This window comes from Lupinus angustifolius, chromosome LG08 (genome assembly GCF_001865875.1).
Source record: "Lupinus angustifolius cultivar Tanjil chromosome LG08, LupAngTanjil_v1.0, whole genome shotgun sequence".
NCBI classification, from domain to species: Eukaryota; Viridiplantae; Streptophyta; class Magnoliopsida; order Fabales; family Fabaceae; genus Lupinus; species Lupinus angustifolius.
In genome coordinates this window covers 24,999,264-25,060,211 of record NC_032016.1, presented here as the reverse complement: position 1 = coordinate 25,060,211, position 60,948 = coordinate 24,999,264, and the positions used below count along the sequence as shown (strand labels likewise).

General features: G+C 30.1%; 7 protein-coding genes across 8 annotated transcripts in view; 4 read left to right on the top strand and 3 right to left on the bottom strand.

The window, feature by feature from the left end:
• On the bottom strand, positions 3,000-5,228 carry LOC109353742 (scarecrow-like protein 3). Its single transcript, XM_019596107.1, has 2 exons — positions 4,696-5,228; positions 3,000-4,518 (listed from the first exon to the last, which is right to left on the bottom strand). The coding sequence occupies exon 2, from the start codon at positions 4,504-4,506 to the stop codon at positions 3,142-3,144; it is 1,365 nt and encodes a 454-aa protein (XP_019451652.1). The 5' UTR covers positions 4,507-4,518; positions 4,696-5,228; the 3' UTR covers positions 3,000-3,141.
• Positions 6,378-38,203, bottom strand: LOC109355540 (probable protein S-acyltransferase 19). Of its 2 annotated transcripts, XM_019598747.1 has the most exons (12): positions 38,190-38,203; positions 37,301-37,303; positions 31,472-31,480; positions 13,924-13,973; positions 11,872-11,985; positions 11,359-11,766; positions 10,539-10,607; positions 10,343-10,414; positions 10,124-10,252; positions 9,940-10,020; positions 9,224-9,424; positions 6,378-8,103 (listed from the first exon to the last, which is right to left on the bottom strand). In XM_019598747.1, exons 4-12 carry the CDS (start codon positions 13,966-13,968, stop codon positions 7,021-7,023), a joined length of 2,202 nt encoding a protein of 733 aa, XP_019454292.1. In that variant the 5' UTR covers positions 13,969-13,973; positions 31,472-31,480; positions 37,301-37,303; positions 38,190-38,203; the 3' UTR covers positions 6,378-7,020. The 2 variants fall into 2 exon arrangements, with proteins under 2 accessions (XP_019454292.1, XP_019454293.1); XM_019598748.1 differs by lacking the exon at positions 10,343-10,414.
• LOC109354047 (gamma aminobutyrate transaminase 3, chloroplastic-like) lies at positions 17,021-30,944 on the top strand. The gene is made up of 18 exons (XM_019596400.1): positions 17,021-17,091; positions 26,180-26,197; positions 26,341-26,413; positions 26,667-26,764; positions 26,896-26,988; positions 27,562-27,635; positions 27,722-27,760; positions 27,878-27,966; positions 28,078-28,154; positions 28,383-28,457; positions 28,760-28,807; positions 28,908-28,991; positions 29,181-29,268; positions 29,348-29,426; positions 29,549-29,639; positions 29,725-29,803; positions 30,031-30,146; positions 30,861-30,944. Exons 1-18 carry the CDS (start codon positions 17,041-17,043, stop codon positions 30,942-30,944), a joined length of 1,356 nt encoding a protein of 451 aa, XP_019451945.1. The 5' UTR covers positions 17,021-17,040.
• LOC109355542 (gamma aminobutyrate transaminase 3, chloroplastic-like) lies at positions 36,228-40,488 on the top strand. Its single transcript, XM_019598750.1, has 17 exons — positions 36,228-36,320; positions 36,463-36,535; positions 36,827-36,924; positions 37,169-37,261; positions 37,489-37,562; positions 37,649-37,687; positions 37,782-37,870; positions 38,121-38,197; positions 38,285-38,359; positions 38,595-38,642; positions 38,741-38,824; positions 38,914-39,001; positions 39,081-39,159; positions 39,282-39,372; positions 39,461-39,539; positions 39,967-40,082; positions 40,386-40,488. The coding sequence occupies exons 1-17, from the start codon at positions 36,261-36,263 to the stop codon at positions 40,458-40,460; spliced, it is 1,338 nt and encodes a 445-aa protein (XP_019454295.1). The 5' UTR covers positions 36,228-36,260; the 3' UTR covers positions 40,461-40,488.
• On the top strand, positions 47,787-54,624 carry LOC109355545 (myosin-9-like). The gene is made up of 7 exons (XM_019598753.1): positions 47,787-47,931; positions 48,700-49,734; positions 50,113-52,212; positions 52,342-52,584; positions 52,703-52,861; positions 52,966-53,124; positions 54,327-54,624. The coding sequence occupies exons 1-7, from the start codon at positions 47,848-47,850 to the stop codon at positions 54,573-54,575; spliced, it is 4,029 nt and encodes a 1,342-aa protein (XP_019454298.1). The 5' UTR covers positions 47,787-47,847; the 3' UTR covers positions 54,576-54,624.
• On the bottom strand, positions 54,926-56,472 carry LOC109355544 (NAC domain-containing protein 35-like). The gene is made up of 3 exons (XM_019598752.1): positions 56,188-56,472; positions 55,544-55,812; positions 54,926-55,461 (listed from the first exon to the last, which is right to left on the bottom strand). The coding sequence occupies exons 1-3, from the start codon at positions 56,339-56,341 to the stop codon at positions 55,024-55,026; spliced, it is 861 nt and encodes a 286-aa protein (XP_019454297.1). The 5' UTR covers positions 56,342-56,472; the 3' UTR covers positions 54,926-55,023.
• Positions 55,136-60,948, top strand: part of LOC109355543 — an 18,825-nt gene continuing 13,012 nt past the window's right edge. Inside the window, exon 1 of the mRNA XM_019598751.1 lies at positions 55,136-55,139. The gene's annotated coding sequence lies outside the window, so the exon portion shown is untranslated. The remainder of the gene's footprint in view (positions 55,140-60,948) is intronic.

Sequence of the window (60,948 nt, the reverse complement as noted above, 5' to 3'; positions counted from 1 at the left end):
TACCTAACAAGGTGCATGTCTGTTGTAACATGTCCAACACTCCAATTCCATATGAGTTTAAAATCTCGCACTAACAGTGTAAAGTTTTTTACACTGTACATTATCCATCGTTATTTTTGTATTATTTTTATTTTAGAGTTAATGGTGATTAACAAATCAATGATGAATAATTCGTTCACAATGTACAAAATATTTACATTATTAATGTATACATATTAAATTCATTCCATAAACTTACCTACATACATGGACAATTAAGATTAATAGCTACCTAATAGTCATATAATAAGAATAAATGGTAAATGTTTATTTTTCTAATCTTCAAAATTCACATAAAATATAATCATTGAGTGAGAAAAAGTTGAGATTCACTATTCTAATTTTTTGCTTTCACAATATCTTTCATGTTTGACTTAAGAAGAAAATAGAATGAGAGAATATAAAAATGAAGAATTTGAGTAGAGAAAATGAATAAAAAAATAAGTTGATTTTAAGAGTTATTTGATATGTGATAAACATGAAAGAATTAAACGATAAAAAAATAGAGGAGGAAAAAATATGTTTTATTAAATAATCAATTTTATCCTTATGAATAATAATGAGTTCCGGATAATGATATGAGTATTGTATAAAATGCAAAAAAGAAATAATTTTTTTGCTAGTCTTACTTCCAAACCTGAAATTCAAAATTCGAATCCGAATTCAATGGTGTTAAAAATAAAGATATCATCTCCGAACTCGTCGGGTTTCTCGTAACCCGAACCCGAAAATTATATATGTACCAAGGAAAGTATGATATCATTTTCGTTTCATTTTTCTCTATTATTTCTATTTTCTCTTGTATTATTTCATTTCTTTTATGTTTGAAAATCTAATAGTATGTAAAGTAAAATTAGAAATTAAAAACAATAGACATATGATAAAAGTTTTAATTTTAAATTGAATTACATTACTTCGGGTCTTTTTCCTTGACCCTCTCAATTTTATATCTCATAGTTTACCATTTGAAAAACCAAAACTTTGTCACTATTACTAATCTTTCAACTCTAGAGTAAATGTCAACTCACGAAAGTATTTGGTTGACCTGAAATGTCATTCTTGGACAACATTTTAACATCTCAAATTAAGGGCTTGGATCAATTAACAATACTTATAATGTGTTAAAATTTTATCTTAAAAACAATTGATAATAAGAAGAATAGTCGTTCAATATGTTTTTAAATTATGCCTAGGTGATATACCATGTCAAACTTATTTTGTAAAATGTACCCTATAAAGAGTCTACCAGTCCAAGGTTATCTTTATCCACAACTAAGGATAATAAATCGTGAATGATAAATAGTGCAATGATAATATATAAAACTTATACAATATGTTAATCATTTTTTAATATTACTAAGGATATTCTCTCACATTTTTGGTACCACCAATGGTACCCTTCACTTTTCGGGACTGTCTATCCCAACAAATATTACTCACATGAATCAAATTTTCGACCTTAAAAATCTAATAAGGTCTTGCACTACTAAATCAACGTCTTCTTAGTTTTGTTAATCATTTGCCAACAAAGCCCTTTTGATTGAAAATAAAAAACTTTGCTTCTAGTTGTTCTTGACAAAGCCCATTTTCCCCCTTGCATCATATATCATGTAACCCCACCTAAAATGGTGAAAAAAACTAAGTTCACCGTCAAAGAAGAATCGCTCTTGTGTTTATTTTGCAACAATAAATAAAATAAAAATAGTTCTTATAGTTGAGACAACATTAAAAAATGAAAAAAATATTAGAAGAGAGAGAAGAAATTAATATTACATAAAATAAAGTAAAAATAAAAAAGAAGATAAATACGAGGTAGGTTTGTGGGGTCCATTTAAGAACGGAAACAGAGTTAAACTATTGGAGATGATTTTGGCTTAAATTGTTGGAACATGTAAACAAATATAAAATAATCAATGAGACCTATTTAAGAATGAAAAATGCGTTGCACCATTGTGATTAGGGATGGCAAAAAACCCGACCCGTGGGTACCAATGGAAATACCCGCAATAATAACTTATGGGCGGGAGCGAGTTTTGTGATACCCGTTGGGTATCCACAAATATATATATTTAGTTTTTAGTTAAACTTTTTTATATATTTATTATTTTACATACGGATTATTATAAATTATATAAATATATAATTAAAATTAAAAACCCGTTGGGTATCCACAAATATCCGCTACCGGCATAGGTACCCACAAATATTGTGAGTTTAGACACGGGAAAGCACTACCTATACCCGCCCGTGCCCATTGCCAACGGTACTGTGAATGCTCTAAGTCAACTTCATTTAGTGAGATTAACTTTTGGTTGCATCATAAATCGTTTTAAAGTAAAAAAGATTAGCTCATTGTCACTATAGGACATAGTGTTATATTTAGTGATGTTCCAAACCTTGATATTTGGCAATCCTCACTATGACCAAAATAGCAAAACCCAAAACATATTATATTGTATCTATTAGGAATCACTAACCTAATGTCTTCAACACATTACAAAGCCTATCAGACAATATTTGTTCAGGACTAATCCAACTCCACTAAAATCCAACTTGCTATATTTGCTGGATTTGGATTTGGTGCATTCATAAAATGTTGTAGTTTGGTGTAGTCAGTAAATTCGACCAATTGAAGGAACGTCGGACAGATCAATTTCCAATATCAGCAAATCATATTCAAAACATAACTTGTAATATAAGTCGTCCGATCTTTATCGATCTTCTCGAATTTGTTGATTGCATCCACTGCAGCATCTTTTGAATGCACCAAATCCAAAACCATTTGCTGAGATAGTCAGCATATGTCATGGAATTTACAAAACCAACTTATACCAAAAAAAGTAAAGAAATAAAAACAACTTAGAACATATGGATACTATATACAGGTTTAAGGTATAGGAATTCATCAGAAACAAAATGAACAGCATTATACAATGGAACTATAACCTATTACTATGAATATTCATTACCATATGAACAAAACATTTTAGTACAAAGACAGAAAAATAGACAAAAAAATAAAATAAAAAACATGAATACTGTACTGTACACATTTATACTTCAACTCATGTTTTTTTCTTCTTTTCTGGTTTGGATTATGTCTTACTTCATAGATCTCCAAGCAGATATCGAAAACAAGGACCTATCCTGCCAACAAATTAGTACACAACCATTTTCCTCCCTCATCCTATATCCCTCACAACCATTGCTTTGAAGGAACCTACTTGCTTGCAACATGCCAAGATAGCTTAATGGCACATTACTAAACCCGGCTAAATCGAATCTCTGGAACCACTTATCCAGCTTTTCATGTCTTTCCTTTCTTTCGGATCCCTCACATGCGACGATGTTCTTGATTTCCTCCCCGAAAAGCATCTTCTCTACCCTTAATCTCTCCAATGATGTTCTCGAGACAGTGGATTCCAAGCAATCGAATAATGCTGCATAAGTATATAGTGCTTCCAGCAGCCGCTCCATCAGGGACAACCCATTATGATTAGAGTCTTGCTCTGTTACAATCATGATCTTTGGTATTAACCTTCTTAAGGCATTAAGAAACTTCTCCATATTCATTGAATTTGAAGCAATTAAAGGTAATGGTGATGATGAAGTTGAGTCAGGACTAGCAGTATAACTATTAGCTATATCTTTCTCGAACAAATCACGAAATGTACTTTGGCTCATAGGCAGAACTCTGTGCAGGTGAACTCTATTGGTGCTGTTTAACAAAAGAGGAGATTTTCTCTGCATGGCCTCATTGTCCAAGGCCAGAAAGGAATGTAATTGGAGAATAGAACTTATTGCTAGTGCTTCACCAGTTTTTACGCGAAGTTTATTGAAATCAAGATTTTCTAATTTGCTGACTATAGGATTGAATTGGAATGGGATATCCAACTTTTCGGCTTCTTCAATCAGCTTATGAGCTACCTGATCCAGAATCTCTTTCTTCCAATGGACACCGGTAATTCTCAAATGAGGAGGGCCTTCGGGGCGAGCACTCAAAGCTTGGAAGAGAGCGATCCACTGAGCAGGTTCAGCAGCATTGAGATCAATTATATGAATCATTTTTTCCCCTTTCATTGCTTCAAGTATAGCTTGATTTGTCAAAACAAATGCTACCTTCAAGAAAGGGAAAAGCTCATAGAACAGCTTGTGAACAAGAATTTCCTCGGAAATCATTGTCATTCTAGTTGAATTGACGGCTTTATGGATCCCAGGCCACGATTTAAGAATCCGATCGGCAAGTGCTTCGCTGAAATATGCTGCAATCCGTTGCATAGTATCTCCAGCAGGAGAGGCAAGCAGGGAAATTTGCTCAAATATGATATTTGCATTTTCAATATTACCATTAGCAACATGATTTGCAAGATTGAGCAACAAATGGATCAAGCATAAACCCCTTTCCTCGAATTTCACTTCTCTAAGCAACAAGGGTTGTGGAGATCCTAAGCTAGGTGAAAATGACATAATGGAGAAAAACTGAAATGGTGAACAAGAAAAAATAGATGACCCTTATTCTTGAAACAAAAAACAACAAACTAAGGAATGTGGAACAATGAAATGGTGATGATTGTCAAAAGTAGCAAAGATACAGAATAAAAAAACATGAAAAAAAATGATTAAATTAACAACTTTATGTTCATTATAATACCTCACCTTTTACAACACAGAGACAAGCTTCAAGAACCCAATGTACAAGGAATGGTGAGAAAACACAAATTTAAATCACAGCACTCAGCAAAATCAACAAGAGTTTTCTATTACCATGGGCCAACAGAAAGGTACAAGATTTTACTATAAGAATTGCATAACTGAAATTAAGAATTTTGCCCAAAAGCTCCAGCTTTTCAACAAAAAACTGAAGAGAATTTAAGGAGAAAAACAAACATAGTAGAAGTTACAAGAAGAATAAGAAGAGGGAACCCTAATAAAACCAAATCATAGTAGCAGTTTCAGCACTAGAACTAACTAATATAACAAGAAAAACGCTTAACCCTTGGTGGGTCTTGAAATTGAAGGATAATCCACATGAAGCCCTCACAAAATTCCAAATCTTGCCTCTTAGAAAAAAGAAAAAAGAAAACTTTAACGGTTTGCTATCATGCTTTTTTATAAGAGTGAATTGCAAATGTTCATATTCAAGTTCTAGTTTCAAGGTAGAGTTCATGAAGAATGCGTGAAGGGTCCCTTTTGTCTTTATTTATTGTTTTGTTATCGTTCACACTAGTCACTAGTGGAGTAGGGGAATTTGTGGGACAACATCTGATCTTACATTTTGTGAATCACTCCATATAGCGTTAATTTTGATTGGTTGAAAATTTTTATTGAAGTTAAAATTATAATTGTTAAATACTTTTTTGACCAATCACATATCTTGGCACATGAAGAGAAACAAAGTTGTGGGACATCAGATATATGCGGAATTTGTGAGCCTTGCAAGTTGCAAATCTCTGTCCGTAGAACATGTCTTTTTAGTTTTTTCCCCTCACTATAATAAGCATAAAAACATCCACTTTTGTCTTTATTTGTTTTGTCTGTAATGGTTTATTTTGTCTTTAATCTTAGGTTGGTAGGGAACCAAGGCTAGCCTAAAGACTTTAAATATTCCAAAACATTACATAAAGACAAACAGTGCCCTCACTTTTGCTTCAGGTTCTGTCTGAGATTGCCAAGGCTCCCAATATGTTCCCAAATAGTGCTTTTTAATGGCTACAAAAAATTGTTGGATTGTTTGTTTTTACCACATCATTAGCATAATTAGGGACAAAAACAAGCAAAACCAAGTCTACTAAAGACTCAACTAAATATGGATTTACTCAACTCAGGATCGAAACAAATTATACTTCCAATTCAATGAAGTTTGTGAATTGTTCGATTATACTCATCAGCTCGAATTGATTTAGTTTATCAAGAATTAGCAAATTGTTTAGTTCAACTTTTTTTTTTTGAACGGCTAGTTCAACTTATTAACTCGATTTATTCAATGTAATATATTGAATGATGATTATTTATTTTATATATAATCAAGTCAACTCTTATTAATCTAACGAGTTGAAGTGTATTTAACTCAAGTTGGACTCTTAACGAATTTAATTTTTAGATCAACTTCAACTAGCTTACTTCAATAAAACATGCAACTTGTCAACCTCAAGCAAGGACAACATTAAATTAGGCTAAATTGTGCATTTTTCGGCTTAGTGTTTAGCTCATTTTCATTTTTTATATGCAAATTTTAACTTGCATCACATAACTTTCTTGAATTATGAAGAAGAAATTGTAGCAAAGGATACATATCCAGATTCAATAGCACTGAAGAAAAAACAGCATGTAGATCATTCTACAAATCCAACAGTTTTCTATTAGCAACGTGTGGACAATTTTAGTATCTAGTGGCACAAAAGTCTAATGAAGTGCTAACCGGTAACTGCATCTATGTTTAAGGTCTCATCGAGGGACAATTCACATTTACCGAGGCACGATCAGCAAAGGGAACAAAGAAGTTCCTTCTTTTAAACGCGCAGTGGCGATGAGATGAGTACCAAGCAAACAGGCTGTTTATACTTTACACACAGACATTAAACCTAGAAGCTTAGATGGAAGAGGAATGTTAGCAACACATTTTTTTACTCACTTCTTCAACGCCATTTATTATTGTTGTAATTCATGTGAGACTCACTGAATAAATAGGGGACTTGTGCAATTTAGTGAGTTTCACATGAAAAACACTCAATAATAGAAAACATATTGAAGAGAGTAAAAAAAGAGTATGATGCTGGCATTTCTCTAAGCTTAATAAACAAAACCAATTAGATGTTGGAGTCAAATGTTGTCCACCACAGTTTTAACTGGTATAGTCAGTAAAAAAGGCTAAGCTCGTGCTTACCAGAACCTTTTAATTTCAAAACCTTGCTCTTCGCCACTCTCTTTGGTTGTACCAGAACCTTTTAATTTAAAAACCTTGCTCTTCACCACCCTGTTCAGCTAATTTTTGTTGGACCCTGGTTGAAGAGTATTATCACAACCACCAGGGACAAACACTGGAAGCTGATTTGATAAGGCATTCCTTTTATATCTTGACTCTTGGGGTATGTTTACTGCTATGCTATCTTGTGCACCTGCTGATGCCAAATGCCTGTTATTTTCCAAACCATCGTTAACAGGGGCACTCAGAAGTGGACCACCAAAAAAGATAGAATTTCCTGTATACATCAGATTCTGTGCATGCTGTGCAGTAGTCTTGGGTGCAGATGATGATGATAACTCATGCGGAGGAATCGCTGATTTTCTTGCAGCGCTGCTTGTTTCAGCATTTAAATTTGGTAACTCTACTCGTGTAGATAACCTATTTCGAGCTTCTGAGGGCAACAAAGGAACTGATACATATCTGCCAGCTTCTTGATCCCAAACAACAGATGTTCGCCTCACGTCTCTTAGAATATTAGTGCTAGAAGCTGAAAGCAACAGCGGATCATTACTGATTCCCTTCGGCATCATTCTTCCATCAAGTCCAAGAGAATGATTTGATATTGGGTTCCTGAAGTTTGACAAAGTTGCTTTAGAACTTAAAGGACGTTCCGGTACCAAACTAGGAATTGGGGTAGCTTCCCTGAAGCCACCCAAACCTTGACCCTGTGGGAGAGGGCTAAGTGTAACTGCCTCATGAACATGGCTTGGACTGCTGAAACTGCTCATACTTTGACTTCCAGTTTCATACTCATCACGACTTCCTTGAGCAGGAGCAATAGAATCTCTCACTGCAGTCGATCTAAATTCATGTTTTGTTTCTTTATTACTTCCAGTCTCTGCGCTCAAACTACTTCTGATGCTCATGTTGCCACTAGAGCTTAATTCTGGATCTTGTAGACGGTGATTATCTACAGGTCGCAAAACTGAAGAAGATGCCCTAGCTTTTGCGGCTGCTCTCACTGCCTCCTTTGAATCCAACTTGGCAAGCTTCCAAGCACTAATACGAACAGGTCTCTTTGGCATCTGTTGTCCTCCAGCTGCATCTGGATCAACAGTTGATGGTAGCATTCCAGGCTCCAAGTGAGGCACAACTTCATCCTAAAACAAATGTTTAAGGGAAGTCTCATAAATCAAGTAAAAAAATTCTCCTTTTATAACAAAAGCACATTTTTTCTTGTCAAGAAAAACAGTCAGGAAAATGTTAACAGCATATATTTCCATTGAAAAATGTTCAGTAAGTCACCAGTTAAAAAGGCAAAAATCCAATAAACAAAGACATGGAAAATAGCTAATAATTTATAAGGTGAACCATTGAGAATGTTTTTGAAATTTTTAAAAGATTACTTGCTCTATCATGATTGGTTTTATATGGGGATTGTATGCAAGAGCCCTGTAAAAGTTTATTCAACATGGTTAAATTTGTTCCTTCTATTCACTCCTCCTTCCATTTGCCAAACCTAATCTACTTAAGACATTCAACATAACGATCCACTTCAACTCAACTGTAATCAACATCCTAGATTTTGCTTAAAATGAACTTCTTTAAGGAATTGAGCAAGTCATTACATGGCAACCAATAGTAGTTAACATATGATTTCCATGTTGAATCATGTAAATCAATGAAAATGAAACTGATGCAAAGAAAAGGGTTAACAAGCAATATACTCGACAGAGTGAAGGAAATACCGAAGTGAGTTTTAATTCAAAACAAAGGCATGGTTGCAATACTTAACAGGTTATAGTAGTTTATCTTGTCACTTAACTTCTTTCTGTTCATTAGAAAACTACTGATTCAGGTTAATTCTCGTTCTTCATTTTTTTAAGATAAGTAGCATTTGGATGATAAGAAAAGATAAAATTTCACAGGTGATTTATAGCCAAAAAGTCAGGACAGAAGAGCACAATGACACATTATCAAACAGGTCCTTTGAAAAGATTTAACCTTTGTACCAATTTGAATCAAAGGAACATATAAAGATGGAAGTTCACAATTATATTACCAAACATCACCTTTTGAAAATATTTAACTTCTGCACCAATTAGAAATGATGGAAAATAAAAGTAAATAAGAAAAAGTCCCAATCCTGGTGCCTTGATATTGCCCTAGAGGTCCTTCACTTATGTTTCAACACTAGAAATTTTGGTGGTTAATATAATAGAAGAACTTATTTTTATTTCAATCAATTATATAAAGATGAAAATAAATTTCAACCAATACCTGATAATCCACAAATACCCTAGGAGGGGTACACCATGACCCTTTATACTGCAAACCAAAAGAACTTCCTCCACTCAATCCAGTTGCAGCAGAGCCTGTTGGAGAGTAAAGTACATTTGGTAAATCCTCATCCACAGATGCCCCTGCAGGTGCTTCACTCATGGCTCTCATTGCTACAACATACTCATAGGTGGTGATGCCCTGATCCAATAGGAAGAAAGGAGGGCATGTTAGAGTACTGCTCTATGTTTGAAATTATGGCTAAAAATTAAAACCTGGCTTTATAGTGATCTATAAATCTCTGGGTGGTTGTCGTTGTATTCTAATTTCTCTAAATCAGTTATACTTTTTCTTCTTTCATCCTAGGGAAAATACCAAATGAGTTTTCTGTTCCTAGAAGCAGATCATTAATAAGACAACCAAAAGCACTTGTCTGAAACTTTTTCCACGATAAGTTTTATGCAGAGAGCAAATATTATTCTTTTTCAAATAATTAGGGGCAACAAATTACTGAATGCAAACCTATATGAAAATTGCTCTTATAATGCTTGAAAGTTTTTCTAAAACTCCACCAAGTGTTCCCTAAGATCCATCGCAGTACAGTGCCCTCAATCAATTTAAGACTAGCCAAGCAGTACAGAACCATGTATATAACGGGGGCAGTGAGGAAAAAGAACAGAAAACAACCTCAGATTCCCAGCATCTGAATTACTGACCTTCCTGATTAGGATCATGTGGAAGAAGAAAAGCTCACACAAAGGCACGCAAGCGAGGACAGAAACTGTAGTGCATACAACCTACAGATGTCGAACCAAGAATCATTATGAATTTTCACATGTACTTAGTATTGACAATCGCTATATGCCAAATTTACTACAAAACGTAAAATAAAAGAGATACCACAACTGTTGCAAATGGGGGGCGCGAGAATCCATTTCCAAGTCTATCAATAATCTCATATTCCATTCCTCTCTTGTTAATAAAGAAACGCACTAAAACAGCAATACCCACTCCAGCTTCAATAATAAGCTGAAACACATAAGAACAATGTACAAATTAGCAACAATAAAAAAATTCCTTTAAAAAGAATACATCATATGTATGGACCAATATACATACCCACATAAGACTAAAGCCCATGAGAGCAATGAAAGAGTAGTAATTTTTTAGACCCACACAATTATTAAGCCACTGCAGCAAAGTAATGTATCATGTGAAGCTCAAAGTTGAAAAGAAATCATGAAAACATTATAACAAAATTAAACAATACTCCAAGATGTATATTGTGACTCAGCAGTCACACACTGATGCATACCCGACAATGGTGATCAAAGCCATCAACACATTTATCACAACTTCTGCAATGTTTACTGAACTTGCGCACCTGAAACATCGGAAGCAAAGGAAACGGATAAAAATAGAATAATTCTACATCCTCCTAATTCATGTTCAGAAAAATTCCTCCTACCTCATCCTCCCAAAAATCTTCCTAATTACCATAGGTTGTTTTAAAAGCTGTTTACATTTCCAAGACAATGGTACATTTACTTTTTTATTTAGTAGTTGCTATATTTAATGTTAAGAGGATCTTTAGGAGGATATAGCAAAGCTGATAAAAGTATACAAACAGAGTGAGTAGTCATTCCCAAATGCACACAACCACAGGAATTTCCAAAAATAGAATTCAATGCCATCTCTATCACTCAAGTTTCCAAGAAAGTGGAAATCCCAAGTTAATTAAGACCGCAACTATATAAAAAAATATCCAAATCATTACTACTATTATTATACTCCACCAAGTTTCCAATGAAGGATGTGACTATAATTACTTTTCCTGAAAAAATGATTTAATAAAATCTGAATGTTTCCATGAAAATAAATATATCATCTGAATGTTCCCAGTTTATATAAAGAAACCATGGTGTTTCTAAAAGAAAATAATAATCTACTTTTGCAATTACTCATACTGTACCCTTAATTTATTATACTACCTGTGACATTAGAATATGCGCTTAATAGCAATGCAGGGGTAAAATAAAATGTAGCGGATACTACTAACAACAAAACCAATTAGGAAAAAAAGAACATAAATTGAAATGTTTTTATACCATGTGCCACAAGTCACAATTTAATACCTCAGAATTGCACAAAGTGCAGAACAGAGCATCTTCACCACCACTCTGATCACCAGCTATTACTTCCTGTTTCCGACAATCTTCTAGTGAAAATAATATACAGAAAATTCCTCCAATTAAATCACATGAGTTTCTCTTATTCATTTTCGTTGAATTATCTACTCCATCAAGATCTCCCACAGTGCTTTTCTTACTTGCATTTGCTATAGACCTTTCGGAAGCAATAGATGACCGAGAAGAATGCTCTCCTGCAGCAATGCCATCACTTTTAGAAGCTTGATGCTTCCTCGATAAACCATGGGCTGAATTGAATGTATTTCCAACTTTAGGGTCAAACTTATACATAATGCCCGGATCCGCGGGGTTAATTGCAGTACATCTGATGTAAAGAATGAAAACAGCAAGTCCCTGCAATCCCACAAGAACAAAAGTACAACATTATCCCTGCCTCTTATAGGTTCATAAATAATAAATAATAAAGCTAGTGGATTAAAGAAAAGGCAGTTCACATACCACAGGAGAGTAAACACCAATTAAGGTGTATTCCCATATATGACCTCCAAGGAAGGGAGCAAGGAAAGCATAAAAAGCAATCACCAACAAGCAGAATACAGTGATTGCAACAACCTAATCAAGTAAAAAAGAACCAATTTTTAGAAGGGGGGAAAAGTTAACATGCCTGCAACTGAAAAATAAAAGTCAATGCAAAGAAAATACTAAACATTATATGAACCAACAAGAATATGGAAAATAGCATATGGATATATTTTACCAATGTAAGGATCAATTTTATTTTTTCTCATTTTAAGTAGACATGGGTACAGCCATGTAAGGTACCTACCAAGCAAAAGGGGAAATTTGATTGCACTGACATACGACTTGAGGTGCTTTATGTTTATGGCACAGAATGTTGGCTACGAAACTGCCAACAATAGCATAAGTGTGGCATAGATGAAAAGGTTGTGTTGGATGAGTGATACAAGAAAATATAAGATGAGGAATGAATGTATTACAGGAAAAGTAGGAGTGATGCCTACTAAATAAAATATAGTAAGAATTATCCCTAAGATGGTTTCGACATGTGAGAGGAAGACCAAGAAAGCCCCAATTATAAGAGTTGATCAACTGGAGGACACCCCAATAATTAGAGAGAGGAAGACTAAGAAAAACTATAGGCGAAACCGCTAGAAAAATATTTAGATCTAAATATTCTATTAGAATATTTGGTTTTTGATAGAACAAAGTGGTGTTGATTGAAAAAGTCTTTGGATGTCGTCGCAATAAGTAGTACATTGATCATGTAGTCGAGAGACATTAAACCAGTCATTTTACACATTCGTATCAAAGACATCAATCTCATGCTCGAATCGACTGCCAATTTTCTCCAAGCATGACCCTCTTTCCATGTATCTCATCTAAAATTAAAACTAAGTTTTATTTCAATGGCAAAATTGCTATTTTGGTCCCCAACTTAATTTATTTTCTCAATTTGGCACCTCCATTTTTTTCTTCTCAAATTGGTCCCTCGACTTTGTTTACCCTGTCATGTTAGTCCTTCCGCCAGTCAATTTTGTAACATCGTCCATTTGAGGCCCAAAACAACATCATTTTGGGTCTTGTTCTCCATGGATCTAGGTTTTCTTCTTCTTTGCGACACCATCACCACAAGTCCTCCACCATATATGCCATCGCCGCCCCAAGGCCCTCAATCAATCCACTCTTCTACTCCTTCTCCAATAGCAACCTCCACCAGCCTGGAGGAACAGCGGCAGCGGCAGCATCGTGTAGTACAAAACGATGATGTTTTATGGAAGCAGAAAGCCATGGATATGCAGACTCAAAAGTGCATTGTTTTGATGGCAAGGAAGAGTAAAATGACATTGTTTTGAAGCCATGTCATCAAAGTAACAAACATTGTTGAAGGCGTCAAAAAACTCATTGACAAGATGACTAACATGAGAAACAAAGTTGAGGTTTGAAGTAAACAAAATTAAGGAACCAAATCGGGAAAATAAGTTAAACTGAAGAACCTAAAATAGCAGTTTTGCCTATTTTTACAATCAACTATGATGAAATTATAGATAACATTTTACACTGTCAACACGTCATCACCATTGATTTGTATTACTTTTGTTTCAGAGTGCATTATTTGTTGATAAGTCAATGATAGTTAATAAGTCAATAGTGCATTATTTGTTGACACCGTAAAAAAACACTGTCACTGCCACTGTTAGTGTATACATATTAAATCATTTGCCAATAAGTTTGGTTGATTCGGTAAGGAATTGGCTCTTAGCCGAGAAGGTCATGAGTTCAAATTCAGGAAGTCGTTAGTGAGTAATATGTCTGGTGAGCCCAAGAGCAACTGAATTATAATATTTTTTGTAATACAATTTTGATGCAAACACAGTAAGTAATAAAACATTATGAAGTGATATGTGGTGAGTTATTAGAAGAATAAAGCAAGAAAAATGGAATTGATAGAGATATTGATGAATTATGGGTTCCATAAAACCCTAAAATAAAAAAAGTGAAAAAGAGAAGAAGAAGAAGAAGAAGAAGAACCTGAAAAGTGTGAGCAGGTAACTGCCAGCCATGTTTTCTAACCATGTTTTGTAAGGAGACACAGCACTTAGCCCTAAGTCCCTAACCTTACACTCACTTACCTACTTGCTTGCTATTTCCAGAGCTACCTAATGAACCCAAAGGAAAAAAGGGAACAAACATTCTATAAATAACGTCACAAAATACAACCACACTACTCAAAAGACTCAATTTATTATATAAAAATATTATTACATTGTATTTAGAGCATGATGGTAACCCTTTTTCGTTCTTAAATGTATCATATTGATTATTTTATATTTGTTTACACTTTTCAACAACTTAAACAACTCAAACCAAAATCATTGTAACTTTATTTCGTTCTTATCTGGACCCGTAAACATGCTCACATTTATATTTTTCTCTCTTGTAACAAATGTTTTCGTTTAATGTTGACTCACAACTTTAAAAATATTGTTTATTTAGCTTACTGTTGTGAAATAAGAACAAAAATGACTCATCTTCGATAGTGAACTTGAACGAATAACGTGTTTATTTCGCTAAGAACGGTTTTTATATTACCATCGTGGATGCTCTTGGAGGGTAAAACTGTTACATTATTAAACAAAATTTCCTTTAATTTTTGTGCACTTCTTTTTTCTTTGGATTTTAAGAGTAAATTTGTATCAATATAAATATCATTTTATTTTGTCTTTTCTTTATTTTTCATAACACTATCTTATACTTCAATGTCACCAATTTACAATGTAAATTAAGTAAAGTTCTCATAAATTTTATGCTCGTACAGGTACCTAGTAATTATTTTTCATTTTAATTATCTATTAAACTTTATAAGTCGGTAAAATTTGTTCTAAATAAATATAATGTTAAATTATTAATATGTCAATAAGAAAATCGTTGCAACTGATTGAGAAGAAGATAAGTAGATTTAAGAGTTAAAAGTTGATTAATGTCGTAATAATATGACATATTTAAAAATAAAATAATAATAATCTATCAATCAAGGTTAAGAAAAAATACATGAACTATAATTTTTCATTGCTATTATTTTGACATTATCTTTGTGTAGTGATTAATTTCACTAATATTTGCAGAAGAATAATTAATTCATGGTAATTATTTGTAACATACATAAAGTTTATAGTGATTTTATAGATTTCCCCATTTTATATATATCACCTATTTATTCATTCAACATTCATATTTAATTATTATTATCATTTATTTTGATATATGTATATATATGATGGAAGAATGAATAATGAGGTGGTGATATATTATTTTTGTAAAAACATCACACTTTAAATAATATGTATTATTATTTCACATTCTACCTAATCTCATTTCTTCCTGTCACTTTTTTTTATTAGGTACGGATGATTATTTGTAAAAAGCGTAAAGTTATGCATATTTTTATAAATTTTCCCATTTTATATAATGTGATATATTTATTTATTCAACATTCATATTTAACTATTATTTATATATGAATAAAGAATAACTAATGAGTAGGTGATGTATTAATTATATATAAATATCACACTTTAAATGGTATGTATTATTATTTCATATTCTATGAATATGAAATAGAATAGAATATGGAATAATATTCTACCTAATCTATCAATAGACGTTGGTTCAAGTGGTACATGTTTGAGTCCTTTTAAGCAAGAATTCGGGTTTGAAATGGAAAAAATGTCCGTTGGGAGAGTTAGCCCCACGACTCGGATAAGATTGCCTACAATGTGATGAAACATGTGGGAAACCAAAAAAAAATATTCTACCTAATATCAGTCACTTTTTGTTTTTATGTACAACTGGAAGAAGAAAAAATGGGTTGTCTTGTATTATCTTTTATGTTTTTTAATATATCATTATCTCTTTGTAATCAGTATTCTTTATTACTTATATAAATCAATATAATAATGAATAATGATAAATTTGGAAATTAATCATTACCATTTTCCTAAAATTTAATGTTTAAACAGTACAAATAGATAAGAATGGAGAATATTTCTTTAAATTATTTTGAATATAAAAATTAGTCAAAAGTGGGTATGAGCAAGAGGCACATTCTATAAAATATATTATTTACCTAATCCTTTTTTCCTACTCTCACTTCCTTTTGTTTTTATTTGACAACTACAGTTAATACTTAATAGATGAATAATAAATGTATTTTTTGTGTCGGAAATTAGTATTTCCCCGAGGGGTGTTAATTAAGATGGACATAATTTATGTGAATTATTTTTCTCTATAGTTAATAAATTAATAAATACTAAATAATACAAACTTCCATGTCTTCATTACCATTTATGAGTCAGAGGAAGAGAATATATATATATATATATATATATATCATTCATATTTAATTATCAATAACTTTTAAATATAAGTAATATAAATAAAATAAATAATATATTATACAGTAATATTGTGGTACTCAGTATGTCCTTGTTTGCTGTAAATGGAAGTTTATACTTTGTACTTATTTTTTTATAATAAAATGAGCTTAAAGTTACATATGTTTGACTTTTACGGTAGGTTGTTTTTCTGAATCAGCTATGCCAATGAATATCTGGACTTGTAGGTATTTGCATATAATACACGTAATGGATTGTGTCTAGGTATGTGTATTTGACCTGTGGTAACTGAGATCGGAGACATTGGGACCTGCTGTTGGTTGGGTCTAGGTCCAGGTAATGAGATATTTGTACTCGTTATTCTTTATGCTACATTATAAATACATAATTGTATTATCATATTAATTTATAAATGTGATTGTTATGTTCTTAAGCAATGATGTGATGTAATATTAGTAAGCAGTGATGTTAGATCGTTAACTCATATGTATTAAGTATGATGTAATATCGAGTAAAACAAGTTATGTTTAATAGTCAATTTAAATTGTGTTTAAAATTTTAAATTAGGTTTTATAACTTTTTCTCTTATTGGTCGTCTAAGTAACAATGAAATTCCCCAATAGTTAGAGGTTCCTGAGTCGCAATTTGGTCCAACAGAAAAATGAAGAATCAATGTAAGTTTAAAGTTGGTAAATTGGCATGTATACATCAGCTGAAATAATACTTGGATTGTGTTAGGTTCAGGAGTCATGATATGCTTGCCCCTTTCACAGCTGGGTGGCAGATTACTGATGTGAATCCTTTGGTTATAGACAAGTCAGAGATGAACTTCCTTGCTATGTTTCTTCTATTTTTCTTTAACAAAGGCCACTTAACTTATTGAGTTAAATGAACCCTTCTTACCAACGGATGTTGGTTCAAGTGGTATATGTTTGATTCTCCTTAAGCAGTTTCGAGTTTGAGTCTTGTAAATGGAAAAAATACTTGCTAAGAGAGTTAGCCCCACATACCTGTAGATGTTCCCGACTCGAACAAAATTGCCTCCAGTTTGAGGATACATGTTGGTGGGGAAAAAAATGAAGCCTTACTTTGTATTATATTATTTACCTGACCAATGGTGCCAGGGAAGCTATGTATATGATATTAATGGGAAGAAATATCTTGACTCACTTGCTGGCCTATGGTGCACTACTTTAGGTATTTATGATATTTACTTTCTACTCATTTTCTTCATTTTCTTTTCACTGTCTCTGTTTTTTTCTTCAGAAGATTGGTTTAATCTGAAAGTCAATTTTTGTACTGAGAGTGTTATTTTTGTCACTACAATTGAACTTATGACAAATTGCAAAAACATGATTATGAATGAAATATTTTATCATCCACCATATGATATTATATCAGATACACTCTTAATCATGGAGTATATATTCACATTTAGAAGTAGTAAATGGTACACACTTTTTAAGTCTTTTTTGTGTATTCATGTAAATAAAAGATCAAATATATTAAATTTTGCAGGAGGAAGTGAGCCTCGCCTTGTTGAAGCTGCCACTAAACAATTACAGAAGTTGCCATTTTACCATTCCTTTTGGAACCGTACCACCCAACCTTCTTTGGTATTCTTATCATTCTCCAATAGCCATGCTTTAATTTTCATGTTTTGTATTATGTAATATTGTTTTTTGTGCTTTCCACTTTACAAAATTGATTGTGTCATTGATGATGTACACACTTCATATCAAAATAGTTGTTTTCCCTTTTTATGTTCAAATTATCTTTTACATGCAGGTTCTAGCCAAGGATCTCATAGAAACTTTCACAGCCAGAAAAATGGCTAAAGCTTTTTTTGTTAATAGTGGATCAGAAGCCAATGACACCCAGGTTCCTTTGATCAACATATTATTGAAGTACATAGTTTATGCAGAACAAATGGTAGCTATATTTGAAGTTCATATATTTTCTTTCAGGTCAAACTTGCATGGTATTACAACAATGCACTTGGACGACCAAATAAGAAGAAGTTTATAGCTCGTTTTACCTCGTACACATGACATCTCAACCTGTGATGTTTTCTCTATTTTACCTGAAAAGTGTGCATAGCAGCTGATGTATTTTTTTCCTTTGTGACAGGTATCATGGTTCAACATTAACAGCAGCTAGTCTTACTGGGTAAGATGCACTTGAGAATATTTTCAGTAAACTAGTGCTTATGTAGAACAGCTTTATGTTATTTACATAGAGGAGGCTCTTCACTCACTTAACATGTGTATTTCAGCCTTTCAATTTTACATCATAAGTTTGATTTGCCAGCACCATTTGTCTTGCACACTGATTGTCCACATTACTGGCGCTATCGTCTTCCAGGTTATTATATACTTATATTGATGGATATGTTTGTAGTCATATTTTAAGGCATAAATCTTATACTTGCTTATGAGTTATGAATTAATATCTCAGGTGCAACAGAAGAAGAGTATTCAACAAGGTTAGCCGACAATCTGGAGGAGCTGATTCTAAAAGAGGGACCAGATACAGTACTACAAGATTTCATGCTCTTTGACATTGTTTTCAGCTACTGAAACATTGATTTTCTTACTGAGTGGCATGATTTTTTAACCCAGATTGCTGCATTTATTGCTGAACCAGTAATGGGGGCAGGTGGTGTGATACCTCCACCTTCAACTTATTTTGAAAAGGTATTTTTTTCATCATCAATTCTTAACATATGCTAGAGTTTCTCACTCTCTGTCTCTGGTGTCCACATAATGCATGTTCATTTGTATTCCCAGTCCCAAAGACATGAATGTATCAATCGTAAATAAATTAAACCTTGTTCATAAGTTCATTAGCGAACTTTGTTTATCTGCTTGAATAAATTTAAACCTTTCATATTTTGTTCACATTTTTGCTGGTTCTTATGAAACAAATAAATTATGATACTGTAAATGCATGTGCTCTTGCAATTGCAATTGAAGCACTCAAGATATACAAGTGTGTCTCTTTATATTCACATTTCTTAAAACTTATATGATGCTTATTCTATATGCATGCTTCTATAGTATATTTTGGCTATAAAGTATGATATTATAATAATCTATCACTCATCTTACCAGGGAAATAAATATTGTGGACGAAGTGAACAAAATTTCACCAAAGTTCCAAGATGGCCTAAAGGCATTTTCTGATAATCCTATAATTGGAGAGGTATCTATTATTTGCTCCATAGATCTTAGTTAGTAGTTATAATAAATGCACAACAAAAATAACATTCTGGATCTGCAGATACGAGGAACCGGCTTGATTTTGGCGACAGAGTTTGCAGACAATAAGTCACCTAACAATCCATTCCCTCCCGAATGGGGCAAGTTCTATACTTTTCACCCATGTTTTTTGCCCATTCCTATTTTGTATTGTCAATATTTTATTAGTTGTCTCTACGTAAATATATTTCCACGTATTCATTGGTGGTACATGAATGAGACAAGTATGCTGTTTTTAGAGTGATATCAGCATATTTTCCTAGTTTTGACACTTCTGTATATTGATTATTGCAGGGGTGGGTGCCTATTTTGGAGCACAAATTGGGAAATGACTTTAGATTTGGTTTTTATGCATAGTTGGTCTAATGTTTTCTAATTTGTCCTCCAATGGGCATATTACACTTTCACAAATACAAGAGCTCAAGTCTCAGCTTAACTAGTACCTGAAACCAGTGATAATGATCTTAGTTTTCAGGAAGTGTAATTTCATCATGTACTTGTGCTCATTTGTTATAGGTATTTCATCATTGGAACCTTAATCCAATGCCAAGTAAATTAAAGATGTGAAGCAAACAATTAAACAAGTAAAAGCAAAGTTGGTTATGTATAAATAATAAGGATAAAATCATTCTTGGCACCAAAATAAGCCAAACTGTAAGAATGACTCTAAATGAGGAGTTAGACTCGTCTTGTGAAAAAATACACTAAAAAACTAAAACATAATGATATTTATAACCTTTAATTTTTATTGAAGTTACAGTTTTGGCCTTAAAAGTACACTACAAAATACAACTTGCCTCGGAGTCTTACTCCTGAATCAAGATTTAGTATTTTTGGAAGCTTGTCTTCTAGCACGTCTCTCTCTAGAGCTTGATGAAGGGATATACCTTCCTCCATTTTCAGATTCAGATTTTTCATCTAAATCTCTAAATGATTTCTGTCTCAATACAATATTTAAAATTGATTAATTTGATAAATGGTTGTTAAATAGAAATAAAAGAGAAAAGATAGTTGATGTTAGTTTAGATACCTGACTGAGTTCAGAAAAACTAACAGCATAGAAAGTGACAGCTGCAGCAGCTACAATTCCAACAACAGGTATAGCTATTTGCATGGCATCCATTTCTCTCTATTTCTCACTCACACTATAGGTATAATGAGTGTGTGGATGAATTATGGAGAAGAAGTTCATAAGGATAAGATAAGAAAAGCTTCTTAGGCTATTACTTTTTAATCATTTTCTGTAAAATTATTTCTAAAACTAAACAAAATAATAATACACATATGATGTTTTGATTGATAGGATAAGATAACTTATCTTCTTAAGAAATACTTTATTCTCTTCACTTAATCATTAGAAAACATTTGTTGTCCTACTTTTTGTATTACTTCATGTCACTTCTAATTTGTTGAAAAACGTTATTTAAATTAAAATAATAATTATTGAACATTTTCTAGCCATCATTTCATCGGGAATACATTTGCTGTCCCACACTTTGTGTCACCCCATGTACCATAAGCTTATGATTGGTCAGAAAAATATTTAATAATTAAATTTTAACTTAAATATATTTTTTCTGACCAATCACATGTCCATGAGATATTGAATGACACAAAATGTGAGACAATAAATGTGTACTCCATTTCATTTAGCACATTCAGTGATACAAAAGAGTGAGACATCAGACCTGTAGGAGAGTAAGTCGAGTAGTATAAACCAAATTTAATTGGAAAATCAGAAAGTGAAAATAGAAATTATAGTAAGTAGTAATTGATTTGTTATACTCTGGTGGGCTTATTGTACCCAGAGAGCCCATTAAGGGGTATGTAAGGACATAAAATTTAAAAGAATGTCAAAATATGAACTATAAAGTTTGGCACTTCTTGGAGTCATACAAATTGGACAAACAGAAACATGTTAGAAGAAATCTCCCCTTTGTTTTCAATTGTCCTCTAATTATTCAAAAAAGAATTAATATGTATATACTGACAGTGTAAGTGTTTTTATACTGTCAGTAAATCTCCATCATTCATATGTTAACTATTATTGACTTTTAAATAAAAGTATTACAAATCAATTATGGATGATGTGCTGATTTTACATTGTTAGTGCATAGATTTTAAACTCATTTAAAAATAGTGGATGATAATCAAAACAGATTATGCTATGGAGTTTGGACAAATAGAAGTTGTAGTTTAAATTCACTAAGAATGAAGTTGGTTTGGTTAATAATGAATTGACTAATACCATACGTAGTTATAAGTTAATTTTTTTTTGTCAACTATGAGATATATTTATAAGTTTTTTCTAAGTAGTTATAAAGTTTTGAAGTCTATCTTTACTTTAACCAGTCCCCATAAGTCCATAACCAAACTTACACAAACTTGTCATTTATATAAAAAAAATTAAAATTAAATGCTTTTACAAAATATCTCTAGCTTTTTTGATAAAAAAAACCTATATGTTATATGATTTTTTTTATTATTTAAAGAGTAAATCATATCAATATATTCAAAAAAAAATTATCTCATAAAGGCAGTGAAGAAATTTGACAAGCTTGAGTTTTATTATACACTAGTTTGTAGCCCCATCCAAGTAAATAAAAATTCTAATTATAAATAAAATATTAAAATAAAGGATTAAAAATCTTAATTTTAAATTGTTTATGTATTTGATACTCCAATTAGTAATTATTTAATTAATAAATAACTAATTAATTATAAATAAATAATAAAAAGCTATAAACACAACTTATTAAATTTGTTACTAGCTAAAAAAAAAAGACTAAAAAATACATTCAATATGTATGTATTAAATAAATAATTAGTAATTAGAGTAAATACATAAATAACTAAAAAATAATTCAATACTTTATTTATATTTAACATGCAATATTTTTATTTATTTAGAGATAAGGTGAAAGATTAAAAATATTATGATTTTTTAGTTTGAGGTAACTAATGTAACTTTAAGGATAAAATTTGAAAAGTGAATTATAGAAAGCTAATTTTACTTTCTAAATATTACATTTTATAACTTTCTAAATAATTCATCTCATTGACTCCATAATAAGCGAGAAATTTTGTTACCTTGATTGATCATTCACAATTTGTCTGATTCGAAGTTACACAATTGATATCACCATCTTCATGTTTATCTTGTAGTATATAATGTTGATGTTGCTCTAACTTAAAAAGTTGATCATTGGTTGAGCTCATGTGAATATAATTATACAATGTAAACACAACCATAATAATCTTGATTTGGATCTTTACATGGAATTTGGTTAAGAAATTTCTATATTTTTTTTAGGACTCTAAATGATCTCTCGATACAGCTACGAAGTAATGAATGTGTACGATTAAAAGCTTTTTCATCATTATTAGGTGCCTCCTTTTTAAATTGTGATTAACGGTACCTTATTTTTTGATATGGTACCATATCTATCATTCTCTATGATATCTCTTATCCATCAAATAATACATACCTAGTTAAATTTGAAAAAATGAAATCAATAAATATGATCATCATACTTTAAGCAATAAATAATAATAATTTAAAAAAAAATTGTAGAAGCCACACGAATGGAGGACTACTGGTTTGTTTATGCGAGTGAAACCTAAATGGAGGAAATGAAGGAATGACATATAAGGTTAAAACAATATTTTTAATTGAGGGGTGTTATCTAATTTGTTAAAATATTGAAGGATAAAATTAAAAATCAAATTATTAAAATTTACTTTCAATTTTTAAATGTTACTTGAAATAGCTTTCTAAAAAATAATTTTAAACGCTACAAACTCTTTTTTTAAAAGGTACAAACTACTTTCAATTTTTGTTTATTAAGCACCTCTAAAAGCTTTTTTAGTGACTCAAGAAGATTCAAGTAATTGGAAAGTTACTTTAAAGGTTTGTCGAAGAATATCCTAATATATTATTTTATTAAACTTGTAGTAATTAAAACCTTAAATTTAGTATATTGTTTTAGGAATTATTTATTTTGTAGTAATTTGTTAATTTACTAATTTTGAATAAAATTACTTCCTAAAACAAAGCTAAACAGTCAAAAATAAAAAATTGTGTAATCTTAATTGACTTTATTTTTTTAATAATTAGAATACAGAAAAAATGTATGAGCTACAAATATGAGGTTTTAGGAATAATTTATTTTGTAGTAATTTACTAACATATCAAAATTTGAATAAAATTAATTCATAAAATAAAACTAACCAGTCAAATGTAAAAAATAGTATAATCTGATTTGAATTAAATTTTTTTAATAATTAGAATACAGAAAAAATGTATGAGCTACAATATATGAGGTTTTAGGAATTATTTCTTTTGTAGTAAATTTTAATTTACTAACATATAAAAATTTGAATAAAATTAATTCATAAATAAAACTAACCAGTCAAACGTAAAAAACAGTGTAATCTGAATTGACTTTATTTTTTTAATAATTAGAAAACATAAAAAATGTATGAGCATAAAATATAAAGAATGATGTTTTAGGAATTACTTATTTCGTAGTAATCTGTTAATTTACTAACATATCAAAATTTGAATAAAATTAATTCCTAAAATAAAGCTAACCAGACAAACGTAAAAAATTGCGTAATTTGAATTGAATTTACTTTTTTAATAATTAGATTATAGAAAAAATATATGCACTACAATACATGAGATTTTTACTCTATTAATATATCATCCATAATTCATGTTTAATTATAATTTAATTTTAATATAAAAATACAAATAAATAATATCAAATATATTAACTATCTATAAATCTTTACAAGCTACATAAAAACTTAACTTTGTACATAAGTTATTAAATCAGAATTATTCGATAAAACTAGTTTCATAGCTAAAATTTGAAATATGATTATAAAATACATACAATACTTATTTTTTATTTACTTATTATTTATATAGTTATTTATTAATTAAATAATTATTAATTAAAGTAATTAAATATATAAATAATTTATAAATAAATTTCAATATTGACTAGAATTATTTTTCTCCATAGTTAACAATAATACTAAATAAAGGTACAAACCTCAATTAATGCATTGATTTAGTGGAAGATATAGTTTCTTTACACTAGTATCACAAATAATTTATAGATAAAATTTATCTACTGAACATTCTAAAGTTTTTTACACTGTCAATACATTATATATCATTAATTTGTATTATTTTTATTTGAGAATCAATAGTGGTTAAGAAATCAATAGTAAATGATTTACTGACAGTGTAAAAAAACACTTACACTATATGTATACGTATTAAACTCTCATAAATATTACTAACTTAATATAAATGTTAAGTCTCCCTTACAATCTTATCACTACTCCTCACTTCCTTTGATCACATTGTTGAGAGATCGATAACACAATCATGGATAAGCTGCTCGCAAAATCTTCTTTGGCAAAGGATGAAAGGTGTTTGTTTCTTCTATGATTATTGATCACAGTTCTATCCTGCATGTATCTAAATTGATATAATGATTTTGAAATTGATAATACCTTTCATTGCTTTCTATGATAAAATACAGTGCTGAATATTACCACTCTATATTTATATTTATATTTATATTCATATTCATATGCAGAGATGTTAAACTTAAATGTCCTTTTATTGATACATTCATGAGTATGGTATTATGGTTGAGTGCATAACCTATGCTTTTTATCTTTAAATTCTGGGTACATATTACGGTTATAACAATTATTACAAGTCAAAATTTGGTGGAGAGTCCAAGTTTAAGTGTTTTGTTGTTTAAATTCGGTCTGTTTAATGAATATGTTAAAGTACTGAGTTAATGAATCACTAGTTGGATCGGTAGGTCACTGATTGGATCGATGGGTCAATTGAATTATTTAACTTGATTTACATTAAAAATTCTAAAAATTATAATATTAGTTAATATTATTTAATAATTATATATTCAAAATTTAACCATATTATCATATCTAATTAAAAAATCAACAAATAATATTTCACTACCATAAAATGTCACAAATAATTTAAAAATATTGTCAAACAACATATATATTATACTTTAATTATAACAAAAAGTGCATATAAATTTAAAATTTAATTAAAGAATGAAATGTTTGCTATAATATAAATTAATAAATCACAAATATAACTATAAATATAAATAAGTTAAAAATATTTGATTTTTTTTTCACTCAAAACGTTATCATTTTGGTTGTTTTAAAAAAATATTTTCTGATTGACTCGGTCGGTCCAACCGGTCCGACCATCCAAGTCACGGATTTTAGATTTAAACCGACAGAGTTAAACCAAGTCAATCCATTTTTGATGCAAAACTGATTAAATGAGGGGCTCGTATTAGTCAAATGCTCGATTCATGATTGAATTAGTCGGACTGTCCAATTCGAGCCGAGTTTTATAACACTGATCAAATTTAGTTTAAGTTTGGGACATACATAAAAATATATATTCATTAATTTTTCCCTTTTCCCGATATATTTTGAGACAATGTCCTAAGTTTAGAAGCATGATGTCATGTGTACGAGCTGAAATACCTTGATTGTATCAGGTTTAGGACACATCATATGCTTGCCCCTTTCACACCTGGGAGGACGACTAATCCTGTGATTATAGACAAGTCAGAGGTGCATTTCCTTGTTGTGTTTCTTTTATTATTTTTTTAACAAAAGTGACTTAACCTATATTGAGTTAAATGAAGGTTTATTTTATTTTCATTTGAAATATATTTGTTTTTGAATTATATAATTTTATCTAACCATGGTGTTAGGGATGCTATGTATATGACATTAATGGGAAGAAATATCTTGACGCACTTGCTGGCCTATGGTGCACTAGTTTAGGTATTTCTAATATTTACTTTATATTTATTTTATGCCACCTATGTTGAACTTGTAACAAATTGAAAAAAAATATGAATATGAATGAAATATTTTATTTTCCATGATTTGGTATTATATCATATACTCTCTGAATCATGGGGTATATTCACATCTAGATCGAAGTTATAAATGATGCAGAAATTTTAAGACTTTTTTGTGTATGCATGCATGTAAATGGTTTTACTAAAAATATCAAATATATTAATTTTTGTAGGAGGAAGTGAGTCTCGCCTTATTGAAGCTGCTACTGCACAATTAAAGAAGTTGCCATTTTACCATTCATTTTTTAACAGGACTACTGAACCTTCTTTGGTATTTATATATATATAGCATTATTTATGTTTATTTTCATGTTTTGTATTATGTAAAATATGTTTTTGGTGCTTTTCATAACAAAACTGTTGATTTCTAATTTTATATTCAAATTTATTTTTGACACACAGGTTCTAGCCAATGAGCTCATAGAATTATTTACAGCTAGAAAAATGGCGAAAGCTTTTTTTGTTAATAGTGGATCAGAAGCCAATGACACTGTGGTTCGTTTGATGAATACTCACTTATATTTCTTACATTCTCATATTTTCTTGTTTGAATTTTCATTCAATTGTAATTTGAAAGCTAGATATTTTGGATTGTAAATTTAGATCTGCTTTTATAAAGGTTTAGTAAAAGATATAAACAACAAAAATGATGATAAATAGATGACATATCAACCTATTACAGAAGTAAATTATAACACTTGAGATCGACCAAGACCCATGAATATACTGAGCGTGTCACCAACAGCTTAAATACACTTGTATTATTTTATTCTCTATACCTCCGCAACTCGAACCCGTGACATCTTGTATAAATAGTCAGTATATCAATGAGTCGCTACCATTAAGTTATTGTAGTTTAATGGTAGCGACTATTTATCCTTGAGCTCACGTGCTCGAGTCGTGGAAATCTCCCCTTTGTAGATAATAAAATAATGTAAGAGTATTTAAGCTGCTGAATGACACGTTCAACATATTCATGTGTATAAAAGGTCGCATGTCATAATTTATGTCGGTATTACATGCAGAAGATATGGTAGCTATATTTAAAGTTCATATATTTTCTTTCAGGTCAAACTTGTATGGTACTACAACAATGCACTTGGACGACCAAAGAAGAAGAAGTTTATAGCTCGTGATGAATCGTACACATGCAATCTCAACCTGTGATGTTTTCTCTATTTTACCTGAAAAATGTGCATAGCTTATGTACTTTTTTTCCTTCTGACAGGTATCATGGTTCAACAATGATAGCAGCTAGTCTTTCTGGGTAGGGTGCAATGGAGAATTTTTGATTATTTTCACTAAACTAGTGTTTAAGTAGAACAACTTTATGTTATTTACATTGAGGCCATTCACTCACTTAACTGAAAAATGTGTATTTCAGCCTTCCAGCTTTACATTATAAGTTTGATCTGCCACTTCCATTTGTCTTACACACCAACTCTCCACATTACTGGCGCTATCATCTTCCAGGTTGTTATATTGATGGATATATTTTAGAACAAATGTGTGTCGACATATAATATCCGACACACGTACCCGTGCTTAAGGCATAAATCTTATACTTGCTTATGAATATCTCAGGTGAAACAGAAGAAGAGTTTTCAACAAGGTTAGCCAACAATCTGGAGAAGTTGATTCTAAAAGAGGGACCAGATACAGTACTAAACATTTCACACTCTTTTACATTATCTTCAACACTAATATGTTATATATCCTTCTACTAAATCCTTCTACTCACAAGAAAGTGACATATGTCACTTATAAATTAATCATTAATAAATAAAATGTCTATCTCTTTGTGACATATGTCTTATGGTGGGTAGGAGGAAAAGTATGAGCATATAGTAGGAGAATATATCACTGACCGACATGATTTTTTATCGCAGATTGCTGCATTTATTGCTGAACCCTTAATGGCGGCCGGTGGTCTGATACCTCCACCTGCAACTTATTTTGAAAAGGTATTTTTTTTTCCATCATCAATTCTTCACACATGTTAGATACATGAATGCATCGATAATAAACTATCTTTTAATCTGTAAGAGTAAGAGATGAGCTTATAATGTATGTTGTAGGTCTGAGGAACCAGTTTGCTCTCACCATCATCATGATTTTATGTGATAGAAGTTAGATATAGGAACCCTTAGGACAATAGAGTCACACGTCCTTTTTAACTATCCCTCCAACCAAGACTCCATTAGAATTTTAATTTGAAAGAAGAGGATAACAACTTTTTCTCTCAATGCATTGAATTCTTATGCAGATCCAAGCCGTTCTCAAGAAGTATGACATTCTTTTTGTTGCTGATGAGGTGCTTCCTTAACTCTTCAAATATTGTTAATTGGTTATGTGAGAGATCCTTTAGCAGAGTTTTTTATACTGATGATTGTGTGTGTATGTTTCTTTTGAAGGTAATCTGTGGATTTGGAAGACTTGGAACAATGTTTGGGTGTGACAAGTACAATATCAAACCAGATCTTGTTTCCTTAGCTAAGGTAAACATGAAACAAGTCTAACTACATATTCTTAGAGTAAATACAAATTTTACTCCCTTATATTTTTCGACCTTACTAGTTTAGTCATTCAAAAAAAGAAAAGACCTAAAATGGTTCCAAAAAATTTCAAATGTGGGTCAAATTAGTCTTTTTTAACATGTTTTACAACAATTGGTTTCTGAGTTCTAGGCACTTTCTTCTGGATATTTGCCAATTGGAGCCGTTCTTGTGAGCCCAGAAGTTTCAGAAGTTATAGACTCACAAAGCAAAGAAATTGGTATGGTGGTTCATTGACTACATCATTAATCACCACATCTTATGATTTTGTACTTCTGACTCATGTTTGATTACTTTAGGTTCATTTTTTCATGGCTTTACTTATTCTGGACATCCAGTTTCATGTGCTCTTGCAATTGAAGCACTCAAGATATACAAGTGTGTCTCTTTATATTCACATTTCTTAAAACTTATATGATGCTTATTCTATATGCATGCTTCTATAGTATATTTTGGCTATAAAGTATGATATTATAATAATCTATCCCTCATCTTACCAGGGAAGGAAATATTGTGGACAAAGTGAACAAAATTTCCCCAAAGTTCCAAGATGGCCTAAAAGCATTTTCTGACAGTCCTATAATTGGAGAGGTATATATTATTTGCACGTTAGTTCTAAGTTAATAGTTATAATAAATATACAACAAAGGTAACATCTCTGAATGTGCATCTGCAGATACGAGGAACCGGGTTGATTCTAGGAGTTGAGTTTGTAAAAAATAAGTCACCTAATGATCCATTCCCTGAAGAATGGGGCAAGTTCTTTATTTTTCACCTTCCTATTTTGTTTTATTTGGTGATCTTAATAGAAATATAAGCAATATGCATGCATGTGTAGTGTGTAGCTGTCCTTTAATACAAAATATGGAGACATTTAATCATTAAGTGGGTTGCTTCATTTTCAAGTAATGAATGAAACATTTTTAGAGTGATATCAGCATATTATGCTAGTTTTGACAGTGATGTATATTGATTATTGCAGGGGTAGGTAACTATTTTGGAGCACAATGTGAGAAGCATGGCCTCATAGTTCGTTCGGGTGGAGATACCATCATGTTGTCTCCACCATTAATTATTTCCCCACAAGAAGTTGATGAGGTAACTTAACAAATTGGGAAATCACTTTGAATTTGGATTTTATGCATAGTTGGTCTAATGTTTTTTATTTTGTCCTCTAATCATGCACACCAATTTTGTCAGGTTTGACGAAATATTGATTTAGATTATGTCTCATATGTTCCTGTGAAACTAATAGAAATATATTATGTCAAATAAAATTTTAAAACATTTATTATTAATATTATTTTTGCTTCATAATGATTTATTTAGGATCTGAAACATATAAGACATACTATAATAAATTTGTGTTCATCAAAATTAGGGCTCATGGTTTTGCACATGAGCATTTCTTACACCTTTTTCATTGGGGAAAAGGAGAGAAAATGTCTACTGAGAAATGTTTCATGTAATAGAAATTATGTCTAAATATTAAATGACTATTCTAAGAATCAAACTTTCAATCATCAATTTTTCATTTGGAACAAAAAAGAAATATATCTTGGTAATCAAATAATCAATATCAAAATATAGTTAATATATCTTCAGTACCCATCAAAACTCATTAGAGCCTAATTTATATTTGTTTGTCTTACCTCTGATGTTTGACATATAAACAATATCTAGCTAAGGAATAAGCTTTCTTTCTTCTTCTTGATATTGTTATTCACTAGACAATTATGTCATACTATGGCTATTACTTTTAAATTAGGATTTTATTATGTCTGAGATATTCATTTCCCTTTTCTGTCACAGTTACTCAGTATTTTTGGGAAAGCACTGAAAGCTACAGAAGAGAGGGTGCAAAAGCTCAAGTCTCAACTGAAGTCAAAGTTGTGATTAGAATTAATTGGGAGAAGGTTTCGTATTATGTTTAATTAGTTTAAATGGTCAAAACGTTTTGGTTGAATAGAATAATTTCATATATAATTATTATTTTTTATCAATAAATATATAATTATATATAAACACTAAAATTTATATAGTTATAATTATGTACAATCTCTCATACTTCTTTGGACCAGATTAATAAAACAAAACATTTAACAAATGTTCCATTTTTTTTAATTTTAAGTGAATTTTCTAGTTACCCAACCAAAAAACTTTCCGTGTATCCATATATGATTTATTTCCTAGATTACAAAAGGGTGGAATATAAATTTTAATAAACCACTACATAAATTATTAAAAATACAAAAATGTAATTTTGGAAAGTTTGGTCCGGCCTATTTGGATATTATTAAGGATTTTAAAAGTCTAACTAATTAATATTTATAGACATATTTAAAATTTTGGTTTGATTTATTGATCTATCTAAAAGTCTTTTGTAATATAATATATTTAAATATGTTAATATGCTTTTAAATAGTCACTCACTTAAAAGTGACAAATCTAAGAGTCGGATGGGGAGTTGTGTATAAGATTTACAAAATTTTATTTATTATATATGTTTAACTCGAGTTTAACCGCTTAAATTTAAAATGAGATCTCTTCCAGTTTGATTTCCAACTCGAGTTTCACAATATTGAGATAAATCTAGGAACCTTAATTCATTAATTACAATTTATGAGTTAGTGGAGGAGAAAATAATATATAAATATTAGAGATTCATTATACAAGCTCTAAAAATATTACACTCTTACTATAGATAATATGTATGCCTCGAAATCATATCACTACTTCTCACTTCCTTTGATTTGCTAATCACTTCAGTTGAAATATATTTTGATAATTTAGATTAATATTGTATTATACTAGTAATTGGTTTAAACACATTCACCATTTAGTTAATTTTAGTTATTACATCAGTTAATTTTCCTTCCTTTTATATAATGTTTTCATTTTAACTTTTTTTTTTCTTCTTACTCTTTGATTTCTTATATAATATCAGAGCAATGTTTCATTATGTAGAAGACGAAACTTATTGTTCAAGGAAAGAAATGTTGGAAGAAGAAAATGCAATTATGTTTTGCATGTATTTTGGAGTTTTCTTCATTCAATCATCTTTGTCTAAGTGAAGAGTTGTTAACATTCACTCTTTATTTTAATGGAGTATTAAAATATATTTTGTGTTAATATTATATTGGTATAGAAATTAGTTTAAACTTATTCACCATTTAGTTAATTAATTAATTTTGGTTGTTAGGTTAATTAGTTTTGATTCCTTTTATATAATGTCTCCATTGTAACTTTTCTATTCAATTTAATATAATTCCATTGATAAAATACACATTTCTTTTCTTACTCTTTAATTTCTAATATCTTCTCCCATCCACACTCACAATAAACACAGGTATCCCTACCAATTTCATTCTTGTAATTTTCAAACTAGTGTACACTGATCATTTCTAATTTCCATGAAGATTTAATACATTATTTGTAATTATCATTTTATTAAGATTTTAGTAACTACGACGTGAAGATTTAGTCTATTATTGTAGGAATGATTTATTTTTTAGTAATTTATCAATTTACTAACGTATCAAAATTAGAATAAAAGTAATTCCGTTGATAAAACTGACTTATCAACGTTAAAAATTGTGTAATCTGAATTTAATTTATTTTTTGTATAATAAATGTATGTAGTAACTGTCTAAGTTTTTTTTTACCTTGTCACTATATCATATATCATTCATATTTGATTATCATTTAAATATATGTAATACAAATAATAATCATATATGATATACTGATTGTGTATAATTATTTACACTAAAGTATATGAAAGCTTATAACTCTATAGGTAGCTTATTAAACCATAGTTATTTGATAAAACTACATTCATAACTAGCTGAGTTTAAAAGATTACGAAAAAATATATACAATATTTATTTATTATTAATTTAGTTATTTAATTATTAAATAATTATTAACTGGAGTAATTAAATATATAAGTAATTTAAAATAAATCAATCATTTATTTTAGTAAATATGCAATATTTTTATTTACTTGGAGATGAGATGAGACAACAAAAATAATATAATTTTTTAGTTATGGTAACTGATGTATCTTTTTAAAATTTTGAAAGATAAAATTGGGAAATAAATTATTCAAAGTTACTTTTACTTTTTAAATACTAATTTAAGTAGTTTTAAATGCTCCTTTCAATTTCTTATTACCATAAATGTTATGTCTCTCTTAAAATCATGTCACTACTTCTCACTTCCATGGAAGTTTGATAACACATTCATGAATAACCTTCTTTCATCCATACATTTGTTATCCCACCCTTTATGTCACTTCATATGCTATGGGTTTATCATTGGTTAGAAAAATACTTAATAATTGAATTTTAATTTAAATATATTTTTCTGATCAATCACAAGTTCATGGCACATGGAGTGACACAAACCGCGGGACAACAAATGTGTACTCACTAATAATGTATTGGTATAGTGATGTAAGATATCCTAAATAGATAATTATCAAGATTTAATATATTATTATATTAAGCTTGTAGTAATTAAAATACTAAAATCTAGTATATTATTTTAGGAATTATTTATTTTGTAGTAATTTATTAATATACTAACATATCAAAAATTGAATAAAATTAATTCCTAAAATAAAATTTACGTGTCAAACGTAAAAAAATGTGTAATATGAATTGACTTTATTATTTTAATAATTAGAATAGAGGAAAAATGTATGCCAGATATATACGAGGTTTTTACTGTGTAATATTCATCATTCATATTTAATTATTTAATTTTAAATATAAACAATACAAACATATGGTAGAAGATATACTAATTATGAATAAATCTTAACAAGATAGATGAAAGCTAGCTTTTTAGCTAGCTTATTAAATGAGAGTTTTTCGATAAAACTAGTTTTGTAATTATCTGAAATTTGAAAATACTAATTAAACCTACAAAATTCAATGCACTGATTACTAATTATAAATTAGTGGAAGAGATATTTTCTTTAGACTTAATGTAACGTCGTCCTTGATCAAAAACTTAAGAGTTTGATTTTTGGGAGCAAAATTTGTTGAGAGGGAAAATGTGAGAAAATACCTTTGGTAGTTATTGAAGAACAAAACTACCACGTTTTACATATTTTATACATTTTACGTATTTTACACATGCGTTTTATAAGTTTGTTAATTAGTTTGTTTAGGTAAGTTCGTTACTTATTCATGTACTATAAATAAGATCTTATGTCTTGATTAAATAATAAGAAAAATTCACAATATTCATTTCATGCTTCCACATTATTTTTGTAATATGGTATCATAGTCTTCATCCTGAAGACTTTGGTTACCGCTGCGCATTCTCTAAAATTATTATATTCATCTTCCAAGATTCAACAAAGAATCATCTTCAATACAACACAACCAAGCTATGAAAACTTTACCTTCTTGAACGGGTTTGAAAAAACCACAATAACTCATCAAGATCAACAACAACAATAAGATCAAATGGTTGAGAAAATTCAATCACGTTAGGATCGAGATTCCGATCCCTTACATTATCACGATATTAAATTGAATTATGAAGCTGAAGTCATTGCTATTTACCCTCCGGCTTGAGGGGACTATTGAAGAACAAAGTTACCACATTTTACATATTTCACAAATTTTACACATTTTACACATGTGTTTTATTAGTTTGTTAAGGTAAGTTTGTTACTCATTCTTGTACTATAAATAAAGTCTTATGCATTGATCAAATAATGAGAAAAATTCATAATATTCATTTAATGCTTCTGCATTATTTATTAAGAACAAAACTACCACATTTTACATATTTTACACATGTGTTTTATTAGTTTGTTAATTAATTTGTTTAGGTAAGTTTGTTCCTTATTTATTTACTATAAATAAGGTTTTATGCCTTGATCAAATAATGAGAAAAATTCACAATATTCATTTAATGCTTCCGCATTATTTATTGAAAAACAAAACTACCACATTTTACCTATTTTACCCATGTATGTTATAAGTTTATTAATTAGTTTGTTTAGGTAAGTTTGTTACATATTCATGTACTATAAATAAGGCCTTAAGTCTTGATTAAATAACGAAAAAAATTCACAATATTCATTTCATACTTCCGTATTATTTTGGCAATAGTAGTACAAAAAAATAGTATGAGTATAGATATTACAAACTTAATATAAATGTTAAGTCTGCCTTAAAATCATATCACTAATCCTCCCTTCCTTTGATCACATTGTTGAGAGTTTGATAACACAATCATGGACAAGCTGCTCCCAGAATCTTCTTTGGCAAAGGATGAAAGGTGTTCGGTTCTTCTATGATTATTATCACTTTCGTATATGTGATTTATTTTGACTATTTGTCACAGTTCTATCCTGCATGTATCTAAACTGATATAATGATTTTGAAATTGATAATAGCTTTCATTGCTTTCTATGATAAAATACAGTGCTGAATATTACCACTCTATTTATATTAAAATTTAAAATGTAGGCGTATTGCATTTATGCAGAGGTGTTAAACTTAAGTGCCCTTTTATTGATACATTCATGAGTATTGTATTATGGTTGAATGCATAACCTATGACTTTCTCTTTAGATTCATGGTTGAATGTTTACGGTTTTTTGGGTACTTCGAGTGTTTTACAACAATTACAAGTCAAAATTGGTTGATGAAATACAAATCTTAGAATCTTGAATATCACGATTCTTACATATAATATAAAATAAGGATACAAAGTCATATATGAATCCCTGAATCTATTTCTCTAATCTACTCATTTGATATACATTTTGAGGGAATTTTCATATGATGGTCTTTCTCAACCAAATCTTTAATTCCTTTGAGGACCTACATTTTCTGTCAAATAGGTAGAAGTGAAAACAATTTGCAATTTGGTGTCTTGGGGAATATAACCGTTCCTTATGTGTTAACTTATATGTTCCCATTATTAATTGTTTGAGTATCCACTTAATTTCTTATATGTCTTAAATATATGATGTTCACCTTAATTAGAAATTATGAATTTATAACTGTTTTACATCAATGAAAATATATACTTTCATTATTTTTTCTATTTTTTCTTCATTGGTATCAGTTTCAGACATACTTTAAAACAAAAGATCATTTTCCTAAGTTTGGAAGCATGATAAGGTTGTCATGTGTACATGAGCTGAAATACTTTGATTGTATCAGGTTTAGGACACATAATATGCTTGCCCCTTTCACACCTGGGAAGAAGACTAATCCTGTGATTATAGACAAGTCAGAGGTGCATTTCCTTGTAGTGTTTCTTTTATTATTTTTTTAACAAAGGCCACTTCACCTATATTGAGTTAAATGAAGGTTTATTTTGTTTTCATTTGAAAGATATTTGTTTTGAATTATATGATTTTATCTAACCATGGTGTTAGGGAAGCTATGTATATGACATTAATGGGAAGAAATATCTTGACGCACTTGCTGGCCTATGGTGCACTAGTTTAGGTATTTCTAATATTTACTTTCTACTTATTTTTTTCCTTTCTCTTTTCTTTCTTAGCTTTTGTTAATGATATACTCCTTCTGATTCACATTGACATGTTCTCAATCCATCTTAAGAATTGAACTTGTAACAAATTGAAAAAATATATTAATAATGAATGAAATATTTTATTTTCCAGGATTTGGTATTATATCATATACTCTCTTAATCATGGGGTATATTCACATCTAGAAGTTAAAATGAAGGACAAATTTTAAGCCTTTTTGTATGTGCTTGTAAATTAAATTTTGCAGGAGGAAGTGAATCTCGCCTTATTGAAGCAGCCACTGCACAATTAAAGAAGTTGCCATTTTATCATTCCTTTTTTAACAGGACTGCCGAACCTTCTTTGGTATTTATTTATAGCATTACTTATGCCTATTTTCATGTTTTGTATTATGTGAGAGTTTTTTACAATGTCAACATATCAAATGATAGCTAACATATGAACAATGAAGATTTGATAACAATGTAAAAAACACTTACACTGTTGGTGTATACATATTAAATCCTTATGCAATATGTTTTTGGTGCTTTTCACTTCATATCAAAACGGTTGTTTTCTAATTTTATTCAAATTTATTTTTGACATACAGGTTCTAGCCAAGGATCTCATAGAAATTTTCACAGCTAGAAAAATGGGAAAAGCTTTTTTTGTTAATAGTGGATCAGAAGCCAATGACAGTGTGGTTCGTAATTTGATGAATACCTACTTATACTTCTTACACATTCTCATATTTTCTTGTGTGATTTTTCATTCAATTGTAATTTATAAGCTACATATTTTGGATTGTAAATTTAGATATGCTTTTATAAAGGTTTAGTAAAAGATATAAACAACAAAAATGATGATAAATAAATGTCATATCAACATATGCATGGTAGCTATATTTGAAGTTCATATATTTTCTTTCAGGTCAAAATTGTATGGTATTACAACAATGCACTTGGACGACCAAATAAGAAGAAGTTTATAGCTCGTGAAAAATCGTACACATGCAATCTCAACCTGTGATGTTTTCTCTATTTTACCTGAAAAATGTGCATAGCTTATGTACTTTTTTTCCTTGTGATAGGTATCATGGTACAACAATGACAGCAGCTAGTCTTTCTGGGTATGATGCACTTCACAATATTTTCAGTAAACTAATGATTAAGTTATTTACAATAAAGCCATTCACTCACTTAATTCAACAATGTGTATTTCAGTCTTCCAACTTTACATCAACAGTTTGATCTGCCACTTCCATTTGTCTTGTACACTGATTGTCCACATTACTGGCGTTATCATCTTCCAGGTTGTTATATACTTATATTGATGGATTTGTTCGGGATGAGAATCACATGTCCTCAACGGTGTCTCATTCATTGTCCTAAACCAATCATATATTAACACGTGGATAAAATAAATAAAAAATGATAAAATTGAGCACTATGATTGACTTAGGACATGGAGTGAGACAATGTTAGGGACATGTGATCTTCATCCGATATGTTTGTAGTCATATTTTAAGGCATAAATCTTATACTTGCTTATGAATATCTCAGGTGAAACAGAAGAAGAGTATTCAACAAGATTAGCCAACAATCTGGAGGAGCTGATTCTAAAAGAGGGACCAGACACAGTACTATATGATTTCATGCTCTTTGACATTGTTTTCAGCTACTGAAACATTGATTTTCTCATTGAGTGGCATGATTTTTTAACCCAGATTGCTGCATTTATTGCTGAACCAGTAATAGGGGCAGGTGGTGTGATACCTCCACCTTCAACTTATTTTGAAAAGGTATTTTTTTCATCATCAATTCTTCACATATGTTAGAGTTTCTCTGTGAGCACAATGCATGTTCATTTGTATTCCCAATCCCAGATACATGAATGCATCAATAGTTTATATTGGAACCCTTAGGACAATAGAGTCACACGTCCTTTTTCACTATCCCTCCACCCCAAAACTCCATTACAATTTTGAAAGAAAAGGAAAACAACTTCTTTTCTCAATGCATTTAATTCTTATGCAGATCCAAGCCGTTCTCAACAAGTATGACATTCTTTTTGTTGCCGATGAGGTGCGTCCTTAACTCTTCAAATACTGTTAATTGGTTATGTGAGAGAACCTTTTGCATAGTTTTTTTATTCTGATTGCATGTGTATGTTTCTTTTGAAGGTAATCTGTGGCTTTGGAAGACTTGGAACAATGTTTGGGTGTGACAAGTACAACATCAAGCCAGATCTTGTTTCCTTAGCTAAGGTAAACATGAAACAACTCTAACTACATATTCATCTTTTTTATGATTTAAAAGCATGCTCTTGTTCCTCATTTTTCTTTTTGAGTTCTAGGCACTTTCTTCTGGATATTTGCCAATTGGAGCCGTTCTTGTGAGCCCAGAAATTACCGAAGTTATAGACTCACAAAGCAACGAAATTGGTACGGTGGTTCATTAACTGCATCATTAATCACCACATCTTATGATTTTGTACTTCTGACTCATGTTTGATTACTTTAGGTTCATTTTCTCACGGCTTTACTTATTCTGGACATCCAGTATCATGTGCTCTTGCAATTGAAACACTCAAGATCTACAAGTGTGTCTCTTTATATTCACATTTCTTAAAACTTATATGATGCTTATTCTATATGCATGCTTCTATACTATATTTTAGCTATAAAGTATGATATTATAATAATCTATCCCTCATCTTACCAGGGAAATAAATATTGTGGACAAAGTGAGCAAAATTTCACCAAAGTTCCAAGATGGCCTAAAAGCATTTTCTGACAGTCCTATAATTGGAGAGGTATCTATTATTTGCACGTTAATTATAAGTTATTAGTTATAACAAATACACAACAAAGGTAACATTATTTTTGGATGTGTATTTGCAGATACGAGGAACCGGCTTGATTCTAGGGCTTGAGTTTGCAAAAAATAAGTCACCTAATGATCCATTCCCTCGTGAATGGGGCAAGTTCTTTATTTTTAACCCATCTTATTTTTCCCTTCCTATTTTGCTTTATTTGGTGATCTTAATAGTAATATAAGCAATATGCATGTCTAGTGTGTAGCTATTCTTTAATAAAAAATATGCTATTTGTGAGACATATCATGATTAAGTGGGTTGCCTCATTTTCAAGTAATGAATGAAACTAGTGAATGAAGATCATGTGTCCCAAATTGTGTTCTATTTCATGTCTTAAGCCAATTAAAATGCTTCATTTTATTACTTTTTGCTTTTAAATCTTTCTGTTTTATCCACTTGTTAATATATGATTGGCTTGGGACAGAGAATATGACACCGTCAGAGATATGTGATCCCCATCCGAAACAAGTATACTGTTTCTAGATTGATATCAGCATATATTCCTAGTTTTGACAATGATGTATAATGCAGGGGTAGGTGCCTATTTTGCAGCACATTGTGACAAGAATGGGCTGATTGTTCGTTCGGCTGGAGATCTGATCATGCTTTGTCCACCATTAATTATTTCCTCAGAAGAAGTTGATGAGGTAACATAACATTTTCTTAGGTTTTTATGTTAGGTTTGACTGTTTAAAACACTTCACTAGGGCATCAAATTGACTTACATTATGTCTCTTATATGTTAAGGAATAATAGAATGCATACTATACTATATGAAATATCTCATACATTATGTCTCTTATATGTTAGCATTGAACAACTTCTAGCTGAGGAATAATTCTCATTGATATTGTTATTCACTAGACAATTGTGTGATACTATACTATGGCTATTACTATTAATTAAGATTTTATTATGTATGAGATATTCATTTCCCATTTTTGTCACAGTTAATCAGCATTTGTGGGGAAGCACTAAAAGCTACAGAAGAGAGGGTGCAAGAGCTCAAGTCTCAGCTTAACTAGTACCTAAAGCCTATCATAATAATGATAATGTAATAATAATAAAATTTACTACCTTCGTGTGAAGCAGAATTACTTAGAGCTGTAAAATGTCAGACAAATATGTCTGTCTTTTCGTTATATGAATCCCATTTCAATTTAACTAATAATACTAATATACTCTCACAGTATTAAAAGTTTTTTATATTGTTATTTATATTATTTACTATTTATATTTATTTATAATTTGACTCTCAATTATTCTGACAGTCGATAAATATTAAACTCAGATTAAATTACATATCTCTAATTTTTCTTCTGTAAACTGGTCTGCCTAGATCGCTAGATCACGCAGTGTTGCAACAGAACTTAGCACACTACCAATAAAGTATTGGTTAAATAGTATAAGATCTCATTAGATTTTTAAGATTGAGAGTTCGATTTCAGGAAATGACACTTGTTGGGAGAGACTGTCACGAACCCCGAAAAAAAAGCATATCACCAAATCGTTCTTCTTTGTGATAAGTGATTACACTACTATCTCCAGACCCCATCCTCTCTTCCTTCACTATTATCTATACAAACTGCATTTTGCTTGCAATATTATAAGCCAAGAATGATTCTAAATCTTCTTAATCTATTCTTCTAAAATATCTCAAAATAATGAATTAATTTTTAAATAAAGACAAGTTTGAATGTTTTTTATTTATATTTACTCTATAAACAATTATTAAATCACTATCATCATCTACTTAGAGCTGCTACTCATTGATTAATGAAATGATAACAATCCATAAACAGGTTGTAATAATTGGATTAAAGCAAATATGACCTTGAGGCTCTAAAGAAGGAGGAGAAATTAAATGATTGGTTGGTTTTAAAATTAATTAATTTGATTATTGGTTGCGAAATTGAAATAAAAGAAAAAAATATAGTTAATGTTAGGGGATGCTTTGTTTAAAATAAAATAAAAATAAAATAAAAAGATACGAGTTCAGAAAACCTGACAACATAGAAAGTCACAGCTGCAGCCGCTACAATTCCAACAACAGGTATCCCTATTTGCATGCCATCCATTTTTTTTCTCTCTCTTTATCACATTATGGTTCTAAGCAATGATGTGAAAATAGTACGCTTACAAACGGACGTTACTTCAAGTGCTATATGCTTTATTATCTTTAAGTAATTTTTTAGGTTTGAGTTTTGTGAATAAAAAAATTAACTTCATATACCTATTGATATTCCCGGCTCGGATATGATTGTCTCCAATACGATGGATATATGTGAAAAACAAAAAAAGGTTGTTCAACCAAAAAAACTAGGTTTAAGGAATCAATTGTAACTTAAGGGATGTTTTAGATCTTTTTTCTATCAATTATTATGTTTTGAGGATAAAATATGTACAGAAAATGTAGAAATTTTATACATTGTCGTTATATTATCTATTATTCATATTTAATTATTATTGACTTTAAAAATATAATACAAATGAATGGTAAATGATATAATCACGGTGTATAAATCCTTACATCGGCGATAACTTGAAATATGACATATTTAATTTTTCTATCAAAATTGCTTATTATCTTAAATAATAATAATGTTGTGTATAAAATTGATTTGGGACAATAAAAATTATTGCTTTCATTCTGACAATATATTGAGATTACCAAGCTCTACACTCTCTCAGAAGCTCCTGGCGAATTCAAAAATATAAGAGAAATGCTTATATCCTTATGTGCAGACAACTATGAACAATTCAACCATCCAAAACACCTCTCGAAAAATCCAGACAGGGAGGGCGGTTTGTAATATTTTATATTTTTAAAGTTGAAGAGCAATGATCTATTTGAGCAATATAATTCTAGTTATTTATAGACATTCATTCATTATTTCATTTTTCTTCAAGATTCTCCATTGTATTAAAGTTTAAGTAAATTTAATTATATATAAATGTAGCTGTTAAAAATATCATAAATTATATTGCGAATTAATTAAGTCAGGAATTAGTATTAGTTTTGATTCATACAATGTCCGGATCATTATTTTTTAATATTATTTATATTTCAAAAAATTAATATTTAAATGTTTAATTTAATTGATATATTTATTACTAACAAAATTAAATTTTAACATATTTTGTCTCCATAAAGTAAACTTATTTGGTGTAGTTTTGGGATGTCAATCTGAATTTAAATAAGGACAATTTCGCTATTCTCTCTACTCCTTTAAAAAATATTTAGCATATTCTTACATGATTTTTTTCCTAAATTGCAATAAAGGCAGAATATAAATTTTAACACATCAGTCATAAAATTTTAAAACAAAACAAAAATTACTTTCAAATAAGAAATAATAATTTATTTACTTTTTATTCTAATTATTAGTGGAGAGAACAAAAAAGAAAAATGAAGATAGATTAGAAAGCGTGAATATACAAGCTGTCATGAAATACAAAAGACAGCACTTCATTTAATTTATTTCGAATATAGTTTAATCAGTTTATGAGATCCCATTATAAGCAGTTAAAAGAATATATTTAAACTCTTTAAATTTGAAAAATAGTCAACTACTTTTTATCTTTGGTTTTTTAAATACGTTAAAGATTAAAAAAAATAGTATAACATTCATGTGGCATGTTTATATTTTATTCATTTTGAATACTTGCAACTATTGAATTTGAAAATGTTGAAGATTTTCCAACTCTGAAAAATAATGTAGTTTAGTATAAACTATAAAGGTTCACATTTGTATATATCACACGGATTTATTTTTAATTCCATGTATAACTTTTACTAGAATTTAAGGTCAATTTTAAAATACATGGTTATTCATAACATTATTTTTATTTTTTCTCTCAATCCCATTTTTTCAAATGTATTCCACTTCAAATAATATTACATGTCATATTGTCTATTCACGCTCCCCACAATTCACTCATATTTTTATTTTATTTATAGATTTTTGATTGATTAATGAAGAATGTGGATATAAAATGCCAATAGTCTCACCCTACCTGCTATATCTAAATTTCTATTATATAATAAATTAAGCTTATATTATCAGAAAAATACTAATTAATTATTGAGCAATTAAAAATTAATTTTAGTTAGTTACACGCTATTAAAAATCTTAAAAGAAATATAGAACAAGGGTCATGATCTAACTTAGATTTACTTTTGATATACTTTAATATTATGGTAAAAAAATATTATATAATAAATTAAGCTTATATTACCAGGAAAAGTCGCAAGGTAATTATTTACTATTTAAAAATTAATTTTATATACTCCTAAAAATATAAAAAAATAAATAGAAAACTAGGAGTGCTCCAATAAATTTATGATATATAATATCATCATGATAAAAAATTATTTTACACTAAATTAAGCCTATATTATGAGGAAAAGGTCACAAGATAGTTATTGAGTATTTAAAAATTAATTCTAGTTGGTTATATACTCCAAAAAATCTAAAAATAAATAGAAAATCAGTGCGTGATTTTAAAAACGGATCTTCCAATAAATTTATGATAACATCTTTAAACAGAAATGACCATTCTGATCCTTAAAAAGAAAATTTATAATTTACACGGAAATACTATACCATTATAGTGATAAATATTATACACCAGATTAAGCTTATATTATTGGGGAAAATAGGCAAGCCAATTATTGAATATATAAAAAATTATTTTAATTGGTTATGCACTACCGTATAAAAATAAGAAAGCCAATTATCATAATGAAGGGTGTTCCAGTAACTTTCTGATTTATCAGTCATTAATCATTAATGTATCAATAGCCACTTACTACATGTCTACCCACAAATTGAATATTTATGTATCTAAATACTCAATTTTTATATATTTTATTTTATATAATTAGATTTTTTTGTATTTGTATTATATTTTTTTGTTTTCATTAAAATGTCCAATTTATAGTGAGAAATATAGTTTCAACTTATAATTAATATTTTGATGATGATTACCTATGATTATAAAAAATGAATATTTACTATGAAATAGTTACACCAATTTTAGCTTTATATATTATCAGCGTGTCGACTGTTGACCCACATTTTTATTTTATGCAACTAAATATTCATTTTTAATATATTTTATTTTGTATAATTAGAATGTCTATTTGTATTTTATGAATATTAATTACAGTATCTAGGATTATATGATTTTACTTTAGAAATAGAAAATATTATGAACAAAATAGGAAAATAGAATGATGGTTGTATTTATTTCAAGTTTTGACTTTATGTATAGTATAGATATATATATAATATTAAAATTAAATATTCATTTTTTATATAATTAAAATATTTTTTTTTGTATTTGGTATATAATATTTTTTGGATATACTTTATATTGTAACTTTATTGTTTTATTAGAATATCCAATTTAAGGGGAGATAAATAGTTTTCAAATGTAATTGATATTTTGTTGATGACTACCTATTATTATATATTATTTTATAGAAATTAAAAATATTAAAGGACAAAATAATAAAATAAAAATTACACCATAATTATAATTATCTCATATTTTGACTTTATAATAATATAAACATAAATATGGATTAATATATGTAGATGTGAATAAATAGTAAACGGTGGGAATAATGTAAAGCAGGGATTTCTTAGTCCAAGCAGTTTATTCACTTTATTGTCGATGAGATATTATGGGAATGGGTCCCACCATCACTGTCCCATTGTTTTAAAAAAGACACACAGAAACACAATTTTTTAATTTATTATATAAACCCACATCACCACCATTCTTCACATTCACTATTCTTATTATTTTCAATATTTTTCCTAAGACACAAGCACAAGCAGTGGAGTGAACTTTATCTCAAACAATTCAACTATTTTATCAGGCAATACTTCCTTCCATATTTATATTCAATCATAATGTAATGTTTCTATTATTTCTTAATTACATGCATGCCCAATTTAACTAAGCACCTTCGTTTTTAATCTATTTGCTCATTACTTAACATTGAGACCTTTGTGTGTTATTATATTTGTATTCATCTGATTATATCATATATATAGTCAATTTTTTTTGTTCTTCTACGACTTGATTCTTATTTGTTGTGATCAGAATGTGTTATGTGAAGAATGAAGATGATTCATAGTAGTTTCACTTTCTAATCATTATTTTACTTATTGAAAATAATCAATTATGAGTTTGGGAATTTCATGTTCTTTATTTGAACTTCTATTCATTTGCTTCTCAACTATGAAAAGTTTGATTTGGATTTGGCTTTGGCTTTTGCCTTTTTAAGATCATAATGTTTGTTTCATAATCTATTAGGTGTTAGGTGGTGATTTTTTAATATAGAACTTGTATAATCTGATTTTCAAAGCCATCAAATCTCATTTAATTATATTATTATTTAATGATATATACGTCTAAAGTAACCAATTGATATGGAAATAGTTTTTTTTAATAATGCATCCTAAGTGTGACATTTTTAAATTTCTTAGATTTTTTCAGACCTAAATTTGTTTAAAAGTTTCATCTAATCTTTTGTTATGTTTAAAGTCTACTTTAATGTAATACATTTAAATATGTCAGCATACCTTTAAATAGATAATATGTCTCTTTTAAAATTGATAAAACTTACAATCCAATCTCAAATTATGATTTACATATTTTTCCTTTTTTTTTTCATATATTATATAAAATAATTAAATGACTATATAATAAAATGATCAGACCTTAGATATGCAGCCTACTATATTTTCAGTTTTCAATATTACATGTTAATTATCGTTCACTCTTAAATAAAAGTAACGTATATAAATAATGTACTAATAGAATAAAAAGTTTTATATTGATCATATAATTTTTTTGTAGTGTTAATATATTGCATAATTAGATAAAATAATTATTTTCATAAAAAAGACAAATGTTAAAAATTAAATATTAGATGGATAGATCTATTTTATTAGAGTATAATATTTATACATCGTTACCGTATAGATTTATACATAGCTACAATACAATCCATTTATATTTTTTAAGAATTAATGATAATTGAAAATAAATCATAAATGATAGAATGAGAATCTATAAAACTCTTATATTATAGATTGCATACAATTTTTTCTCTTTTGTTTAATGACACCATTAGTATAAGTACAAAAAATGGAAGGAAAAAAAGAAATTGAAAAAAGAACTTATTAGTTTGCTTAACAAGGAAGACTAGAGGCTTTAAAGGTAATTTTCAGAAAATTCTATAAAAAAGATGAAAGGAAATTTATTATATAAAAACACCTTAAACTTTATAATTTTCGTAAGTAACCACTGTAAATTACTCTTTATGCTAATTATCCATTAAACTTTAGTTGTTGATAAAATTGATATTTGCATAGACAAAATGTTAAATTAATAACAATGATAAATTCTAATTCATACATTTTGTTTTAATATTGATTGTTATATCATTATTATTTAATTTGTTTTATATATACCAATATTAATTCATTAACCACTTTTAAATATGAAATTTACTTATTTTCTTCTCAATCAATTTTATATTTCGGTGATGATTTTATTTGAATATCATTATTAACTAACTTGCACTGTTGTATTGCTATTGTTGTGAGTATGATTGCACCACTTTCATTGTTTGCCTATTAATAATACAATGATATATTTATATTACTACTTAACAAAGTTTAAAGGATATTTAAGAAGAAATAATAATTCATAATAGTTACTTGCAAAATATATAAAAGAGTTTGTGCACTTTCCAAATCTTACGTAACATTAAACTTTAAAAACAGATAATCTTAAATCCACTTGTTAAAAAATATATCAATTTTAAAATTTTCATCTTGCATGGTTTTCATCTTTTTATAAAGAACAATGTTCGACAATCCTTTAATAATTTTAGAACTCACTATCTTAAAATTATTTTTAATTAAAAGCCAATGTGTAAAGTAAATGAATTATTTTTTGAAATTTTGGTTGCTTGAACGTTAAAATCATGTAGTAATATAGAATCTCCTTACTAATTATTATTATTACCAGCAATTAGCATTACCTTCTCTAGATGAGGGTAAAATGTGTAAAGATTTATAATATGAAACTTTATAATCCACTATTTATTTAGATTACTTTTTTCTTAAAAGTTAATAATAGTTAAAAATCAATAATAATGATACAATAACAGTATATAAAATTTACAACCTGGCAGTACATATATTTTTTTTTTCTCTTTCTAAATATGCCGTATATGAGTTAAAGAATATATATTTGATATTGTAAAAATTTATATACCATTAATTAATGTATCATCAATCCATTAACATGGGATATCATCTTCATGCACGTGCAATTCTCATATTTCTTTTTTACTTCGAAAACAGTCACTAAGAGGAAGCAAACATGGAAGAAAAAACAAAAGTAGCTACAGAAGTTTTGCCAACAAAGGTTGTTGAGGAGAAGAATAAAAAAGATGGTAGCACTAAGGTATCACTGTTTTGTTGCATTCGTTATTTTAGAAGTTGCTTACTGTTAAAGAACTACTAAGTCAAAAGTTCTGCCACATGTTTCTTTCTACCATTTATTTCTGTGTTAACACTACTATCTGGAAATGAGTTGGACCAAGCAACATTTTGCTTAATCTTGGGCCGAATTTGTAATTTTTAGTTATGAGTTTAGGCTAGTGTTTTAAATTGCGGCTGCGGTTGCAATTGTGGTTATTGTGATTGCTGCCGTTGCGACGTGGATTGCGGTCTTGCGGTGTGAATTATTTTGTGAGTAAAAACATATTTTTGGCATTGATGTGGTCTGATGCGGCCCAATACGGTTGTGTTGCGGCTTGATTGGGTCAAAATGCAGTCTGATGTGGTTGTATTGCGGCCTATTGCGGTCGCATCACTGTGATTCGGTATTCCACCACAATCACCGCAACCGCAATATTGCTACCACATCACGTGACACGGTCCGTATTTAGTGCTATTGGAATCCACATAGTATGTATTTAGGCTCAACTAGTTGTGTGCTTTTGGAAATGGTATTGAGTTAAAGGACAGAGAAGAAAAAAGAGAGGTGTCATTATACTAGTTCTATTCTATACTTGGTGTTTGAAAATATATAAATTTCTAGTATATATTTGCATAGACAATACAAGAAGTAGAGAAATTGTAAGATTGTTTTAACCACTGATAAGCTAAAATGCTTATATGTTGCATTACTTAATACTCATCCATTGATCCTACTTCGCGATTATTGCAGAAAACAAATGAAGACTTGCCACAAGTTAAGAAAGAGGAAGATAATGGCTTGAATGGCGAATTCGTTAAAGTCGAAAAGGAAGAGAATGCCTTAGTTGGTAAGTCGAACATTACTGAAAGAAGCTCGGATCCTCGAAGCAGAGAATTCGCGGAAGCACAAGAGAAGATACATGAACTTGAGGTTGAACTACAACGATTAACGCAATCCTTGAAAACCTCGGAACATGAGAATGCTCAGCTTAAGGGGGAGATCTCAGCTACAAAAGAGAAAGTGGAGGGAAGTGGAAAGAAATATGAAGAGCTTGAACTGAGTCACAAGAAATTGCAAGAGCAGATTATTGAAGCCGAGAATAAATATAATCTGCAGCTCAGCACTCTTAAAGAGGCACTGCAAGTTCATGAAGTGAAGCAGAAAGAGCTTGTTCATGTGAAGGAAGCACTTGATGGTGTGAGCCATGAGCTTGAAAGCTCGAGAAAGAAGACGGAGGAATTGCAGCAGGAGCTGCAATTTTCTGTGGCCGAGGCACGAAAGTATGAGGAGCTGCATAAGCAAAGTGGTTCACATGCTGAATCAGAAGGAAAGAAGACCTTAGAATATGGGAGAATACTTGAAGAATTCAAATTGAGTGCAAAAGGAATGGAAGATGAGGTAGCATCCTTGAAGGAAGAATTGAAGGGAGCATATGTTAAGATTGCTGAAACTGAAAAGGTTGGAGAAGCGCTTAAAAAAACCGCAACAGAACTTTCTACCATTCAGAAGGAGTTGTCGCTCTCGAAATCGCACATATTGGAAACTGAAAGAAAATTGTCTTCAAAGGACTGTTTAGCAGATGAGCTGACCCAGGAGTTAAACCAGAGAAAGACTTCAGAAACCCAGCTAAAGGAAGACTTGTCAGCACTTCAAAATTTGTTTGTCTCTACAAAGGAACAGTTGCAAGAAAAGATTTCTGAGTTGGAAAGTTCGAAGTTGAAGCTGCAGGAGGAAGGAAAATTGAGGGAATCGGTAGAAGCTACATTCAAGACTCAAGAAGCACAGGTTATTGCTTTACAAAAAGAATTGAAGGGAGCATATGATAAGATTGATGAAGCTGCAAAGGTTGGAGAAGCACTTAAGACAACCGCGGCAGAACTCTCTACCACTCAGGAGGAGTTGTCGCTATCAAAATCGCAACTATTGGAAACAAAAACGAGTCTATCTTCGAAGGACTCTTTAGTAGGCGAGCTGACCGAGGAGTTAAATCGGAGAAAGACATCAGAAACCCAGCTAAAGGAAGACTTGTCAACACTTCAAAATCTATTTGAATCCACAAAGCAACAACTGCAAGAAAAGATTTCTGAGTTGGGAAGTTCAGAGTTGAAGTTGCTGGAGGAAGAGCAGTTGAGGGAATCGGCGGAAGTTGCATTCAAGACTCAGGAAGCACATGTTCTGGCTGTACAGGAGGAACTAACTCAACTTAAGGCAGAAAACAAAGGTCTTGAAGCCACTGTCGAAGATCTAACCCGTAATGTGAAGCAGTTTAAGGAAGTGTCTGCTGATTTAGAGGAAAAGCTGAAGCTTTCGGACAAAATATTCCAAAATACTGATTCTCTTTTATCTCAGGCACTTTCGAACAGCGCAGAGCTTGAGCAGAAGGTGAAGTCTTTGGAAGTCCTCAATAATAAATTTGGAGCTGAAGTAGATACTGCTAGTCGAAGGAATCTTGAGCTTGAGGAACATATTCAGGCTTCAAATGCTGTTGCGGAAAAGGCTAAATCACAACTAATGGAGGTGGAGAAACGCTTCATAGAGGCGGAGCAAAAGAACGTGGAGCTTGAGCAACAATTAAATGCAGTACAACTGAAAACCAGTGTTGCTGAGAGAGAAGTAACTGAATTCTCTGAGAAAATTTCTCATCTGAATACTAAATTGACAGAGGCTGAGGAAGCAAAGAAGCTTCTACAAAGCCAATTGCAGGAGTACACTGAAAAGGTAACTCGACTCGAATCTGGCCTGAATCAATCATCTTTGCGGAGTTCGCAATTGGAGGGGGAGCTAAAGATCCTCAATGACAAATGTGCTGAGAACGGAGACCGAGCCAGTATGCACCATCAGCGTAGCCTAGAACTAGAAGGTTTATTCCAAAGCTCTCAATCCAAATTAGAGGATGCTAATAAAAAGGCAAGTGAGTTGGGGTTGTTACTTGAAACAGAAAAATCCAGAATTCATGAACTCGAAAAACAAATAAGAACATTAGAAAAGAGATGTACTGATTCTGAAGCAAATGCTAATAAAAACCTTGACAAGGTATCTGATTTGACATCAAAACTTGAGGCATTTCAAGCACTGGCATCGAGCCTTGAAATTTCACTTCAGGAAGCTAATGTGAGAGAGAAGAAGTTAGAAGATTCTTTGAATGCAGTAACAGATGATAAGAAAAGGTTAGAAGACTCTTCAAACAGTTTGAGTAAGAAACTTGCTGAAGCAGAAAATCTGTTTGAAACTGTGAGGGATGAATTAAATCTTACACAAGATAAGCTGCAAAGCACTGAAAATGATCTAAAGGCTTCGCAATTGAGAGAGAGTGAGACGATAGAGAAACTTAAAGTGTCGGAACAAAATATTAAAATACGAGGAAGAGATATGGATGAGACATCTGCAAGAAACAGGGAACTTCAATTGTTACATGAATCTCTGTCAAGAGATTCTGAACAGAAACTCCAACAAGCTATAGAAAAATTCAACAACAAGGAGTCTGAGGTTCAATCTCTTCTTGAGAAAATTAAGATTCTGGAAGAACAGGTCGTGGAAGCTGCGAAACAGTCAAAATCTTTGAAGAATGATTTTGAAGAGAGTACAAGCAAACTGGCTTCTTTGGAAAGTAACAAAGAAGATTTGAGAAGGCAAATTATAGAAGCTGAGAACAAGAGTTCTCAGTATTTATCCGAGAATGAGTTATTGATCGGAACCAACAGTCAACTGAAAACCAAGATTGATGAGCTTCAGAAATTACTAAACTCTGCTCTATCAGAGAAGGAATCCACTTTGCAACAACTTGTTTATCATAAGAACACCTTAGTGGAGTTGAATGATCTACAATCAAAGTCGGCTGAAACTCATGCTGCAAATGAAGCTCACTTGGTGGAAGTAGAATCACAATTACATAAAGCATTGCAGAGGCATGCTGAAAAGGAATCGGAAACCAAAGAATTGAATGAGAAACTGAATGCACTAGAAGGCAAAATAAAGCATTCTGAAAAGCAGGCACAAGAAGCTGTTGCGATTTCTGAAACTCTCAAAGCTGGTCTGTCGGAGAGTCTCCTAAAATTAAAGCATCTTGAAACAGTCGCTGACGATAATTCAAAGCTTAATCACGAAATAGCTGCGTATGAATCCAAGTTAAGTGATTTACAGTCAAAGCTATCTGTAGCACTAGTTGAGAAGGATGGAATAGCTCGAGAGATACTCACCTCGAAGAATGCAATTGAAGAATTGGTGACAAAGCATAATGCACTAGTGCAGACACTAAAATCAGAGGTACTAATATTCCTTTACTTTCCATTTCTTCTATTGCATTGTGCTGAATGTAAATTTCTGAAATGATATTTTTGTATAAACTATGATAAATAGAGAAATGATCTAATAATGGAATGTGTCAAATTGTAGATATCTACAGTACTAAATGAGAAGAACTTTCTCAATGAGACAAATCACAATTTAAAGAAGGAACTTCAGTCTGTAATATTTGATCTTGAAGAGAGGTTGAAAGAGAAGCAGAGAGATGAAGATTCTCTGAGATCTGAGGTTGAAAAACTGAAAATTGAGATTTCTGAGAAATCGAAATTGCAAAGTCGGGTGATTGAAATCGAAGAGCAGCTAATAAAATCTGAATCTAGGCTAAATGAAGAGGTACTGCTAAACTATCTATTTGTGAATAAGTGCAAAATTCAGAAGAAAAGTGCCTTTCAGAACCTAATTGTCAACTATGAATTCAAATGAACTGCGCTAATGAATCTATGTTTTGCAGGTTGGAAGGCTTCAAGCTGTTGTTTCTCAAAGAGAGGTAGAATTACGTTCAAAATCGGAAGATTTTGCAGCGAAAGTCCACGATAGAAATGTACTAAACGAAAAGGTCGCCGAACTTGAGAAAGAGTTACAACTTGCACGGGCTACTATTGCTAACCAGGTATGCCCATGATACTTTTACTTGCATCATATCATATTTCAACATTGCAAGATACCAAAGAAAAGCAATATATTGATGCTGAACTCTGAGAATATTACTTGCAGGTAGGAACAGAATCTCAGAAGTTGGAACTAGAAGCAACCCTGAAGAATTCTGTTGCAGAACTTGAAACTAAGAACAAGGAAGTCTCTCTTCTACAGAAACAAGTGGTAGATTTAGAGCAGAAATTGCAACAAGTAGGTGATGAAATCTCATCAGTTCAGGTAATTCCCTTAGCACTTCATGTTAAAGTTCCTCCTTGTCCTAGAAGTACATTTCCTCCTAATCTTAAAACCAGAAAATCCAAGATTGGCATCCATTTCAACTTTCCAAGTAAAGTAAATGAATATGATTCAAACTCTTTGAAGCATTTAACATTCACTTTTTAAGTGTTATGGTCTTGATTTTTTTCCTCCTCATTATTGCTTTCTTGTAGGGGGATTCAAAGTCAGACCGCTCCAAAAATGAAACTGAAAACCGGTCTAAAATAGACCGAAATCGCAAAAAACGAGGTTGTGCCGGATTTATTTTTTAAACACCGATCGGTCCGGTCCGGTTTTCATTTTCACGTCTTGGATCCCAATCAATATCAATTCAGACCAGACCGGAATAGTATGTAAAGTTTAAATGTTTTCAAGACTTTATCCTAAGTCCCAACTCCCAAAATTGTGTCTCCCTATGTAAAGACCAATTATTTTCTCTGAAATTAGTGTTTTATTACTTTATAGTTTTCATTCTTCAATTCTTCAACACATCTTCTGTACTTTTAAAAATTAAAAAAGATGCCAAGAATGTAATAAAAATTGGTACTTTTATACCAATTATGTTTTCCAGAAGTGGGTATGTATTGGTCATGTTAGTGTAAACAAATTATGTTGCAGTTGCTCATGTTGTTATTGTCTTGTTGCAGTTTTTCTATTGTTTACTTTTATTGTTGCTATCTTGCTAATTTTGAGTTGTTTATTGATGTTTTTTTGTTGCTGTTTACTTTTATTGTTCTTGAACACTTATTTTTTGATGTTTTATGTATTTAGTTATTTTTATGAGTTTTGAATGCACGTGCAATTTCATGTTTTATTAAAAAATCGATCCAAACGAACCGAAACCATCTATAATATTTGGGTTGGATTGGATCGAATATCAGAATATAAACATACCAAACTGGACCACAACTTAATTATATGTTTGGATCATATCGTATTTTGCCTAAAAACTTATCCAAACCGACTTTCTTGTAAATTTCCTCCAACTAGGTATGCAGTGGTATGCTAATAAAAAGACCAAATACGACTTTTGGGTTGATGCTTTCAAAAAATGTACTTTCTGTTGAAATATGATTGTATTTGTAGAAATATCATAACATCTAACATTTGAGTCTAGTAACTTGTTAGCAAAATGTCATTTTCTATTTTTAACAATGATCTAGGTTGATGATGGTGTTGACCAGAAAGATGATTTGGAAGTCAAATCCAGGGACATTGGATCAATCATTTCAACTCCATCAATAAGGAGCAGCAAGAAAAATTCAGAAGCAACAACTACTGAAACAACAACTACTGAAACAACAACTACTGAAGCAACATCACATGTTTCACCAGCCATAAACTTCAAATCATTCTTGGGGGTTGCTCTTGTTTCCATAATTGTTGGTGTAATTCTGGGGAAGAGCTACTAGTATAATCAACATTCAACAGTATCTGAATGTCTTGTGTTTTTTTTATTCAGCACTATGTATACCAGATTGAAAGCTTTTTCTTTTGTTTTTATTATGAAGCATGATTTCTTCACCGGATAATACTAGCCTTGGATTTTACTTAGTAGCATTATGCCAAAAAAGGAACATGATAAAGAAAAAAAGAAAAAGCCATTATGCAAGTAATAATAATCAAAGGGTCATTATGAAGTTTGAATATTATAATACTGATAGGATGATTAATTAATAGTTAATAAAACAAGATACATTAGTGTGGCTTAGAATAATAAGCTGCTTCATTTCTTGATATAAAATGTAGACTAACTTGAGTAGTTTATTAATTAATTCACTGCATATACATTGCAGAATAAATAGGTAATAATAATTAACATGAATTGGTAAAGTTGAGTAATGGTACATAACAAAGTTACTAAAAGTTTAAGATGTTGGAGTAACTAGGAGTGAAGTTTTGAAGCCATGGACTATTCAACTGAGCCCAGAAGTTATCTTGGGTGAGTTGGGTCCAATCAGTGATCATCATAGGTAGTTGTAGCTCTGGAAGTTTATCATTTCCTAAGGGTAATTGTAGTAATGTACCACAAGTCATTTTGTTTTTGTTTTCTATGATAGGCATTTGAGTCCTTGTATTTTCTTGCATTGGCACTGATAACATTTCTTCATTACCTTCAGATTCTTTCTTAAGAATAACATGTTGTTGAAGCATGTTTTGATCTTCAATGAAGGACATTGTGTCCATAGAATTTGTAGGGGAACTAACCAATTGCTTAATCTCTTCCTCTAATGCTGCCCTTTGTTCTAACACTTTCAATGAAGTTGCTTTTCTATATATCTTGCACAACACTATTTCCTATACACATGTAACACAGTTATTAATAGTAGTATTTTATTAACTACTAACAATTCAAACATAGTTGTTAATGATGTTATACCTTAGGTAAGTTACAAGTGTCTGGTAAACGGTATTCATTCATAATCCAATCAGTTTTGTTTCCTCTAGGAGCTCTTCCTTCATAGAAAACAAGGGTTTTCTTCAACCCAATGATTCTCTTAGGATCAGATAAAGTCACAATTCTCCTATCAGAACCAGTGGCTTTCCAAAACCCTTTCTCAGTTGTTCTGTTAGGTCTTCCTCCACTACCATGTTTTTTGTCCCTTGGCACAAAGAAGTACCATTCTCTTTCCCCCACTTTTGACAACCCTATAATAATAACAACATTATTAACATTAATATTAAAATGTCTCATAATGTCTAACAACATATGTTAGATAACATCAAAGTTACTGGTACACATTTGGTACATGTTTTAAAATATTTACGGAAATAATGTAGTTTTTAGGGAACATGTATGAGATCCACAAGTTTAGGAAGTCATAGACCAGACTCTCTCTACCATGAAAGTTGTGTTTCTTATCACGACTTCCACTTTTTTTAGAAGTCGTGTATCATAAACACGATTTTCATTGTATATTAATAATAAAAATACTCTTTAAGTTGAACAATGGAACACAAAAGAGTAGATATAGATAGAGCAATATAAGTTATGTCTTTGAAGTTAAGTAATTGGTTAATTACCAGGCAAGTTCCAAGGATCATGGTGATAGATGTTGAGGAAACCAATGATATCATAACGAAGTTTGTTGGCAACCATGTTCTTAAGATAGAAATCAACAAGTTCTTCATCTGTGGGATGAAATCTGAACCCTGGAAGTGTAATTTCCTCACTCATATTTGCTTATTTATGAACACTACTACGTAGGTATTATTTAGCTAGATAGTGCTAATGCAATAATACTATACCCTTTTTTTTCCTTTGGGAGAAAGACAAAGTTAGTTACAACTTATGCATTGAATGAATATTTGAGAGGGGTGCTATTTATAAGGGATGAATGGTTATTTTTGTTTCTCATGTATCATCATACTAGAGACAATTATGTTCGAGCCGGAAACGTCTACATGTACATAGGGCTAACTCCTCCCAGCTAATATTTTTTCATTTACAAAACTCGAATCCAAGATATTGCTTAAGAGGAATCAAACATGTATCACTTGAATCAATACATTTTAGTTTGTGATTTAATAAAAGAGAGGTTGTGTTTATGACTTGGTCATGGATGTAGACTCATAATCATAAAGGAGCACCAAAGTTAAGTAAAAAATAAAACTTTAGAAAAATGGACTTTTTGTTATTCTTTCTGCTTTGGACTCTTACCTGGAAATTCCGCTTTCAACCTTCCCTTAGTTGATTTGTATTCTTAGTTTTAAAATCAAAATTTCATAATCAAGTCCTTGTAGCAATCTTTTTTTTTGGTAGAAATATAACCAATCATATTTTTTCATCCCTTAGGAAACTATTTTATGAAATTTTCCTTCCAACAAATGTCACTCTGATTATAATAATATTAACGCATAGATAAAATAAAAAATTTAAAAATAAAAAGCAATAAAACGGAATACTCTAATTGACTTAAAACATGGAATGAATATTATTTGGGATATATGATTTTCTTCCTTATATGTAATGGTCATGATGTAAACTTGTAAAGCAATGTGTACGGATAATTGTGTCTAGAATTACTCTAAATTATTGGTGAAGTCAATTCGTTTCTATTGGTGAAGTCTTTGAATCAAGGGGACAAATGACAATAACATTATTTCAAATGCATTCATATACGCGTTAGCAACATTATTTCCAATGGGATCCTCCCACTTATAATCAAGTACAAGACGAGATTAAGACATGTGACACAAAAATTATTTCAACAATCATGATTATATCTTATTTTCTAATAAATAATTTAAAAAAAATCATCCTTATATTCTAGTACTTATCTCTTCAGTATTGGAAAGAAGTTAAATCCATTATTTCATATATATATATATATATATATATATATATATATATATATATATATATATATATATATATATATATATATATATATATATATATATGAAATAATGGATTTAACTTCTTTCCAATACTGAAGAGATAAGTACTAGAATATAAGGATGATTTTTTTTAAATTATTTATTAGAAAATAAGATATAATCATGATTGTTGAAATAATTTTTGTGTCACATGTCTTAATCTCGTCTTGTACTTGATTATAAGTGGGAGGATCCCATTGGAAATAATGTTGCTAACGCGTATATGAATGCATTTGAAATAATGTTATTGTCATTTGTCCCCTTGATTCAAAGACTTCACCAATAGAAACGAATTGACTTCACCAATAATTTAGAGTAATTCTAGACACAATTATCCGTACACATTGCTTTACAAGTTTACATCATGACCATTACATATAAGGAAGAAAATCATATATCCCAAATAATATTCATTCCATGTTTTAAGTCAATTAGAGTATTCCGTTTTATTGCTTTTTATTTTTAAATTTTTTATTTTATCTATGCGTTAATATTATTATAATCAGAGTGACATTTGTTGGAAGGAAAATTTCATAAAATAGTTTCCTAAGGGATGAAAAAATATGATTGGTTATATTTCTACCAAAAAAAAAGATTGCTACAAGGACTTGATTATGAAATTTTGATTTTAAAACTAAGAATACAAATCAACTAAGGGAAGGTTGAAAGCGGAATTTCCAGGTAAGAGTCCAAAGCAGAAAGAATAACGAAACCCCACATACTTTGACTTGGAAGTCTTATTCAAAGACTACAAGAAGTGTTTCTATTTGGAGTAAATGATGATAAGCCTCATAGATATGACACAACATGTAATTTATTCCAGAAAATATATGGTAGTACCAATATCTCTTACCAAATCAAAGTCTTAAGAAAATGTTCTGTGCTACAAAGACATATCAAAAGCAATTTCATATGCTCTTTCCTAGAAATTTCTTGATTCTTTGGCTGAGAGTTCCTTTTCTTATTTTGTGAGGTGAAAAAAACAATTTTTAAATTTGTCGTATGTGGGACTAATTGAATTTCAATTAAAAAAATCAGATTAGTGAAAATTCTTACCCTATTGTTCCACTTATATATAAGTGCATGAAAGTAATTACAACTTGTATTGCGATGATAAATTGCCCCTGTTAATTTTTCTTCAAGTGTATTGACCATTGTTAAGTTTGTTTACAATATTGAAATGGAGAAACTAAGTTATTTTGTTTGACACTATAGTTCCAAATGTCTCATACAAATACTTTTTTTTAAGAGTGTAATATATATATGTTGACAGCATAAAAAATTATACAATCAATATATTATTTACTATTTATTTATATATTACATTCATTTAAAAGTTAATAATAATTAAAAATTAATAGTAAATTATGTAATAACAATGTAAAATCTATTACACTTCACTATATATATTCTTTTTTTTTTTAAGGTAGAATTGTTCAAACAAATTCTTCCACACCATGCTATCCTACTAGGACGGGATTGGCTTTTGTGAAGAGAAAAAGACTTGAATGATGACAAAATCATGTAGAGACAGTCAATAAGATCTTGACTATATATTAATATTTTAATTTTAATTTAATTTAATTTTAAATGATAACATCAAAAACCATAAAGTGTATTTGTCTCTAAATATGATATATTACATGTGTCTTCATACAAGTTTTTTTATGAGGAATATATTTGGTTATTAAGAGAAAGAAACAAAAAAATCATTTAATGTTTTATTGTTATGCATTATAAATGGAGTGTGGTCCATCATCCATGGATTAACATAGTCCAAAGTCCTAACACACACATTAAAATATAGAGTCCATTGGATCAGCCCATGAGTGTCAAGTATTTTTTCACATTTTTTGTAGTAAAATATTTATAGCACTTGGATAGGCTAAAATAAAGAAAAAGCTAAAATGAATTTTATTTCTATTTTTAGAGATCAAACCTTTGACATGGTTCAGAAATATTGTTGGACCTTAGTAAAAATGAAGCACTATTTCACACAAAAAATTAAATACTACCAACCTAAATTAAAACTATAAGGTTACTATAGCTATATCGTAAGTTGAAGGAAACCTTCATCAATTTCAAATTCCATTATAATGTATGAAACCTCTAATCATTCTTAAAAGGTAAATAGAAGTTTGTCACTCCCATTTATTTAACATTTGTGGTCCATAACATTTTAGTCGTTGGTTTATTGATTTATAAACTAAAGTTAGATATTATAAATTGCAAATCTTGAACTTCATCCTAGAGTAAGGTATATAATAAAAGGAAAGAGGTTAAAAATCCTTTAGGTGGATCATAATTAACACCATCATGGTATGGTTTCCCTTAATGTGATTATTCAGCATGCTTGGTATTCCAAACCCATCACCACATCTCTAAAGTAGAAACAACAATTTTGCTCATACTCATTTCACGGAATCGGGATCACCTGTCCCAAAATTAGTATGTCCCCATATCCCAAGCTAATAGGGTTTTTCCAAGTAATGCACATATGTTACTTTAAGTTTTTAAAATTCTTTTTTTAGTGAAGTGTCAATTTTTTAATGGACCGGGATGGGAAAATGAGATAAGAATAAAGACAGGTGATCTGTGTCCCATTTCACGAGGCTCATAAGTTACCACTTACCCTATACTTCCTTCTTTTTTATTGTTTTCAAGGTCTTAGCATATTCTATATGAAATGTAATGAATGTGGTGTATCATTTTACTTATTTTTCCATGTAATAAATATCTCTATAGAATAATCTTATTAATTATCTCTCATAACTAGTACAGATATCATAATAAAGGTAAAGAAAAAATAATAGTTGCAATAAAAAAAATGTATACATTAAAAATATAAAAGATTTATATATTGTCGTTGTATTATCCATCATTCATTTTTAATTATGATTAACTTTAAAATAAAAGTAATACAAATGAATAGTGTACTAATTATGTATAAATATTTATACTATCAATTTATAAATATTATATTAAATATCATAAAGATACACTATCTCTTCATTAATGGAAATGATTATCTTTTAAGATTAATGGGTAGTAGCCATAAAGAAAGAAAGTAAATTAAAAAGTTATGCTACTTAGTACTTGCTCATTCACAACCCTCTGATCTGCAAAAGATTTCCATGACGCAAAAGGATCTTCCTTTTGGATTTGGACACGTGTCTTGCTTACTTTTGTATTTTATAAAATAAGAGTGTAAAATACATTCTGTTATGATGATATAAGTTATCTCATTCAACTATTAAAATCATTATATATGTCATATCTAATTATTTTTTACAAAATATTTTTAAATTAAACAAAACAATACATATGTCATATTTTATTGTCTGAAAGGATAAATTATAAATTATTAAAAAGTGTATACAATGCAGTACGTATAGAGTGTGGGTA

Coding starts and splice junctions, on each gene's coding strand:
- LOC109355544 (XM_019598752.1), bottom strand. CDS start 56,341: ATGAGTGAGGAAATTACACTTCCAGGGTTCAGATTTCATCCCACAGAT. Junction 55,813..56,187: donor TGATCCTTGGAACTTGCCTG/GTAATTAACCAA, acceptor TTATTATTATAG/GGTTGTCAAAAGTGGGGGAA. Junction 55,462..55,543: donor ACACTTGTAACTTACCTAAG/GTATAACATCAT, acceptor ACATGTGTATAG/GAAATAGTGTTGTGCAAGAT.
- LOC109354047 (XM_019596400.1), top strand. CDS start 17,041: ATGCTTGCCCCTTTCACAGCTGGGTGGCAGATTACTGATGTGAATCCT. Junction 26,414..26,666: donor CCTATGGTGCACTAGTTTAG/GTATTTCTAATA, acceptor TAATTTTTGTAG/GAGGAAGTGAGTCTCGCCTT. Junction 27,636..27,721: donor TTTATAGCTCGTGATGAATC/GTACACATGCAA, acceptor TCCTTCTGACAG/GTATCATGGTTCAACAATGA.
- LOC109353742 (XM_019596107.1), bottom strand. CDS start 4,506: ATGTCATTTTCACCTAGCTTAGGATCTCCACAACCCTTGTTGCTTAGA.
- LOC109355545 (XM_019598753.1), top strand. CDS start 47,848: ATGGAAGAAAAAACAAAAGTAGCTACAGAAGTTTTGCCAACAAAGGTT. Junction 47,932..48,699: donor AAAAAGATGGTAGCACTAAG/GTATCACTGTTT, acceptor CGATTATTGCAG/AAAACAAATGAAGACTTGCC. Junction 52,585..52,702: donor AATCTAGGCTAAATGAAGAG/GTACTGCTAAAC, acceptor TATGTTTTGCAG/GTTGGAAGGCTTCAAGCTGT.
- LOC109355542 (XM_019598750.1), top strand. CDS start 36,261: ATGCTTGCCCCTTTCACACCTGGGAAGAAGACTAATCCTGTGATTATA. Junction 36,536..36,826: donor CCTATGGTGCACTAGTTTAG/GTATTTCTAATA, acceptor TAAATTTTGCAG/GAGGAAGTGAATCTCGCCTT. Junction 38,825..38,913: donor ATCTTGTTTCCTTAGCTAAG/GTAAACATGAAA, acceptor TTTGAGTTCTAG/GCACTTTCTTCTGGATATTT.
- LOC109355540 (XM_019598747.1), bottom strand. CDS start 13,968: ATGGTTAGAAAACATGGCTGGCAGTTACCTGCTCACACTTTTCAG. Junction 11,767..11,871: donor TTGGTGTTTACTCTCCTGTG/GTATGTGAACTG, acceptor GTGGGATTGCAG/GGACTTGCTGTTTTCATTCT. Junction 10,415..10,538: donor GCTTTGATCACCATTGTCGG/GTATGCATCAGT, acceptor ACTTTGCTGCAG/TGGCTTAATAATTGTGTGGG.